Source organism: Pelodiscus sinensis, chromosome 2, assembly GCF_049634645.1.
Source record: "Pelodiscus sinensis isolate JC-2024 chromosome 2, ASM4963464v1, whole genome shotgun sequence".
Classification (NCBI taxonomy): domain Eukaryota; kingdom Metazoa; phylum Chordata; order Testudines; family Trionychidae; genus Pelodiscus; species Pelodiscus sinensis.
In genome coordinates, this window is record NC_134712.1 from 251,334,686 (window position 1) to 251,392,754 (window position 58,069).

At 50.8% G+C, this 58,069-nt stretch overlaps 1 protein-coding gene and 1 long non-coding RNA gene across 3 annotated transcripts; one reads left to right on the forward strand and one right to left on the reverse strand.

The window, feature by feature from the left end:
• Positions 1–276: 276 nt before the first annotated feature.
• HHATL (hedgehog acyltransferase like) lies at positions 277–43,635 on the reverse strand. Of its 2 annotated transcripts, XM_006120609.4 has the most exons (12): positions 43,351–43,634; positions 31,957–32,102; positions 30,577–30,644; positions 29,710–29,823; positions 26,838–27,032; positions 24,225–24,434; positions 14,226–14,397; positions 12,400–12,544; positions 10,987–11,022; positions 9,123–9,324; positions 4,838–4,979; positions 278–2,891 (listed from the first exon to the last, which is right to left on the reverse strand). In XM_006120609.4, exons 2-12 carry the CDS (start codon positions 32,060–32,062, stop codon positions 2,770–2,772), a joined length of 1,512 nt encoding a protein of 503 aa, XP_006120671.2. In that variant the 5' UTR covers positions 32,063–32,102; positions 43,351–43,634; the 3' UTR covers positions 278–2,769. The 2 variants fall into 2 exon arrangements, with proteins under 2 accessions (XP_006120672.2, XP_006120671.2); XM_006120610.4 differs by lacking the exon at positions 26,838–27,032 and having other exon boundaries at positions 277–2,891; positions 43,351–43,635.
• Positions 17,444–21,725, forward strand: LOC142827405 (uncharacterized). Its single transcript, XR_012902136.1, has 3 exons — positions 17,444–17,510; positions 20,582–20,650; positions 21,198–21,725. It is a non-coding gene; the product is annotated as an uncharacterized LOC142827405 (long non-coding RNA).
• Positions 43,636–58,069: the final 14,434 nt, after the last annotated feature.

The following is a 58,069-nucleotide window of genomic DNA, read 5'->3' on the forward strand; positions in this document are numbered from 1 at the left end:
GGTTAAGTGACTTGGCCAAGGGCACAGACGGGTCTAGAGTCTAGTCTCACTTATATAGATATGAATCAGAAGTGAGCCCATAGAAGTCATTACTTAGAAAAGTTAAAGCAAAATGCAGGACAATGTAGCACTTTAAAGACTAACAAGATGGTTTATTAGATGATGAGCTTTCGTGGGCCAGACCCACTTCCTCAGATCAAATAGTGGAAGAAAATAGTCACAACCATATATACCAAAGGATACAATTAAAAAAATGAACACATATGAAAAGGACAAATCACATTGCAGAACAGGAGGGGGATGCGGGGGGGGGGGGAGGAGGGGAAGGAAGGAAGGTAAGTGTCTGTGAATTGACGATATTAGAGGTGGGGAGAGTGGGATGTTTGTGAGTTAATGGTATTAGAGGTGATAATTGGGAAAGCTATCTTGATAATGTGTAAGATAGTTCAAGTGTTTGTTCAATCCTCTTTGGAGAGTGTCGAATTTTAACATGAATGACAGTTCAGAGGATTCCCTTTCAAGTGCAGATGTAAAAGGTCTTTGTAGCAGAATGCAGGTGGTTAAGTCATTGAGAGAGTGTCCTTTCTGGTTAAAATGGCAAGAAACTGTTTTTTTCTTTGTGATCTTGTCTGATATCTGTTTTGTGGGCATTAATCCTGCATTTTGCTTCAGCTACCCCAGACTAACACAGCTACATTTCTATCATTAGAAAAGTTAGATATCTTCAAGTCACCCGGGCCTGATTAAATGCATCCTACAATACCTGACAAGCTGATTGAGGAGGTATCTGAGCAATTACCTATCATTTTTGAAAACTCATGGACGTTGGAAGAGATTCCAGAAGACTGGAAAAGGGCAAATATAGTGCCCATCTATAAAAAGGGAAATAAGGACAACTCAGGAAACTACACACCAGTCAGCTTAACGTCGGTGCCAGGAAATATAATGGAACAAATAATTAAGGACCCCCATCTGCAAACGTCTGGAAGATAAAAAGGTGCTAAGCAACAATCACCAGGGATTTGTCAAGAACAAATTGTGTCAAACCAACCTCATATCTGTTCGTGTAGCTGAAGTTTCATAGCCTGGATTGATGGGGTGGGGGGGACGTAGTGTAGACTAGGAATGTGAATGAATAGTCAAATAGTCGATTAATCAATAAGCCTAGGTTTATCAGTTAATCTAATTGACTACTCGCATTCCCCCTCCTCCCACTGCTACTGTATCAGAGGCAGAAAGGGGATGGGGGGGGGGGGCAGCCAGCAGGACCTGGTACTGGGAGGAGCTGGCTTAAAAGCTGGTTCCTCCAAGCACTGGCTCTGAGATGTTACCTCCCCGCCCCTTGCACTGCAAACTCAGACTCTGTCCAGGCTCCCCGCGGACAGAAGCTGCAGCCGGCACAGTCTTCCCCGCCACCTCCCCCGCCCCCAGCAGCCTCTGTTTGCAGGGAGCTTGGACCCCCCCCTTCCCGCCTCCCCCAACAGACATGGGCTGCTGCCTCTGTGTCAGAGGCAGCAGCGCAGGGCAGCAGGGTGCTCCCTGGGAGTGGGGCTGGATTGCACTGGCTGCCAGCCCTGCCCCTGGGGACTATAAAATAGTTGACTAATGCCTAAGAATTCATGCATTTAATCAACTATTCTATTACCTGCTATCTAACATCCTAGTGTGGACTAGGCCTAAGTCTGTCATTGTAAAGCATTTTCTCCAGTCCTTGCTCAAATACTTTCGGGGCTTTAACATTTGTTTTTTAGTATAGATTTTATTTTGGCATCTGTTGTTATAAAGAGATTAGATTGAAACATATGCCTGCTCCCCAGAATGCATTAGTGAAGGGCGAGGCAATTTTCTGAGCCACACTATGAAGCTGTCGCTAGACAGCATAAGAAAGCAGTCACCATCCTGCTTGCTTCAAGGTATAAGACGACCCTCTCTTCTTGGGAAGAGGAAGGAATCCCTCCCATCTTATGGGAAGAACAATTAGCCCGGTGCATTACAGTACAGAGGAACTGCCTTCTTCTGAAACACGAGAGCTACGTCTACGCTGGCAGCTTCTTACGCAAGAACTGTTTTGCGGAAGAGTTCTTGCGCAAAACGTCTTCCACAAGAGCGCGTCCACACTGGCATGTGCTTTAGCACAAGAGATGTGCTTTTGTACAAGAGTGTCTATGGCAGTGTGGATGCTCTCTTGTGCAAGAAAGCTCTGATGGCCATTTTAGTCATAGGGGTTTCTTGCGCAAGAAATTCATGTAGCCTGTCTACACTGCCCTGTTGCACAAGAGCTCTTGCGCAAGAAGACTTATTCCTCGTGGGGAGAGGAATAACTCTTCCAGAAGAAGTGCTGTTTTCCAACACTTGTAAATTTACTTGCGCAAGAACACGCGTGCCGTGTAGACACCTGGCAAGCTTTTGCGCAAGAACAGCTGTTCTTGAGCAAGAAGCCACCAGTGTACATGTAGCCCAAGTGCTGTTCTTGCAGCAGGACCAAATGCTTTAACTCAGCTGGAAGTTGAGGACTTGAGATGCTGGGATCACGTACTGCCTGGCTCTACCATCACTTAGCTCTTCGCATATGAAAATCTCACTACGGTCTTATCGAAAATCTTTATTTAAACTAGGAGAGGTTTATTACAGGGGCTTTGTACATGGGGAAAATACAGGAGCGTGGCTGCAGATGACGCTGGAGAGCCTCGCTTGCAGGCGCCTGGGCCTTGACGGCCGGGAGGACACGATGCTGCCGCTGAGGATTCTGGGCCAAGCCTCCTCTCCTCTCTATGCTGCCTTTTCTTTGTCGCTTTTCTCCTCTTCTACCGCCAGGAGGCGCTCCCTCTCCTTGATGAGCTGCACCCCGCAATAGGTGATGAACCAGATGGACAAGGTGCTGAGTGGGAAACCTGCAAGCCGGAGGGACAGACGGTTTGACGTGGGCGTTAATGAAAAGGGTGAGGTGCTTCTCCAAATGCAACTCAGCATCCTTGCTTGGTAGGTCCTGAGACGGGATGAGCCTGTACACAGGGCCATCCTTCCACTTTAGGGGGCCCTATGCAAATGAGGCCTCCCTGCATGCCTTCTGCTGGGGCTCAGGCTTCCCTTCCTCTCCACCCCCTCTTTGCTGCTTGTGCTGGGGGCCTGGACCTTCCCCCCGCCTCCTCCACACGGCTTCTGCTGGAGGCCTGGGGCTCAGGACTGCCCTCCCTCCCTTTCTCCCTCCTCCCCTACGCAGCTTCTGTCGGGGCTTGGGGCTTCTCTCCCTCCTCTCTGCAGCTTCTGCTGGAGGCCTGGGATTTGGGGCTTCCTCGTCTCTGCCCCAAACCTGGCAGAAGAGAGCCCTCACTAGTATCTGACTGTTGGCTAAGAGGAGCACACGGGATAGGGAGCAGGAAGAAGGCAGCCTGTAATGCAGCTGCATAGGGCACCTGGAAAATTGGTGCCCCAAATTTTCAGGTGCCCTATTCAGCAGAGTATTTCACAGCTGCCTAGGGATGGTTCTGTCTGTACATGATCCACAGCCCACAGCGATCCATGGCAGTCTTTTCATCAACCTCCATGGGGTTTAGATCTGACCCTGTGAGCTCTCCCCTCCTCCACTGGGGTGCAGGGGTGGGCCCAGATCTGCTAACATAGTATGGTCTTCTATACATCGTGAGGCCCTCCTGGCTTTGAGTCACGTGGAAAGACATTCTCAGCTCCCCGAGCTCAGACAGATGCCTAAGGGTCACTTAGCCAGCCCCATGCTGTCCTTCTTCACCACCTGCCCCTCTATACGCTCTGAGCCTGCAATCCCCAAGGCCTGGCGTTAACCTGCCCCTGGAGATCCCACGCGCACCATCCACCTCTCTCTCCTAGATAACGGGGGAGTTCGTTCACACGCCCTCGTTTACAATACAAATAACCGACAGGAGAAGTAGCCTCCGGCACAGGGCTGTAATCAGGCCCGACGACGGGGGAGGGGAGACAAAGGGGATAATTGTTTTGGGGCCTGGCATTTTTAAAAGGCCCAGGACTGCCAGCCATTGCCTTACGCCTTTAGGGGCAGTGAGCCATCCAGGTGATACTGAGGGCTGGCAGCCCCAGTCCTGCCCCCTCCACTGAGGTCCCACCCCTTCCGGGAGCACAGAGATGGGGCCCCCTACATTGCCCAGTGATCCTATCAGCCCCCCTGGCTGTAATTCCATGGGGCGGGGCAGGGAGCCTGGCAGCATTATGGACGGTTTCCACAGCAGAGCTCCAGGCTTTGTGTGGGCTAAAACTGGTCCTCTCAATGAGTAACATGACCAGCAACCACAATGAGCTCAGCCATCAGGCACTTCTGACATGCTGAACCCTCCGGGTCACGTTACCCCCCTCCTGAGCCAGCCAGTCCCCTGTGTGTGCACCACTCAGTCAGCTACGCACAGCCCAGGCCGTTTGAACACACTCGGGAGGAACGCACAGCCGGGGGGCGCTCACTGGAGAACATCCAACAAAGAGGCCTGAGACACTATTAGAGATACAAGGCTGGCAAAGAGCGTATGGGTCTACCCATTTCAGCTCCAGACAGGAGTCGAGGCCGTAGGGGATGAAGGCGGCAGCGAGGAAATAAATCCCCATTGTTATTATGAGATAGGTTGCAATAGCACTGACCGATCTAAGCTGTGGTCAGCCCCCCGGGCTAGGTGCTGAACAAACGCGGCATGAAATGATGGTCTCTGCCCCCCAAGTAGCTTATAAGCTCACGACAAACTCTCTTCCCATTGGAAAGGGGTGCCAGGCTGGGGGGCTTTGGTTTGAGTTCGGTGTCGTGGCCCCTGTACACCAAGAAAAGGGCTTGTCCAGCCTGAGGGAACCAGAAGGAATTTACCTGTCAGGAGGAGTCTCTTGGTAACCAGCAGCATGAAGTCCAGACTGTTGAGAGCAAGGATGTTGTAGAGGACGATGGCCCAGAAGTTTGCAGCCCCGAAGATTCCTCTAATCCGCCGAGACATCGGCTCTGACATGTTGGCCTGCCCGGAGAAACAGTGGCGTGAGGGTTTGTGTTAGTTGTGCCCATCTCAGGGCACGTCTAGACTTGCTTTCACTTTTGAAAGATGATATGCAAATTCGACTCAAATTTGCATATGATGATATGCAAATTCGGTACCAATTTGCACATCTTCTTCCGATCGCATTTTCGTCTGGATGCAGTTTTTTCGGAAAAAAAAACCCTTTTTAGAAAAAACCGCGTAAACTTCCTTTTTTTAGGAAGAGCGGGTTTGTTTTTCTTTTCTTGTTATTTTTTTTAAAGGGGAGGTTGAAAAAAACGCTTCCAGACTATTTTTATTTTTGAACAATCCTCTTTCAAAAAAGCGATGGGAAGAAGATATGCAAAGCCACGCCGAATTTGCATATCCTCTTTCGAAAGTGATGACAAGTCTAGACGTGTCCTCAGGTTCCACATGCATGGTATTTGAGTGCCACGCGGTCTTTATCCTCAGAGTATCGCTGGGAGGGACAACTGTACTATTGCTCCCATTATACAGATGGGGAATGGAGGAATGGGGCCACTGAGGCCTGGCCCGTCCCTCTCCTCCCCCTCCCACTAAGTTCAATGGGCCAAGTCACTTGCCCGAGGTCACACAGGGAATCTGAAGGCAGATGTAGCAGGCTAACCCCTGGCCCATCCTTCATGTCTAGTCTAACTCCCCCTCCACCCCAGCCTATTCATTGTTTCCAGTTGGAACACAAGGTCCCCATTCTGCAAAATGCTGAGCCGTGGACTCTATGGGAGCTGGGGAGCTCAGCATCTTCCAGGAGGGATTCCCAGAGCTGGGCCTGCTGCCCACAAAGCTCTGCTCCGTGCGAAGTGCCCATAGCAGCATGAGGATCCCCCCAATGGAGCGGAGTGTGCAGCAATCAGGCTAAGGTGTGAGTGGGGCCAGCCTGAGGCCACCGCCTTCCATCCCCCCACACAACTGCCAGCTTGCCCTGGCATCCGGGTCCCTGGATGGGGTGGTGCTCTCACAGACACCTCATCAAGCAAACCCTGCCCACGTCGTATCCCCCGCACACCCGCCCACGCCTGGATTATCCCCTGAGTCTTGTCATAGGTTCCTTTGTCTCGCAGGATGGAGACACTTAACTCCTCCGGACAGAGGGCTGATGGGAATGGAAGAACTGGGAGCTTTCTGTCAGCAGGCAGGCACACGGTGCAGGGTCGCTCCATACTAAAGCTGCTTCAAGAACATAAGAACGGCCATACCGGGTCAGACCAAAGGCCCATCCAGCCGAGTATCCTGTCTGCCGACAGCGGCCCATACCAAGTGCCCCAGAGGGAGTGAACCGAATAAGTAATGATCAAGCAGCTCTCCTGCCATCCATCTCCACCCTCTGACAAACAGGCTAGGGACACCATTCCTTACCCATGCTGGCTAAGAGCCATTAATGGACATAACCTCCATGAATTTATCTAGGTCTCTTTTAAACCCTGTTATAGTCCTAGCCTTCACAACCTCCTCCGGCAAGGAGTTCCACAGGTTGACGATGCGCGGTGTGAAGAAGAACTTCCTTTTATTTGTTTTAAACCTGCTGCCCATTAATTTCATTTGGTGGCCCCTAATTCTTATATTATGGGAGCAAGTAAATAACTTTTCCTTATTCACTTTCTCCACCCCACTCATGATTTTATAGACCTCTATCATATCCCCTCTTAGTCTCCTCTTTTCCAAGCTGAAAAGTCCCTGTCTCTTTAATCTCTCCTCATATGGGTCCCATTCCAAACCCCTCATCATTTTAGTTGCCCTTCTCTGAACCTTTTCTAGTGCCAGTATATCTTTTTTGAGATGAAGAGACCACATCTGTACGCAGTATTCCAGATGAGGGCGTACCATGGATTTATATAAGGGCAATAAGATATTCTCTGTCTTATTCTCTATCCCTTTTTTTAATGATTCCTTTGCTCTGCGATATATTCGGTGGAGCAGCCCTTTTGCCACCATCTTTCCAGAGAGGAGGACTAGCCTGGGGCAGTTGCTAAATGGGGATGTTGCTACATGGGGCTGCCCTCCTGTTGTTGGAATCGTTCCCTGGGGCCATGGGCAGCCAGTTGTCGAATACTGCTGCGTTTTGGCTCTTTTAGCACACATGGATTCAAAAAATGGGGGAGCACAAAGGTGTGTGAAAAGTTCTCCTCTGATCCTGCACTGAGTCCCGCTCTGATAGACTTGGGAATGGCCCAAAGTTTGCACAGTTCAGAGGGCGAGGTGTTTGCCTCTCCTGTCCACCTTAGCAATAGCCCACAGTGTGGAGGCAGGCTTGCAAGCCAGCGAAAGCTCTCCTGCGTCATGACTGTTATTAGCATTAGCTAGAAGCTGTTAAGGTTTAAAAAAAACGTAAACCCCAGTGAAAGAGCAGAATGTGCTAGTTGCACCTAATCCTCAGTGGAGATGGGAAGTGGTTTTTATAGAAATCTTCAAAGAGAACTAGAAATCTCAGGATCCTTGGAGCTGAAAATTGTGGTGGCTTTGGGCAATAAGATTTCTCTGGCTCGGTGTGTTATAAGCTGGTTAAAAGTTCAATTTGCAGAAGCAAGGGGATGGTTACAGCATCGCTGTCAGAGTCAGTGGTTTCAGTTTGGTGCAAAGAACAGAAATGTTTCCCTGCATGGTTCCTGGCTGCATCCTCCTACGGACCACTAGCTCCCAGATGTACATGGGATTCCGGTCTCCAGAACGGATCAAAAATGGCATTTCTGGCCTGTGGGAAGTTACAATCTTTCAATGTTTGTTTTCATCCCTAAGTGGGCTAAAAACTAGGTCTTTTTTTTTCAGAATGAAAAAAAAAGTTCTGGAATAATTCCCTCTGGATACAGAGTAAGGCTACGTCTACACTGGCATGATTTTCCGAAAATGCTTTTAACAGAAAAGTTTTCCGTTAAAAGCATTTTCGGAAAAGCACGTCTAGATTGGCAGGATGCTTTTCCGCAAAAGTAATTTTTGCGGAAAAATGTCCGTGGCCAATCTAGATGCGCTTTTCCACAAAAAAGCCCCGATCGCCATTTTCGCGACTGGGGCTTTTTTGCGGAAAACAGTACTATGCTGTCTACACTGGCCCTTTTGCGCAAAAGTCTTTCGGAAAAAGACTCCGAACGGGAGCAGCATAGTATTTCCGGAAAAGCACTGACAATCTTACATGAGATCATCAGTGTTTTTCCGGAAATTCAAGCGGCCAGTGTAGACAGCTGGCAAGTTTTTCCAGAAAAGCGGCTGATTTTCCGGAAAAACTTGCCAGTCTAGACACAGCCTAAATGTTTTGTTTCTGGTGAGCATCCGAGAAAATGCTCGGGCAGGAGCCACTTGAGCTAGGAATGAGCCCAGGGACACAGTAGAAAGTTTATATGTACAAGTTTCTGACTGCATCACCTAGAGACCCTAGACTGGATCCCACTGCTAGCTCCGCATGGGGATGATGAAGTCCAGACCACTGAGAGCCCTGGCCAGGGTGGTGACAATCACACATTTTCTCTTCAGCATCTGAGGAAGCGAGCTGTAGCTCTCAAAAGCTTGTGCCCCAAAACCCTCATACATTCGTGAGTCTTTAAAGTGCCACCGGACTCCTTGTTGTTTTAACAATAACAGCAATACTTTCTGTTCCTGCTTTAACTGGCTTTCGTTCCACCCTGTTGGGGAGAAGACACTTATAAAGTGGGCAGCCCAGAAAAGGGGAGTAGAGAGATCTCCGAGCCAAAAGCCCAAACTCCCGGGACTACTGAGAGGTGCTTCACTAAAGAAGCAGGATGAGCTTTGGGTCAGACCAGACTCCTTTCAGTCCTGAAAGGGGAGAGATGGAACTAGCCCAGCTGGAGGTCTGGAGCTACAGGCTCAGACTCATAGATCCAGGTTCCGTCCCTGAAAAAACCAAGGGGAAACTGAGGCAGGGATGATGGCAGTTCTGTGGCAGACTGCCCGGGAGAGCTACCACGTTGCGGTTCTGCCTTCCAGCTCCCCCTTGTCTTGCAGATCTAACATGGTGGGTGACGTCGGCATTTTGGGCCCCAGGACGTGAGCTGGTGCCGCTCCACTGAAGTCACATTTTGTTCTCATACATTGACATGTCACTCCACCCCACTAGACCCACCCCTCCCAACAGCAGGTCGCTGCTGAGTTTCTTACCTCCACGCTGGCAAAAGGCTCCCTCTGGAAAAACTTTTGCACCCAGAGCTCGAAGTTGAGGCCAAAGCAGTTGCAGACAGACCAGACGTAAACAATCTCACAGGGGCCCAGCCACAGGGTGGTGACAACGAAGGTGGAGACGGTCGCCCGAAGCTCCTTCACAACGTTGTCGTGGGTCTCCCCTAGGTGATCGTACACGTACCTCGGGGGCAAAGGTAACAGGGTGGGTGTTGTTTTGTGGTGACCTGTGTTGTATCCCAGCCTCAACCGCTGGTCTGCTGGCCGACCTTGGGTATGTCCCATCGCCTCCCATGCCTCAGTTTTCCTATCTGTAAAATGGGAATAATGACCCTGGCCCTGCTTTGGGAAGCATGGGTGCAAAGTGCTAGGTAAGAGCGAGTTGCTGTTACTACACCAGTGGAAGGAAGAAGGCTTTGTATGGGTGCCCCAGCTGTGGAAGGGTTCCCTCTTCTGGGGGATGATGGGGGGAACTGGGGATGGCTGCTGGCTGGCACTGCAGAGTTACACCCAGCTGGGGGACAGCTGAGCAGAGAGAGCTAGTAGGGAATGAAAATGGGGGTTGGGCCTGGGGGTGGATTTTGCAGCAAGGAGCCTGTTCCATGTGTATCACCAGAAGAGAAGACTCTATGCAGCTCCTCTCGCTCCTCTCCCCCAGGGATATAGGTTTTAGGGGTTCCCTTAATGTCAGGCCTCTTCCTAGAGTTGCCAGGAGCCCACTTTTCAACCAGAAAGTCCAGTCGAAAAGGGGAGCTGGCAGTGTCTGGAGAGCCCTGCAAATCCGTGGCGATCCGCTTTCTATCCGTGGCCCCCTTTTCCAGATAAGGAGGCAGATACAAATTTTGAATCCAGAACCTGCACATTTGCCGACATCCCCTTTATACCCCTGGGTATCCACATCTGTGGATGTGGATGCAGATGCGGCTCTCCATGACTCCTTTTTGCAGATACAGATGTGGCTGCGGATACACACGTTTGTATCCAGGCAGGGCTCTAAGTGTCTGATCAGACCACTGAACAGACCCCCAAGTCCAGTGACTGCAGGGGGGTAGCAGGGAGGTGATGGCTGCACCAGCCCCTACTCAGCTGCAGCTGCCTCCTACCTGTGCCAGGTGGTGGCAGCTGCAGGCTGTGGCTCTGCAGGTGAATCCCTCTTGACCCCGGAAGGGAGGGGAGCAATTGCAGGGGCGGGGAAAAGAGGTAAATGAGGGGCCTGTCTCAGGGAAAGGCGGAGGACCTCAGGGGAAGAGGCGGGATAGGGGCAGGGTGGGGGAGGTTCCAGCACTCCTGCTGGAGTGTCCAATTTTTAAAATATTCCAAAGTTGACAACCCTGCCACCTCACCATATAGGAACCATTTACCTGGCTCCCAGGTGCACACACATTTGATCAAAGACCCCCTGAGACTCCCCTTGTGGAGTCAGCACGTTGTGGTTCCAGAGAGCGGCTAGAGGGATAGTGGCTGAACGAGGTCACCAGAGATTGGGGGAGTGTAGATTCAGCAGAGGGGAAAGAGAATCAGATGGGAGGGGCGCCAGGATAGAATTGTTAAGCAAAAAGTGTTGAGCCAAGCTGCAAGTGGTGATTTCGGCTGGCTTTTATTGTCTCCAAACCAGTTGGCTCAGCCCTTTTTTTAAAAAACAGACTGGCTGGATCACTACTTAGGGATATGCTGGAGAAAAATGAGAACTGAGATGCTTTAGGCTTGTCTGTGAATAGGGTGAATAATGCTTAACATCCTTGTGCCGTTTAGGGCCAGTTACACTGTCATTCTGAGAGTCACTCATACCATGGAAGAGATGGTCCCACACCCCAGGGGAGATGACAGATCTCCTAAGCAGACTTACTTGCATAACCAGTCGTTAATCCCTCTGTCGAAGTGCCTAAAATACAGACAGGCAAAACGAGAGAAAAATGTGAAAATGGGGTGTTAACAATTGATTATATTATATAGTCATTCAGTGAAGCCTGCTTTTGCTTGCACCCATTTTTCACTGATGTAACACCATTGAAATTACTCCCAATTAGCCAGTTTGTCTCCCAGGCCTGGTCTACACTTATTCCAAGATCGACGTTCTGGAGATTGATCTTCTGGGGTTCGATTTAGTGGGTCTAGTGAAGACCTGCTAAATCAATTGTGGATGCTGCCCCTATTGACCCCAGTATTCCATGGGGTCTCAAGGAGTAAGGGAAGTTGATGGGAGAGTTTCTCCCATTGACCTCCCACAGTGGGGATGTTGCAGAAATTCAACTTAAGGTACTTCCATTCCAGCTACGCTGTTCTTGTAGCTGGAGTTGCGTATCTTTGTTTTACTTTTCCGCATAATGTAGACCTGGCCCTAGGCTCAGAATACCAGTGTTGACTTTGTTTCCAATGTAAATATTTAACCAAGCATCTGATTCGGCAGTTATTCCTATGCAAACTCTACAGAAGTCAATGGGAACTAGGCGTAAGCAGATACAGCTTCTGAAGCAGTCTCTGGCCCATCGACTTCAGTGATATAAATAGTGGTGTGAACTACACTTTTAGCACAGGTGGGCCAGAAAAGGGGTATAACAGTGTGAATCAGCAAGCCTGGTTCTCTTTTCACCCCATGGTAACATTATGGATGGTTGGGAACAATCCAACAATGTCTTAATGGACCCATTGTTGAAGCAGGGGATGGGAAAGGTTTTGTAGTTCACTGACTGAATTACCTCTCAAGGAAGGCCTGTTCCCTACACTTTCTAGTGATTGGTTTTAAAAACGCCATAAGTAATGGGACTTCCACCCCTACCCTTTGGAACCTGTTCCTCACAATAATATATCACCTTTTGGGGAAGTTCTGCCATATATTCAGCCTACATGGCTCCTTCTCTTATGTCCATCCCATTCCTGCTGTTTACTTCCCCCTGTATCACACAAAATAATTTCTCTCCATGCAGAGTGTTTACACTATTCCGGTATCAGTAGGCAAAGGCAATGGGACAGATCGTCAACTGGTGTCAATCAGTTCTAACTCTGTAGACTTCAACGGAGTAATGACATTTGACACCAGCTGAGGGCTCATGTCCTCATCTCTCTGCCTAGCTAACATATGCAGCAGATGACCATTCTTCCTTCCTCTGCAACCTTGGCCGATAAGATCTTGGGACTATTTGACCAGCTGGTTACAAGGAGAGAAAAATGACAAAGTTGTGTTCCTTCTCAGTATATTTCCTTTGGACGGACTGGATCAGTCCCCTCTGCCTGGGTCCATTCCCATTTTAGATGCACTCACGTTTCTGCAAAGACGTAGAGCATGGTGATACATTTGGGGGGCTGCGGCGGGTCCAAGTGATCCAGTCTAGCGATAGTATTGATAACTCCAAACATCACCGCAGCTTTCACCCAATCATACACCAAGTTCGAGTAGGCCAGGCCAGCTGTATGGCACGCATCAAAACAGAAAGGAAAGAGAATGGCTCAGTGAGAAGCAAGCAAATAGTAGCATGGTCTAATATTAACACAAGAGTTGAGCGCAGGACAGAAGAGAAGGATTTTGTGATTTCAAACTCAGGCTTCATTCTTAGTAAGATCAGAGCCCAGAGGTTTTGAAGTTCTCTGGGAAGGAAAATTCAAAGCAAAAATCATTTTGCATCATTGGAAACATTGTGTTTCAAGGTTGGTCTTTTTATTTTGCATGATGATACCCTACAACATTTAAAAACAGAAATGAAAAATGGTTTACGAACAAAAAATTGAAATGTTTCCTTCGGAACATGTCAAAATGAGACGCTTTGGTTGTGTCAGAACTTCCTTCTCCCCCTGGTTTTCTTCCAAAAAAACAAAATGTTGGTGAAACTGGTCCGATTTCACAACTCATTTTGATTTAGACACAGGTGCACATTCTGGTAGAGTATGCATTTAACCTGCACAAGGGGACTCATTCCCATTTGGGATCTGGACCGCATAGGGAAGTTTCTTGGGGTGTGAACTCTTCTGGGCAGAGACCATCTGTTTGTTGTGAGTTTGTATGGCACCCAACACAGTGGGGTTTTGGTCTAGGGTTCCTAGGCATTATCATAGAATCGTAGAACTACCATCATGCATGAATAATAATAATTCGACTCTGCTATTTCCTCTGACCTAGCAGGTCTGCTCTGTTCAGCTCAATCAGCAGTGGTTTGTGCTTTTAGATCCAAAGCTCATGGGTTCAGTTCCTGCATGTGATCTATCCAGGCACCTGGTGCTAGTAGCATGTGTCAGCAGTTACGCCAGGCACCACTCTTGAAAACAAATCAAAGTTTGCTTTTATCCCATTCTCAAACTGCACCTTTCCATCAAGCTGAGCTGTGGCCAGACTCTGGGCTCAGAAAGCACCTTTGTCAAATATTCCTTCTGCCCAGAATAAACAGCTGGCTCAGCGAGGGGCAAGTTTTCTCTTTATCTGGTTGTTGCCGATGGCTCTTGATTTAAGGCTCAGTCTTCAGCGAGGCCTCAGCTTGCATCTACCTCCCTCCCCCCGACACACACACACACACACACAATAGGCCAGATGCTGCTCCTGGTTACACAATCTGGAACCACTCCACCGACGTGCTCTGAGTTTTACCTGGGGTGACCTCCTGTGCTCACCTCGGAGAGGTTGAAATCAGAATCTCAGCAGCTGGCCCCAGGAACATAGAAGTGATGAGCAGTGGGGAAGCCATTGCTGAACGTGAAAGGTGGATACTTGGACGGGGTCACTTGTTGGCTTAGAACTCTGGGCCAGGCGCACCCTAGCCAAAATGTTCATACCTGGCCACTAATTTCCGGGTTACCGGGTGCCCCCCTCAAACAATTTGGGGTTGATTTTCAGAGGTGCTAAGCACCCACAGTTCCAACGGACATCAACGGAAGCTGCTGAGTGCTCAGCATTTCCACATCTTGGGCCTTTTTGACGTAAGCTGCCTAAATAATGATTTTGTTGCCCAACTTCAAGCCTCCATTTTGGCACGGATTTGTCTTCCCTTAGACCCCAATAACAATATTAGTTCACAGTTAATACACAAGACGTTCCTAAGCCTTCTAAAATAAGAGCTTGCCCATGACAAGAGTGGCTAAGGGACCCTCTGGGTCACTCACCCAATGCCCAGTCAGAGAGCCGGTTCACAAACTTCACATCCGCAGGCAGAGTCAGGATGTAGAAGAAGTGGAAAAACATGTCCACGGCGACGATCGCCCCCAGGTGGAGACCCGCGTGGACGCGAATGTTCCACATCTCGTTGTCTTTGCGCCTCAGCTCGCTGGTGCTTACCTGGGGGGGGAGGGGGGGAGAGACGAACAAGGGAAAGGGCGAAATAAAAGGGATGCACTTGCTCTGGTACCCAGAGAATGTGCTGAGAATAAGATAACCCCCCGGTGGAGCTCTAGTAGCATTCCCCACACCTGCCTAGCAGGGCCAGCCCACAACATTTTGGCACCTGAGGTGGGGAGCTCAAATGACGCCCCCATGCTCCATCATTTGGGCCAAAACTTTGAAAGGTCTCAATTCTGCCTTCTTCCTGTTCTACTCCTCTCCTGGCACTCTACCAGCTCTGTGCATCTAGAGCAGAGAGAATGCATAGGCAGCAGCAGCAGACACAATTTTCTACACTCTGGGTCCTAGTGGCGCCCTCCACAGTCTAGCACCTGAGGCGGCCGCCTCAGTTCGCCTCATGGTAAGGCCAGCCCTGCAGCCTAAAGCCCTGTCTACTGGAGATTTGCTCCAATTTCAGCCCTCAGCGGCTGCTGCTGGCTCAGCAAACACGGGGTGTACACAGGGTAGCCGTGCTAGGCTGTTTCAGCAAAAACAAGGAGTCCTGTGGCACTTTAAAGACTAACACATGTATTAGGTATAAGGTATGTATGCCTGAATACCCTAATACAGTGGTTTGCAAGCTATGGGTCACGACCCAGTACTGGATCGTGGAATGTCGGGCGCTGGGTCTCGTTGCTGCAGGGGGATCAGGTGAGCAGTGGGGGTGCTAAGGCAGCACCCCAGAAGCAGCTGGCAGCAGGCCCAGCTCCTATGTAGGGGATGGGAAAAGCGCACAGGGCTCCATGCACTGCCCCTGCCCTGAGCACTAGCTCCACACTGCCATTGGCTGGGAACCTGCTGCCAGCTGCTTCTGCATGGTCTGCGGTGCCAGGAGAGGCCGGAAGCTGCCTTAGTATCCCTACTGCATCGCTATGGAGCCACTCCAAGTAAGCTCCTGCTACCCCAGCCCTGCCCCCACAAAGCTGGACCCCCCCCCCCCCCCCTTATATCCCAAAGCTCTCGTCCTCAGCCCCACCCCAGAGCCCACACTCTAGCCAAATTATGTTGGTTCGCGGCACCAACAATTTTCTGGTCATGAGAAAAAAAAGTTTGAAAACTACTGGCCTATTACATTCGTTAGTCTTTAAAGTGCCTCCGGGCTCCTTGTTGGGCTTGAGCCTACGCAGGCTTGAGCCTACGCTGTAAATTGCCACTAATGCAGTTTAACCGCACCATCGAGCAGCCCACTGATGCAAACTAGCAATCTGGCCCGTCTGCACGAGTGACGGGTGTGACAGTGGTCGGAGCAAACCCCAGCGCTGCATCAGTGATGCCTTTTCTCTGCCAGTCACGGGCAGAGCGGGTCTGTTGTGAGCTCTGGCTTTGCGGGTATGGGAGAACCAGCAATGCAGCCGCGGGGACGTTCTTCTGGGCGGGGGCTGCGTCGTTCAGATCTGATGGGTGCCGCGCGCTCCCACGGCACGACCACGTGAAATGGTAACAATGCATCCGGCCAGGCATGCTCTTTATTTCATCCATGAGCTGGAAAGGGGGCATGAACTGGCGATCTCGAGGAAAATGTCACACTCGGGAGAAATGGCTGGGGGGGAATACAGGCTTACAGGGATTGGTTAAAAGCTTAACCTGAGTGCTGGATTGTGGCAGGCCTTCTGCCTGGGTAGGAATGGGGTAAGGGACACACATGCCCCTGCATGCCCTGTGCAAGGACCCACCAAAGTAGATCCTTACACTCCAAAGAGTATGGGGATTTGCTCATGGCACCTGGTGCAATACTCACCCCCAAAGACAGCAGGGGAAAACCAAACAACCTTAGGGCTCCCCTCTGCTCCATGTATGGATTAGAGGGGCTGGCAGGCTGGTCATGACAGTGCAGGGATACACAGTGATCCGTGCGCACCAAGGTGCTCTGGCAAGCGCAGTCTTGGCTGGTCTTCCTATTGTGCTGGGTGACTTCACACTGACCCGTGTTCCCTGTAAGCAATGTGCTTGGGCAGCCACCCAGGAGAGAGTCAAATGCCACCCAGCTGATTAGGAGAGTGTCCACAGCCGGCAGCAGGTGTTTCTACTGGTGGTGCACATCTGCATGTGCCTCAGTGCATGTAACAAAATGTATTCCACACCTGGATTGAAAAATTGGAGGGAACACTGACGCTGGCCCCACTTTGGTGGGCTTTTCAGAATGGCCAGTGCAGTGCGGGCATGCTCCCTGGCAGCAGTTTCCTTGCCTGGCAGCCAGTGTTGTAATTAAGGAAGGAAAGGGCTAGAAGTCTCAGCACCACACTGGATCGGGCTCTTGGCAATGACCGAGCAGGGGAGAATCTGGCTTCGGGGGGGGCTGATCTAACAGGTTGTTTCTCTCTCCAATGCCTGTGGCTCGCTGACACACTCTGCAGTATCAGTCAGTGCTATTCCTCCCAGGAACTGCGGCCTCCCTTGAATATTGTAACATAATAATAATCATAGTGAGTGTCTAGGGCTGCACTGGGGAGGTTGGCAGCCTTGGCTTTCAGAAGCTCCATAAAATTGGTGCTGAATAAGAAATACGCTTATATTGATTCCTCTTTCTTTATCCCCCACATGGCGGGAGTTCTTGGGAAGTCCTTTGGCGTTGGCTGCCGTAGCCTCATCAAAGGAAACCGATGATTTCCAAGGGTTAAAGCATTGCCCAGCTTTGCTTGTGCACGTTACTCTCACACGGCCTTCGATATCGGCCTGAGCCCCGCTGCCGAGAACTGGAGAGGCTTCCAAACATGGAACCAGAGAAGCCACGGGAGTTTAATCCAGAGGGGATCAGCTGTTACTGGCCAGTTATCCCAGGCAGCTGTCATTTCACCCCTCTGACAACAGGTTCTGGGACACTGAGGTCTAAGAGGAAACAGCTGAGACACAGCGCAAAGGGCGTCAGTGAGACACAACAGGCGCCGCTCAGACTTTCCAAAGCCGTCCCTGCGCAATGTCGCAGGCTGGGCTGGATGGAACACCTGACTGAGCGTTCCCATGGATACCGCACACAGCATCCTTCCAAGTGATGCATCCCACTATGGGATGGAGGTCTGCTGCCTTCTGGGCGCGCTCAGAGGCAGTGCAGCAGCTTGCTGGGAGGAAGAACGGTACAGTGGTTAGGGCTCTGATGTGGGAGCTCACCGACTGGGACTGGATTCCCTGGTCCAACAGAAACGTCCAGTACGACCTTTGGCAACTCACTTAGCCTCATTGTGCCTCCGTTCCCCATCTGTGCTTTGGGAATAATAGTCCTGCCAAACCCAACAGCTGTGTCTAGACTGGCAAGTTTTTCTGGAAAATCAGCCGCTTTTCCGGAAAAACTTGCCAGCTGTCTACACTGGCCGCTTGAATTTCCGCAAAAGCACTGACGATCTAATGTAAGATCGTCAGTGATTTTCCAGAAATACTATGTTGCTCCCGTTCGGGCAAAAATCTTTTTCCAAAAGACTTTTGCGCAAAAGGGCCAGTGTAGACAGCGCAATACTGTTTTCCACAAAAAAGCCCTGATAGCGAAAATGGTGATCGGGGTTTTTTTGCGGAAAAACGCGTCTAGATTGGCCACGGACGCTTTTCCACAAAAAGTGCTTTTGCGGAAAAGCATCCTGCCAATCTAGACGTGCTTTTCCAAAAATGCTTTTAACGGAAAACTTTTCCGTTAAAAGCATTTCCAGAAAGTCATGCCAGTGTAGACGTAGCCAACGTGGTCTATTATAGATTTTGTTTTCGTTTGCTTTGGGCTGAAATCTGCCACCCTGAGTGTCGGCCTCAGGCTGACTTTCTCTGGGCAAGTTTCAGCTAAAATGGCTCGGCTCTTTCTGAGAATGAGGTGGGGGGAAATATGTTGTTTTGCCCGGGTTTAAAAATGCTGGGTCTTTAATCTGAGATGCTCTAGGGTCTCCCAGCTTTGGAGCAGACACTAGAAATTTGGCAGGGGGGTAGCATTTGCGCCAGAGAGGTGCTTTTTGCTGCCCCTGGGAAAAGCCGCAAAAGTTTGGCCAAGGTCAAGCTCAGTTCTCTACAGAGCACGCTCTAGCCCTTCACAGCATCTGCTGTGACCGGACTGTGTTTTTGCCTACAGCCACTGAGCATGCTCCATCCCAGGGCTGCCAGACCCCTGTACACAGCAATTAGAGGTGCTGCTGGGGTTCCAGGCACTGATCAGGGATCCTGTGTTCTCAGTGCCCCTCTGCAGGGCCCAGGCAGCCTGGAAGAGCAGGAGGAGGAAGCTGCCAGATTCAACTGCCAAGGTTGAGGATTCAGCCTCAGAGTATCCATGAAAGCTCATAGAAGTAAAGGCTAGAAGGGACCATTTGATTATCTAGGCTGAAGGCTTGTCCACACTTCATAGAATCATAGAATACTAGGACTGGAATGGACCTCGCGAGGTCATCGAATCCAGTCCCCTGCCCTCACGGCAGGACCAAGCACTGTCTAGACCATCCCTGATAGACATTGATCTAACCTACTCTTAAATATCTCCAGAGATGGGGATTCCACAACCTCCCTGGGCAATTTATTCCAGTGTTTGACCACCCTGACAGTTAGGAACTTTTTCCAAATGTCCAATCTAAACCTCCCTTGCTGCAGTTTAAGCCCATTGCTTCTTGTTCTATCCTCAGAGGCCAAGATGAACAAGTTTTCTCCCTCCTCCTTATGACACCCTTTTAGATACCTGACAACTGCTATCATGTCCCCCCTCAGTCTTCTCTTTTCTAAACTAAACAAACCCAATTCTTTCAGCCTTCCCTCATAGGTCATAGACCTTTCATCATTCTTGTTGCTCTTCTCTGGACCCTCTCCAATTTCTCCACATCTTTCTTGAAATGCAGTGCCCAGAACTGGACACAATACTCCAACTGAGGCCTAACCAGCGCAGAGTAGAGCGGAAGAATGACTTCTCGCGTCTTGCTCATAACACACCTGTTAATGCACTGCAGTACCGCTACTGCAGTACCACTCAGCCATGCTAGAGCGTCAGTGTAACATTGCCTGTACCAATGGGAGAGTCTCTTATAGGAGTAGGCAAATTTCCTCCTTGAGGGGCAGGAGCCAGATCAATGGAAGAATTAGACAGTTGACCCAGCTTTGTCTACACAGGGTCTTAGGCTGGCTTCACTCCACCCTCAGGGGTGTGGATTTTTCTCACCTCTGCGGGTATGTCTACACTGCAGCACGGCACCTGGGCAGCCCCTGCCCGGGGTCACAGCACATGCTGGTGCCGGCCTCGGGCGTGCGGCGCATGCTTGGTCCCACCCCCAGTCACGTGGCCTGTGAGCGGCCCCTCCCCTGCACGTGCAGCACGTGAGCGGCCCTGCCCCCCAGGCACCTGGCAGCCCCAAAACGTTGGGGACCACTGGTGTAAATAAAATAAAATATTTTGAAATAACATCGGAATAAGAGACGCAATTGGCGTACCTCAGATTGTGTATCTTACTTCGACCTACAGTGCAGTATAGATGCACCCTGAGAGACCCAGTTATGCTGACCTAATTTCCTGTGCAGACCAGGCCTGAGTTAACCCAATTTACAGGTGGACAAACTGAGATGCAGAGAGGCTAGATGATGTCACAGAGCCAGTAAATAGCAAAGCCAGGAACCGGGCTGGTTTTAGGGGAGGGTAAACAAGGAAATCACCCGGGAGCCACCTCCAGGAGGTGCCAAATAGCTGTGCCACTTTTTCCTTTTTTGCTCCCCTCCAACTGGCCAGCTGCATTTTGTTTTTTGTTTTTCTCTGCTGTTGCGGGGGAGAGTGGGAGGCAGAGCAAGGGTGCCAAAAAACGTTTTTACTGTAGCCAGCAAAACAGCTGGGACTGAACCCGGAGTCCTGATGCTCTGATTCCCAGCTCCAACATTGCTTCCCCAAAATAGCTCACGACCTACTCTCCTTCGCGCTGGAAGAAAGCGCGTAACTTGCCAGGCAAGTACCAAAGGAAATAGCAGCAGAAGCGTCTGCCGTGTGCCCGTGTAGCATGTCTTGCAAATGTTGCAGGTGCAGTTAAGGAGGCCAAGGAAGATCTGCTGACCTAGCTCGTTAGACACACATCGGAGCTAGCCAGCTTTACCTGCTGCAGCCGTGTGCTAGTGCAGCTGTGTTTCTCTCTGACTTTAGCTTTGGCTTGCTTGCAAATGGCCCCTTATTTTCTCTAATAATCCCTCCTTTGTTTTGTTGTTTTTAAAGGCAATAGCCCTGGGGAAGAGCTCGTGGGAGAAGCGACGTGAACCCAGAGGCGGACTACTCTGGAGAGAGGTAGGTCTGAGTTCTGGATCCTGGGTGGATCATGAATAATGAAAAGGCTCCATTACAGCCTTTCATGGAAGCTTGGGCCCACTTCTGCTCTTTGTGACACCCTTACGCGGATGGAGTCATTGCTCTGGTAGCGGCCAGCCAGTCCTGGATTTACGTCCCAGGACAATAAGCGCAGGACGCGGTCCCTTGTGCTGAGGTCACATCAGCTCATCTTTCCAATCTTGCCCTGGAGAACAGATGTGGCAGCCGCTGCACAGGCTGTAAATGGCATTTGACGGGCAATCCCCCCCAGGGACAGTCATTAGTGGATGTGCTAGGCTGGCCTCTTGGTATTGGTCAGTCAGCATCAGAGCTGTTTTGTGTGCAGGGGAGAAAGAAGGGGCCATAGATGTCAGGCGGGTTGGGCATAGGCTTCGGGAGGAACGGTATAAAAAACCTGGAGAGGTTATTTACAGCAAGCACCATGTGTCATTAATGGGAGACAGATAAGGCCCAGCCTGTAAGATATGGGCTGAGCATCCTCTTTTCCTATTGACTCCATCGGCAGATGAGGATGCAATAGAACCTTTCATCGGCAGGACTCGAACCCAGAACCTTATGCATCAAAACACAGATTGCTACCCTTGGAGTCAAAGTATAGCTCCACTAGCAAGCAGCACCAGCAGGCTGTTATCCTTGAAGCTGGGTCCCACCCTTGGAGCGAGCTGCAAGTGCAACACCGATTATGTCACCAAGGCACGCAGCACTTCAGAGGGCAGTCAGACTGGGAGGATGGGATCTGGCCACAGTTATGTGATGACACTTAAAGCTGTGTGTAAACACCATGGCCTGACCACCGAAGTCCTGTGGCAGTGCCATCATGACGCAGTGAAAGATGAATCTGCAAGATCAGCATCTGTCAAAACCAACGGGCCCCGGTCAAGGCACAAAAGACATTGTGCTAATGCCAATGGAGGCTGATAAAAAGGAAGAGTTTGTTTCTCCATTTATCCTGTTTTACAGTAGGTACCTCACTCCACTTGGGCCACGAAGTCAGTTTCACTTTCTAGTTCTTTTGCCTCCCCACCAATGCTGCCCCCTTTGAATTTCCATCCCTGCAGGGAAGCATTTACCAACTCCATGTTTGCACTGACTACTTTTGGAATGAATTAAAAGTTCTCTCCTTGCATTAGGTTTTATAGAATGTTTTTGGGTTCTGATCCTGAATTTTAGACCTTCGGGGGACAGTGTTCCTTTAAAAGAAAATTAAAGGGGGGTGATTTAATATTACACGATCTGCTAGTGTTCATTGCGGTGTCTGTGAATGCATTTTTTCCTAGCCTTTTGTGGGGAGAAGTGTGGGGAAGGGAGGAGAACTGGCATATAGTTTTGTTGGCTTACTAATGCTTCGGTGTTGAATAATTTTAAAAGCAAAACTGTGGTGCGGAGAGTGAAAATGAGCATGGTGCTGCGATTTGCATTTAAATAATCACACACCACACTGATGTCAGCTGAGTTCCTGAATTTTAGGTTTTAAAGGGGGAAAAAAAACCAGAACAAAACAACAGAAGAGGGAGGGGAGGCACAGGATATGCCTCTTTCAAGGCCTAATATTTCACCTTATTTAGTGTCCTGCTAAGTCGTGGGTTCTGTTTCTCTTGTTTGACCAGACAGGATTATGGATGACTGCATACATTTGGAAGTGTTCCTTGCAATGTCAGTTATTTGGTTGTACCAATATGTAATATATGTATGTGTATTACTGTGTAAAGATGTACAAATGTGTGTATGTATATACAGACACAGGAGTATGATAGGAGGAGCAGGAGGAAGCCATATATTTAGTTGCTTCCCATTAAAAATAATCTTTTGTCCATTTTTAAATTCAGCATATAGATAAATAGCTTGATTTTTCTGAACCTTAGAATCATTTACATCTCCCATTAACTTCAGTGAGGATTTGGGCACAGAGCACCTCTGAAAATCAGACCAATGTAAAATGTAGCTGCCTGTAACCTGAAAGCTTGCCTCTCTCACCAACAGAAGTGGGTTCCAAAAAATATTCCTTCCACCTCCTTCTCTCTCCTAGACTGAAATTCTTGTATGAAGGCTTTTAGTCTCTCTGTCCTCTGCAGCAGACTGCCTCAGCAGGTCTGACATCGTCCAGTAGAGCACAGTGTTGCACACGTGCAGTGTGGAAGGACAGACAGACACAAAGGCTGTGTCCAGACTCCATGCCTCCGTCGACGGAGGCATGTAGATTAGCCACATCGGAAGAGGGAAATGAAGCCGCGATTAAAATAATCGCGGCTTCATTTAAATTTAAATGGCTGCCCCGATCTGCCGATCAGCTGTTTGTCGGCAGATCGGGAGAGTCTGGACGCGATGCCCCGACAAAGAAGCCTTTCTTCATCGACACAGGTAAACCTGGTTTCACGAGGCTTACCTGTGTCGATGAAGAAAGGCTTCTTTGTCGGGGCATCGCGTCCAGACTCCCCCGATCTGCCGACAAACAGCTGATCGGCAGATCGGGGCAGCCATTTAAATTTAAATGAAGCCGCGATTATTTTAATCGCGGCTTCATTTCCCTCTTCCAATGTGGCTAATCTACATGCCTCCGTCGAAGGAGGCATGGAGTCTGGACACAGCCAAAGGTAGCACATGATGTGACACACAGGGATACAAACATATGTAATGTGTCTAGTCCACACGGGGGCCTACATGGCAGCTTCAGAATGTGTGAGCGTGTGCATGAGGATACCAGCATGTACAAATGGTGGGGATGGGGGGTTGTAAGGGCAGTTCTCTGCACACCTCTGAGTACTTTGTAAGTGCAACTTCTGTCTGTCACCTGGCCTTCCAAAGTACCTCAGCTCCTCGCAAACAATGAATTTATTCCTGCAACACCCTAGCAAGTAAAAAAGCATCACGCCATTTTGGAGATGGGACACAGAGACAGACAAAACCTAAGTTCAAAGTTGCACAGTGAGTCAGTAGCAAAGCCAGGAACTGAACCAAGATCTTAGTCCAATGACTTCAACACAAGAACAACTTTCTTCCCATATTTTGGTAGAAAGCGCTCAGCTGAAGACTTGACCCGGTGGTGTTGATTTTGAGAAACAGCTTCTCGTTTTACACCCACAATTTTGTTCCATCTCCTAATTGCCGGTGCAACTGATCTCATCTTGATATTTAGTCAGTCGTTAATTTGGGCCAAGGCAGGGCATGGCAGCTGGCACCTCTGGGCTTGGCCACTCATAGCCAAGCACCCCTAAGCTTGGTAGGTCATAGCCTGGCACCCCCAGGCAGTTCGTAACCTGGCATCTCTAGGCTCGGCAGTTCATAGCTCCAGCACCTCTGGGTTTTGTGCATTAGAATTAAATAAATTGCTTGTGTCCCAGCTGCTTTTCCATTACAAATGAACCCTAGCTACCTGACTTTGTGCCCTCACCAGGTAACAGCATGTCTAAATGAAGCTGACTGCACCAGCAATTATTTGTGGGAGTAAAACTACAGCTTAAAAGAAATGGGAAACCGGGCGAAGCATCCCTTTTAAAATCTGCCGAGGTAAGGAGGAAAACCACAAAGCTAGTACCTGAGAGTGGAATCGATCAAAGGTCATGATGGGTCCGAAGAAAAAAAATGGGAGGTAGAAATTGTATTTCAGCAGGTCGATGATGGAGTAAATCCCTTCCTTCCGCTCGGCGTTCTCCAGGGCAAAGCTCATGCAGCGCATGATGGTGAAGCCGCTTCCTCCATAAAACAGCACATCTTGAAGATCAAAAGTTCTGGTTACAAATCCATTCTAAACAGAAAAGAACAGTTACTACTTCATACGGCTGGAAAGGGATTCTGCAGCGCTGCGGTGGGCAGCTCCTACCACCGAGTCTTAATTCACATATATAGTTTTCTAGCAATGGCGTTTTACTTTTTGAGAGCAAGGCTGCATTGAGTTTAACACCAGAAATCACCATTATGATTGTCTAATTGGACTTCCTGCATAACATGCGCCCTTGGGCCACATACAGTAATTTCTGCATCAAGCCCCTAATTACCACTGGCACTATAATGTACCTTTTAAAGAGATGTCCTGTCTTGATTTAAAGCATAGGTGGGGAACCTAAGGCCCAGGGACCGGATGTGGCCTCCAGCTTGCCTGGATCTAACCCCCATGGCTCAGGGCTACCCCCCAGCATTGGATAGCCCATGCTGGTGCGCCAGCCCTCCTGGCACCCCTCCATGGTGCTTGGAGCACACAAAAATCTACTAGGCTCTGTGGTGCAAAGGGAATGTGAGGAGTGCCTTTCTCCCTCTCTCAGTAGGGGGCCACGTCAGTGAGGTTTGTTTGTTTTGGGGGAGGTTGCTTCTCACTTGTGTGTGGCCCCCGACTGATTTTCCTGTGGGTCAGCCTTCCCCACCCTTAAAAAGGTTCCCACCCTTGATGTAAAAACTTGAAGTGATGGAGAACCCACCACCTCCCTAGGTAAGTTGTTCCACTGGTTAATTACCCTCACTATTGAAAAATCTCGTCCCTTATTTCTAGCTTGAAGGGTTTGGATCGTGCAACCAGGAGAACTGCAAAGCTTATGCTGAAATTCACCACTGCGCAGGAGTCGAGCATCAGGGCTGTGGTGCACATAAAAGCTCAGTATAGACTTAAGGGTTGTGCAGATGTGCTGGCCTTTGGGACAAGTGTGGACGTCACCCTTACACACAGGGATGGCTTCACCCAGCGCTGACCTGCGGGTGTGAATGTCACCCTTACACACAGGGATGGCTTCACCCAGCGCTGACCTGCGGGTGTGAATGTCACCCTTACACACAGGGATGGCTTCACCCAGCGCTGACCTGCGGGTGTGAATGTCACCCTTACACACAGGGATGGCTTCACCCAGCGCTGACCTGCGGGTGTGAATGTCACCCTTACACACAGGGATGGCTTCACCCAGCGCTGACCTGCGGGTGTGAATGTCACCCTTACACGCACAGCAAACAAAATATCTGGAGGGCCACACATAGAACCGCGATGGGCCCGTGTGGCCTGTGGGCAGCAGGCTGCCCATCCCTGCCCTAGCACATCAGTGGCAGCGCCAAGTATAGAACAAGGAGTCTTGACTCCTCCTCTAACCACTCGGGCATGTTGCCTCTGTAGCAAGTTGAGGGTCAGTAACATGGAGTCAGCAGGCCTGAATAGAGGCCTGTAACATGAAAACAGCAACAGGCCTGCAATCTAGTGAGCAAGACTTTGGTTCAGTAACACAGGAGCCAAGAAAGAGACCCTATTGATAATTGTGTGATTGTGTAAGTTAGGTCAAGCATGGAAGGACACAGGGAGGCACTGGGTACAGACTGTAAGCCCAAGGGGAGTAACGGAACATCTAATAAGAAAAGTCTTGGTACAAAGACTCCCCAAAAACTAATGCACATACCGACCGGGTCAAGATTGACAGCATGAAGGATAGTAAGTAAGCCCCCTTCCGTAAGGTGAGGGATGGTAACTAGGCAACAGAGGGTGGTAACCTGGTACGTAAAGAAGTGATGTAATTTGTTTGTACCTGTCTATAAAAGGACACCGCAGAGGGTGCTCTCCGGCCGACCTTGCGGGGGGCGCACTAGGAGCCTGAACGGCAGGTGTCATTCCCTAAGCTTACAGAAGGCACAGTAGCTGAACGCTGACTAACTGCTGTTAGTATCTGATATATGGCAATAGGCCTGCCCGGTGTTGGTACCGTGTCAACGCGGGCCATAGTGCCCAGTGGTGTAACATTGTACTGATCTCTGTTACCAACTGGTAGAGCTTTGCATTTGACAATAAACCTGCTCGATTGATTTCAAATCTTGCCTGCATCTGTCGTTTCCGGGGCCTCTCAGAGATCTCCTGTGTTGACTCAAGTGCACGGGGTCTAACACTCTAGATAAAGGGAGTACCGATTGTTACGCACGCAATCGAAAGTTTATCCTCACCGACGGAGTAGAGGTCCTGTCAGGAGCGCGCCAGGACGACCTGACCAGACGACGCTGACACCGACAGTCCAGACCACCGAAGAAACCGAGGTACAGAACACCGAGGTACGACAGCCTCCATACACCATGACACTTCTTTTTAGTGTGACATAAGCTATCAAATCATAGGCCCAGAGATACGGGGGCTTGGCCCCACTGGGAAAAAAACAGCTGGGAAGAAACTGACCGCGCTGGCTACGCGTACCTGCCACGTGCTGAAAGGTTCCAGCCTGAAAGAGGCCAGGCTGCAAAGCCCAGCTGCAAAGCACAGCCACCTCTGCTTAGCCAGCGCGATGGAGTAGAGCAGGACACAGTGAGCGAGGACGAGCATCAGGTAGGAGCTTCCCATGGTGCCCAGCACCGCCAACATCCCGTAGAGCATGTAAACCACAGATCTGTGCTGTGAGAAAAGAGAAGTGCTTCAGGGCAGCCCCTGGGGAGTCCAACACCCAGAGCTTCTGGGCAACAGACCCTCTTCCATGCCCTGCTGACCACTGCACCCCAGAGGTACCAAATTGGGGGGTGAAGGGAATGTTCTATTTACACTAGAGCTGATCAATGTATGTCAATGGGTTTTTTTTGCATTCAGCCAAGTTGGGGGACTTTTCTGCCTTGCCCCTTGTTCACATGAGTCCTCTTAGAGCTGCGTGTCCCTGGGAGCTCATGTGCAGTGGATTATGGGCTTTTTCCAGGCATGGAACATCTTTCCTAGATGGGAGCCATCTTAGCCCCCCTGACACAGTAGTACGGGAAAGAATTAATGGACACAAATCTGAAAGGGCAATACACAAAAACCTGTTGGAGACCACTTTAATCTTCCTGGACACTCGTTAATGGATCTCCAAGTTGCTGTTTTGTTTCAGACCAATTCCACAAGCCAAATACACAGAGACGGATTGGAACTTAACTTCGTTCACAAGGTTAATTCTTATGCAAATAGTCTGAACAGGGGATATACAGTGGCTTGCACACTATCTTCCACGTTTTAATGACTTAACCAACCAACCAACCAATGGAGGTGCTAATGATTCTTAACAGCCTTTTGTAACTATTTGAACGATCTACTCACTGTCTCTCTTCCCCTCCCTCCCTTATTTATTCTTGGATCTGGACTTATTTTACTCTGGTCATCTGAAGAAGTGGGTTTTGCTCACGAAAGCTCGTGATATCATCTGCATGTTTTGTTAGTCTTCAAGGTGTTACTAGACTATTGGTTGTTCTTTAAAATTTTCCTGTTACAGACTAACTCGGCTACCTCTCTGAAGCTTTTGACACAGTAGTGACTCTCATACTGACTTCACCAGGGTCAGGATTTCAACCCGTGAGTGATCTGAGGAAGTGGGTCTGGCCCACGAAAGCTCATCATCTAATAAACCATCTTGTTAGTCTTTAAAGTGCTACATTGTCCTGCATTTTGCTTCAGCTACCCCAGACTAACACGGCTACATTTCTATCACCTCTCTAGTAGGTATCCACCTCCGAGCATCCCAGCACTTCACAATCTTTGCGGTCTTTATCACCCCAGCCCTGCAGCAAGCTAGGGCAGTGCTGTTATTTCCACTCCGCAGGCGGGGAATGGAGCCACAGAGAGATGCAAGCCCAGACTGTAAAAATGTTTAGACACCAAACTTGCATTGCATTCAGTGGGAGTTAGGCACCAAAATGCCTGCGTGATTTGCCCAAGGTCTCCTGAGTCGCAAGATAAGCACTGAGCCATCTGTCCTCCTGGAACTGCAATTACTGAACCGGGAGGGATCAGATTTGTGGATTTTTATGACACTTTTAAAAAAAGGAAAAGTTTTGATGTAACATTTCCTCCCCTCCCCCCAAGCAGCGTAGCAAGTAATGAGCAAAGATTCTCCCGTTATGCAATTGTTCTGATAAAATAAACAATGGACGATGAGGTCGAAAACCTCCCCAAAAAGTGTGATTGAAAAAAAAGCAACATTGTCTGTAAAGTCAAGAGCCAAAGACTCCATCAGCATCTCTGTCCAGGTACAACCATTCCGGGCCTGATCCCCCACAGCAATTGTTATTATTAGCATGACGATGGTAGTGCCTTAAGTGACAGACAGTCCCTGCCCTGGAAGACTGTGACGTAGTGGGGGTACCTGGCTGGTTTCTATGCTGCTGGCTCTGGGGTAACCCCCACTGGCTACCATGGGTACCACGACCCAGCAAAACAGGATGAGTCACTATGCAAACCAGTAGGGCCAGACACCCCCCATGGAGAGGAACAAAGGAAGGTGGAATGCTGCCCTGGCTGGGGGGCAGGGCTGGAAGAGGGTTAGTTAGTTCCTGTCTGGAAAGCAGGGGAGAAGGAGCTGGGGAGGGGGGCTGGGACTCCCCTATCTCAAGGGGAGCACTGAGGCCTCTTAGCCCCAGTTCCTGTAACCAGATTACATCTGTGCTATGCTGTATCCTGGAGGAGCAATAAACCACCCTCAATTCCACTGGCTGGTGGAGTCTGTTTGTGCCACTTTGGGGTGCAGGAGACGGGGGACCCCCAACGCGCCGTCACAAAGACTATTTAGGGGACACACTCGGAAGCCATTCACTGGGTGAGCTTCCTCTCCCATCTAATTTCCAATACACACAGAGGGGTTTTATTATATTATCCCAAGGTCCCAGTATTTTGCTTCCATCACACCCCTATGACTGGGGATTTTCCATGGCCCAGCTGAGTTCCGTTATCTTAGGCCTGGTCTGAATGGGAAAATTAGATGAGCAGAACTACGACATGAAATAGCCACACCCCTGTGCAGCGCCATGAAGCTGACCCAGGCCCCGTAAGACAGTGCAAGGTTGACAGATGAGTTCTTCCATCGACCTAGCTATTTTCTCTCAGGAGAACGCCTCCCGTCTGCGTAGGCCGTGTCTACATTGAAGGGCTGCTATAGTAGCTGTAGATTGTGAGGTATGTGCAGCCCTTCAAAAAAGTCCCCTTGGCCCTGCAAACAGTGTTTGTTGGGATCTTCAACAGCGCTGTGACCATCTGCGTTTGCCACGCTATACCACACGCACCCCACCCCCGCCGGTGCTTTTCAATCCGTGTCTGGGCAGTGGCCCTTGCTCACCTGAGGCAGCACCATGGAGCAGATCTTGGCGAAGAGGACGTGCCCGGAAAGGGCAAAGATTATGACGTTCCTGAACGAGGAGAACCACATCGCCCATTCAAAGTCAGCCATGTCCTGTCAGAACAGAGCCACGTCAGCACGGACCAGCCACAGGAAGGCTACCATGGTCTCTCCAGGGCCCCGATTTCTGACTTCCTGCTCAGTAGCTCTCCTCCCCCCAAGCCTTCAGCTCCCCCAACTGTCCTTTTCTACCATATTGCTGTGGACACAAGCCCACTTCTTCTGAGTGCTGGATGGCCTGCACATCCGTTAGCTTCAATAGGAGCCAAAGGCGCTTGGCACTTGACAGGATCATGTCCACAGTTCAAGTTATTTCATGGCCTTTCTGCCATCTGTGGATTTCAAGGCATGTTAGCTTAGCTCCAAAACCCCTGTGCAGGCAATGCTAGGACTGCTTGTGTTTCTAGGTGCTCGTAAACTCCCCTGTCGCCCATTCACATCTTGTGACAAACAGAGGCCAGGGACCCCATTCCTGCCCATCCTGGCTAATAGCCATTGATGGATCAATCTTCCATGCATTTATCTAGCTCTTTTTGAACCCTGTTAAAGTCCTGGCCTTCACAACATCCTCTGGCAAGGAGTTCCACAGGTTGACTGTGTGCTATGTGAAGAATGAATACATTCCTGGCTGCATGTGCCTTTAATGGATGACACAGTCATTTTGACAAACAGCAGAAAGGGTCACCTGGACTGTGCAACGAGACACGAGCGGTGGATAAGTCAAGGCTCGTTGTGGTAGCTGGCAGCCTTGGTGCGGGTGGTTTAAGCACATAATGGCCTAGCGAGGCTCGCGGTGGGGTGGCTTACCATTTTCCTGCCGAAGTAATGCCAGCCCGGTTTTATGCTCTGCCGAAAGGCTTTTCTGTTCACGTTATCTGCAAAAGAAGAGGTGTCGTGCCGGGAGAAAGCATGCCAAAGCTGAAACCGTCTTCTGCGTGCAGCCCCCGGACGCACAGCACTTGTGCACGTGCCTTAGCTTTACACACGTGCTTGGTGCCTGTTCAAGCCAATGCACGTGCTTCAAGTGCAGCCGGCACCCAAGGGCGTTGGTGAACCAGGGCCTTCTTGCTCAGCGCAGGGGAGGAGCACTGTGGTAAGTAAGGGAGTGGTTTTCCCTGGCTAAGTTGCCTCCTTTGGTACATTTGAGGAGACAGCGTAAGCAATGGACGATAAAGCAGCTGAGGTTCTCAGAGGCGACGTGGGAATTTCCCGTGTGGCTCCTATTGAAATGAACGGGAGTTGCCTGGCTACGTCTGCTCCTCGCCTCTGAAAATCTCAGCCAACCCCAGGAGCCGTCTCCTTCCTCACTCCAGTGTCATCCCGGCACACTTAGGGGGGGCTGCTTCAGGGGGCTTCCAGACAGGCTCCCTGTTACCTCCACAACCAGCACCTAAGGGCCCAATCCTGGAAGATTCAGAGCACCTGTGACTCCCATGGGATTGGGGAACAGAACTGCCCTGCTAAAACGCACGGGCCTGATCACTTCTGAAGTCAACAGAAGGAGCCTTGTGGATTTCAACGGGCTTAGGGTCAGACTCAGCTGATCGGGCTGTGCCATGTGCATTTCCCCACGGGGAGTTCCTTGGTCCATTGGGGGCAGTATTCGTCTCAGTCAGTGGTGTGAATTTAGCAGTGCTGGAGGGGGCTGGCATGACCCCCTCCCTCCCCCTCCCCCCAGCCTGAAGCCCTGTTTATTCTCCAGACAGATACATCACCAGCAGCAGCAGTCCAAGCGCCACCCACATCACCCCACCCAGGTGCTCAAGCCTCAGCCCAGGAGGATTGCCCCATGAAGTTTGTTTGCACTCCCAAAGGAACCAGAGGAAATGAACAAAGACAGAGCCTCCCACCAAGCGTGCCTCCAACATCCTGCCCTTGTCTGAGTGAGGAACCATCATGAGATAATACATTGTTGACAGGAAGAACTGGGAGCTCTCATGCAGTGGGGAGGACCTAGCTGCCAGCTGTCCTGTTTTCTGGTGGTGTATAAAACGATGTGCTACATTTCTGACGATCAGGGCCCCATGAAGATAATATATCAGCCTGCTTAGGAAGCTGACATAGGGGAAGTTAGCACAGCTTTGCACCTCATGTTGCCAGTCTCTCTCTTCCAAACACACACACACACACACACACACACACACACACACACACACACACAACACCTGGCACACTCAGGAAAAGTACCTCTAGAGGCCTCGAAGATCCCGCTGCCGCTGTACACCACCGCACACATCACGACCAGCGCGTAGAACCCCAGCTCATAACTGGGCAATGCTGCTTTAATGCCCATGGTGGTGGGTTACCGCCCGCACAGCCAATCGTCTCCAGATCTGACAGAGGGGAAAAAAAAGGGAAAGGAAAGGTTTGGTGGCTGCTCACATCCACAGCCATATGGCATACGGGGCCTCATGCCATGCGAACCAGTCAAATTCACCAAAAAGGGGCTTCTGCTAAAACATCTGGTTCCTCAGACCTTTCGCACATTTGATACATGTGTGACCTGCTTTTGGGATCTGATTCTGCCCCACCCTGGCCCTTGAAGGGTTAAAACCCAGCTGGGGCTGGGGAGAAAGCAGCTGAGGCAGATACAGCCAATTAGGGCCCATCTGGGGCTGTGTAAATAAGGTGACCAGAATTTTAAAATGTGCGAGGAGGACACTGAGTTGACCAAAAAAAATACTTGTACATGTATATAAATAATCATATAAATAAATGATCGCGATATTAGTCATCTTATAAGACAAACAGACTTAACAAAAACAATCATATAACATTAAAAACATCAATATTTGTCGCTCTTTTAAGAAATTAAAAATCTTGATCCATTTTTTATCAATTTCGCATTCAGTCCATTCATTGTCTTTTATTATAGTGTTAATTCGTCGTAGTTTGTCTAATAATAAATTGTCAGTTATTGTGATGCTAAATTTTTCTTTAATGAATAAAACTGTTTCAAGGATTTTATTCCATTGAATTTCTTCATTCAGCAGAATCGAATCAAACATGTACACTGGTTCGTCATGCTTAGTCCAATTTTCTAGATATTCAAGAGCATTTTTATAAAAGCTCATCACCTCGCTCATAAATTCTTTCTTCATTCCTGGATTGCTCTCTTATAATTTGTTTAAATTAGTAATTACAACCAATGGAAGGAAGTTGGACTCAAGATGCAATAGAAGTTGCTCCTTTAATTGTTTAATATGCAATCCCACTTCTGTAGAAGTTATATGCTCTTTTTCAATAATTTTTATAACTGACTGGAACAAAGTTGCTTGATTGTGAACAAAATACAGAGTTACTTCAGCAGATTCATTCTTAAAAAAGTTTTTCAAGATCAGTGGACATTTTTCCAAACTTAGAAAATATGGTTTTAAAGGCTCGAACAATTGCAGCACTCGTTCAATGGCTGGCATTAAAGCTAACCAACTTGTTTTCGAATATCCCAACAGTTTTTTATATTCAACTGAGGCTTCTTCGCAAAAAGTCTTTAATGTTGTAATTCTTACAGTGAATCGTTCAAAATGTAAATAAATTTGAGGTATCACAACTTCAACATCGATGAACATTAAGCTTAATGCTGCATTGATGGCATTAGATACAATATGGGCATTGCAACCGATTCCAATAATCGTTTTCCCAAGTAAGTGCATCATATTCTTATGAACATTTTTATCGCCTTTGCGATTTACACCGCCAAAATTAGTATTTGTGTTATCGGCACACATCGCAATAACTTTATCATTCAAATTATGATTAACCACTAATTTTTTGATATGATTGGATATTATTTCAGATGTCTCACCATCAATTGCTTCCAAATTCAAAACTTTGATTTGAATACCATTTTCAAAACTGAAGTAACAAACTAACACCGGATACAACTTTGTATCTTTGTGGTTTGAAGCATCCGAAAGAAGTGTAACAAATTTAGCTTCATCTAAATCTTTCTTCAAATTCTCTTGTGCGTAAGTTTGAAAAACGTTGCGAATAATAGCCTCTCCTTTAGTTCTGGCACAATGAAATTTTTTATTATAAAGTATTCTATTCAGTTTTGATGTACAGTCCATGCTTCCAAAAACTTTGATTGTGCATCACAGTGTGGCACGCAGTCAGACCTTCAGCAGCTGCTAAATTCTTTTCATCTTCTCCAAATTATGTACTTCCTAAGAAGTCTGTAACTTTCTGGGACATTGATGCTGATGTTAAAGAATTTGATGTTTGTTTGATGAAACATGCTTCGCTATGCTGGATCAGCCACCTTCTGCCACACTGAATTCCACTGAACAGACAGTACACTTCACTAATGAATCATCTCAGGTTTCATCCACAATTCTGATGAAAGGAAATTCCTTTTTTAAATTCTCATTGAAATGGCATTTTCTTTTCTTTGACATTTTTAGGGTTAATTGTGTCAACTAAAAAATCACATTGACGTTAAATTAAAATGGCTCAAAATAAACAATAACATTTCATAAATACCCTCTAAGTGTACTTTTACTGTATATTAAGCCTTTTAACAGGGGTTCAATTGCAGTGTGATACTTTAAAAAACAGCGGGATTTTTTTTGGCAAAGTAGGACAAGAAGGACAATTTTTTTCAAAGGAGGACAAAAGGAGGACATAATTATTGGGGAGGACAAGCCCCTCAAAAGGAGGACTGTCCTCCTCAGAGGAGGATGTCTGGTCACCTTAAAATAAGGGCTCCTGGAGGAGCAGATAATGACTCATTCTTGATCCAGCTGGGGAGCAAGAGGGACCTGGCTGCCAGTGAAGCTGGGGGCTTCTTGAACAGAGCAGAGCTGGGGAGCTCTGGCCGGGCAAACTCCCAGGCTGAGGCCTTGCTCTCAAGACTTGAGGCTGCTTGGGCTGCAGGGAGGCAGCCAGGGCAGGAGAAGGCAGCAAGTCCACGCTCCTTGCCTATGATGAGTGGCCATCTCAGACGTCAGTTTGCCCCTGAAGCAGGGGCTAGATGAAGACTGGCTGTGTGTCACTGAGGCAAGGAGGGCATAAGTGGGTCCTGAAGGGGAGGACCCCAGAATGTGGGGGCACTGTGGCAAGGCAGTACCCAGAGGGGAGGGTGCCATGGTCTGGTAGGGATATGGGCCCTCACACAGAGTGGTGGAGAATAACAGCTTACAGTAGATGTGACACCAGCCAGAAGGGGGCACTCCAGAGCTGATTCCCTGAGAGACCAGTAGGAGGCACCATGGCGATGAGTCATGCCGCCATGTTATATGCTCCCATGAGAGTCCATGGGCATTTCTCCATTGACCTGAAATTGGAGCGTTGGGTCCATTTCGTTGTCGTTTTGTCAACAGTGTTCTATCATGTGATGTGCTCCTTTACCTACCACCCTGGCTGACAAACCCTCCGGCTACCTTCCTGAACAAGAAGGAGCGTTTCCTCCGCCCTGCGATTCCAGCCTGCCTTTATTTCTGGAACCCAGGAGTTGCTGGCCCCCACACAACGCTCCATCTATTCCACTTCATCTCCAGCAGACCACTTGACCGAAGAAATTAGAAGGGGCTATTCAGTCACGTGCTTGCTCTTTCGGAGGGTGCAACATTGCTCCTTACTGCGGCTGGGACAGTCTGGCTTCAAATATCCAAGGGGATGGGATTTGCCTCATTGTCCAATTTGGATGCACTTGGTTGTTATCCCTTCCCCGAAGATGGGGCTACTCAGCTTTGGCCAGCTTCTTCATCTGGTGGTGGCCAGGCAGAGAGCACAGCAGAACCCTACCATGCATGTGTGGGGCTGTCCCAATACAGCCACCTCATGCCATTACAAAGTAACAGCCGCTCTCCCACCTCAGCCCAGCTGCTCCGAAAGAGGAGCCCCCGACACCTGCACTCCCATTTTGTCTCCTCCTCCTTCAGACAGGGAGGCAGAGGCTGGCATACATAAGAACGGCCAGACTGGGTCAGACCTAAGGTCCATCTAGCTCAGGATCCTGTTTTCCGACAGTGGCCAATTCCAGGTGCCCCAGAGGGAGTGACCAGAAACAAGTGATCATCAAGTGATCCCTCCCCTGTCACTCATTCCCAGCCTCTGACAAACAAAGTCTAGGGACACCATTCCTGCCCATCCTGACGATTAAGTATTGACGGACCTAACCTCTGTGAATTTATCTAGCTCTTTTTTGAACCCTGTTAAAGTCCTGGCCTTCACAACATCCTCTGGCAAGGAGTTCCACAGGTTCACTGTGCACTGCATGAAGAAACACTTTTTTGTTTTAAACCTGCTACCTATTAATTTCCTTTGGTGACCCCTTGTTCTTACGTTAAGGGCTCTCAATCTGCTTGGCCTCTACTTCATTTGACTTTCCCGCGTGAGGCACTTTTCATCCCTAGAACTCAGAACAATTTGTACCAGAGGGCAGGCCCCCCAGTTGCCCTGGCACTGAAAGGGGTAAGGAACAGAACCCAGCCCACCTGACTCCTAGCTTAATGGATTCTCCTCCACACCTTCTTATCTGAGTATTGGGTACCTCTGGGATACAGGCAGGAGGCATGGACATTGCCTGCGAGTGGGACATTGCCTTGGCACAGACTTCGTTTTCAAAGACACGTAGGACTGGGTGTGTCCAGGCTCCGCCCTGTAGTGATGCCCCGCCCACAGCATGCTGGCACAGGGACAGCCCCTGGCAGGATGTAGGGGGTGACTTGCAGTCCTCTGATCCTCACCGGAGCAGATAAGATGGATTGTGAAAGGATGACAGCTGAGATCTTGGCCAACAATGGGGGGTTTAACCTCCAGGGCCAGGCTGTCTGCTAGAGCTGTAGCAGTCACCGTCCTCAGGCACAGATGGGAATCTGCAAGAGAGTCCTTCCCTAGATAGGGGTCGTGTGCTAAACACTGACGTCAGAGAGTTGTGGAGAGCTCGGCAACTCTAAAATAAGAGGCCACTTATTTAGGGGCTGAAATACATTTCTGGAGCCTAGTGTTGGCCATCAAGTGAGGAAACGCTGCCATTTCCTTTGCCTGGGGTTCCCCAGCAATGCCCAGGGCAGGCACTGGTGGTCAAAAGCCCTTCTGAGCTGCTCTGAATCACTTTCAGAGTCCGGGGCCAGGGCCTGTGTTTGTGCAGCCCCCAGAAAGGTGGGGCCCTGAGTTCGGACGGGGGCCTTTGGAAGATGCCATAAGACAAATACTAAGAAATAACCGGCATCTGGGGAGTTGAAGCTATGTCAGGAAATTCTCGGAGGGCTACTGTGCTCGGCTGCTCCTTTTGCACTTCAGTGCCTGGCTCCGTGTTGGCAAGTCCCATGGCAAGATGCTCCCGCATGTGCTGTGCGGGGCAGATAACAGGCAGCGCCTAGCTGATAACTGCCAGCATGTAGGATGCTAGACACAGCTGGCAGTACGTAGTCACGGGCAAGAAGTTATTGCCTACTGGCAAGGTAGTGTATGTAGCCAGCAAGAGCACAGGGACAATGAATGAAGGTGTGGAAGGGGTAAGGTACTTGGTATCATTGTCAGTATGCAGGCAACACGTGGTTACCATGACAACGCGTTGTGTACAGCGGGTACCTGGTAATGGCCTCCGTATTGTTACGCAAGTTAGTCTTGGGAAAGACACTAGGCTTTTAAAGTGTAGTACGTAGATCGTATAATGTTAAACAGGGTCACTTTTTTTCAGGGCTAAACGTAGAGTTTCCAGAGCCATCAAGGCCATCTAGGCCTCAAGTGGGAAGTCTGTCTGTGGTATTCCCCGCTCCCTGTTCTGTCAGAGACATTCCCCCTCTCCAGGGCTGACCTCCCCAAGACCTTGCAGTCAGGGCTGCTCAGGTTGGCTCTCGCGGGGCGGGTAGGATGGAATGTAAAAGGGTGACAGCTGAGATCTTGGCCAACACTGGTAGGCTTAACCTGGGACTTGGCTCGGGGAGATTTTGTGGGCAGCTTGTAACTGCTTTGAGTGTATTTGCTCATCTGGGAACACGAGCACTTTCCATTAATCAGTTGTTCAGACGCCACTGCAGGAATAGCTACAGGCAGATTTGCTTGTTCAGCCAAGGACAGTGTTCGGTGACCCCCTGGGCAAGTCACTTGCTCTCTCTGCACCGCAATGATCCGACTGTCATGTGCTACTTCCTTCCTGTCCCTTCGTCTGTCTCGTCTCCGCTGCTGTCAGCTCTATGGGGCAGGGATTGTCTCCTCCTTTGCTATAACAATGGGGCTCCGAGCTTGGGTCTGGCCAAGCCACAACTTCCAAATGCTGCCTCTTCTTAGAGCACCAGTCCAAGTCCCGCTAGCCTGTTGACCGGGCTGGGCATGCAGGCTGTGTGAGGTACTCAGTAGTAGTAGGAGTTGATGCATTACTCCTTTGGAGGGGACTTCAGCAAGTAGCAGAGTCACTCATTCCATCACTCCACTGTCTCCATTACAGAGGCCAGGTCTCAGGCTTATAGACTTTAAGGCCAGAAGGGACCATCATGGTGATTTAGTCTGACTTCCAGGACATTGGCATCCCCAGAACCTCGCCCTCCCTCTCCTGGAACAGACCCCAACCTCTGGTTGAGTGACTGACCTCCCCAAGGCATGCTTTAGCGCAGGGCTACTCAACTTTGGAAGCCCCGGGGGCCACGATGATACTCACAGCACATTCCAAGGGCTGCCACTTAAGCGTGGTTGCATCTACAGTTGCAAATATATATGCAAATAGCTTCTTTCACACTGACGGGCATGAATACAAAGCTTAAGGCAAAACTACACAACCTACAGGCCCCATTTATATCAGTTCTGCTGATATTAATACAATGCAATAGTTACCCGATTTCCACCCATACGACAGCACTTTTAATGAGCAATGACAGTCCAGGAATTTAACTACTAAAATGCGGCTCAACAGAAGACCATTCTATTGACTCCTTTTTTGTTCTGACTCCCACCCACAGGCCACGTGTTGAGTAGCCCTGCTCTAGTGACTTGCAGTGACAGAGACCCTGCCCTGTACTCTAGTTCAAGCCAGCAAGTGATCCCGTGCCCCAGGCTGCAGAGGAAGGAGAAAACCCCGCAGGGTCCAGACCCTTCCTGACCCCAGATCTGCCAATCCATCAGCCCCTGAGCGCATGGACAAGACCCAGCAGCCAGACCCCCAGGAGCCATGGGCAGGTGAGCCAAAAGGGAGCTCAGGCAGGGGGATGTGCTTAGATGGAGGCCAAGCTGAGCCAGTTTGCAGAGAGATGCAGAAAATGCAGGTTGGAAGGGCAGCGCAAATCCCGTGTGTTCAGTAACATTAGCAGAGTGAACTTTAAAGGGGTTAAAGAAGGGGACTGCCTGGGTGAGCCACACTAAAACCTGCCTCTGCCATCCCCTCGTTTGATGTCTGTCTCTTGTCTTGGGCGGGATTTTTTATTGAATTTTCAAAAGCTAGAGCCTCTCTGAGCCAACCAAGGCAAATCAGGCAGGGTATGTCTAGACTACATGGCTCTGGCGACAGAGACATATAGATTAGGCTACCCGGCATAGGAAAATGAAGCAGCGATTTAAATAATCGCCGCTTCATTTAAATTAAAATGGCTGCCGTGCTGAGCCGATCAGCTGTTTGTGGGCTCAGCGCGCTAGTCTGGACGCTCCGCGGTCGACATAAAAGGCATTTGTCGACCTCCCCGGTAAACCTCATCCCACGAGGCATAACGGGGAGGTCGACAAATGCCTTTGATGTCGACCGTGGAGCATCCAGACTAGCGCGTTGAACTGACAAACAGCTGATCGGCTCAGCGCAGCAGCCATTTTAATTTAAATGAAGCGGCGATTATTTAAATTTTCCTATGCCGGGTAGCCTAATCTACATGTCTCTGTTGCCAGAGGCATGTAGTCTAGACATACCCTCAGTGCCCCAAAGTCTATGGGAGTCTTTGGATCTGGCCCAAAGCCTCCTTCCTCATCCATCCACCTGCAGAGGGAGGCAGGATGGGCCAGTGGTTAGCCTAGAATGAGCGAGACAGGACATCAGGTTCCTGTGTAGCCTCGGGCAGGTCTCTCGGGGCTAGATCCACAGCCACTCAGACCCTCAAGCCCCCACTCAGCTGCAAATTAAACTCATCCTAAGTCTCCCCCAGGGCGAGCTGTGTCCATAATGGGCAAAGCCACGCAAGTCCTGATGCAGCCATACTGCTCTGCATTCGAGGTCACGGCAACATACTGGCAGGCCCTCTCTCGAACGACGCCTTGCCATGGGAAGCTCACCTGCGGCCCCCTACGGGGAGTTGTGCTCGGAGCACGGAAGAGGCTGCCGGGGCAGCCAGACCGGGCATGTCTGGAGCAGACAGGCTTGGTGCGTGCATCCCATTGGGGCCAGGGGTCCACACGCTCCCTTGGAGCTGGGTGACTCTAGTGTGAATCCCCTGCCTGGAGCAGAGACAGGAGCCTGATGCTCCTACGTGCCCCAGCCACCAGGCAATAGAGCTGCCTTCTCTCCTGCCTACGGCAGCGCGAGTGAGGAGCGTCAGCAGGAGAGGCTGAGAGGGGCTCACCCTGGAACTCCCTAGAGCCAGCGGTTTGGACAGTCCACTGGGTTCAAATCCTGGCCTCCCAAATCAGCACAAGGGAGTGGAAAACAGAATCCCCTGCTTCCCTACCCACCAGGCTATGGGCTATCGCAGGGCTCTCGCCCTTGGGACACAGGACCAATCTGGATTAGGCTTCTACCCCCGGTTTACGGATGAGACACCCAAGGTGAGGAAGGTGTCTCTCCCTCTGACCCGGAGTTAGGAGCCTTAGATACCCTAAAGGGGCACTGCCTAGGTAGCTCCTACTGCCTGGGCATTTCCCACCCGCTTGCTGCCCGGTATCTGCGTTGCCCAGTTTCAGGCCCCTAACGCTCCCCCTACAGTGCCCAGATGCCCAGCTCGGGGCTGTGAATTCTGCAGGGTGCCTAGAGCTAGCTGCTGGGGCAGCAAACCCTGGGACATCTGGGTCCCCTTGTGGGAAAAGCCCTTGTCCTCTCCATGCTCCCCTCCCCACTGGTTAAATGGGCATTTTCCTGCCTCCCCGGGGGGCTGGGAGGCAGAATGAGGCTGCGAGGCGCGCTGTGACAATGACAGGGTGGCCAAGTGCCGGCTCTCCACTGGAAAGTCAGGACACACAGGGGACCTGAGAGTGTCTGATCCTGGCTGGACTCACACAGTCTGGATACTACGGGAGGCGAGGCGGTTCCAGGTCATCACCCGCTCTGGCCCCTATACAGCCAGGGCCACCTTCATCGGGTGGCTGCAGCTCCCAGGGGTGGCTCCACAGGTGAGTCCCTCCTTACCTGAGAGGGGCGGGGAAAAACAGCCATGGGGGGTGGGGAAAGAGGCATGGACACAGCAGAGCCTCAGAGGAAGAGGCAGAGCAGGGGTGGGGACCTCAGAAGAGGAAATGAGGCAGGGGTGGGGACCACAGGGAAGAGGCAGGGCAGGGGTGGGGACCACAGGGAAGAGGCAGGGCAGGGGTGGGGACCACAGGGAAGAGGGCCATTGACATACGGAGGGCAGACAGGAAAGAGGAGCCAGAGACCCTGCTGAGATGTGATGCTGACAGGAGCTGATGCACAGTTGGGGCAGTTCGGGCTGCGGAGCCAGGGATCCAGTCCCAGGCCCCTCCTTCCCCGCGCAGGCTGCCCACACGTATGCCTCAGTGCAGCTGCTGGGAGCATCCGCGCTGGCTTCAGGGGCTCCTTGTGGCACTCGGCGTGCGGGACAGGCACTCGCAGCCCCCATCCGTCACCATGGAAAGGCCAGGGAGGCTGGCAGGGCATCCTGGGAGGAAGCGAGGGGTCTGTCTGGGGGAACGAGGCCTGGAATGGTCTCCTTCCCAAGGGAGGGGCACGTTCCGCAGAGGTTCCCTGGGGAACGCAGCGAAGGGCACAGCCCTGCCCCTGCGAGGGGGGGGGGTTCAGCGTCCTACCACAGCAGCCGATTTCCACCTCTAGTTGCCGTGACTTTGCAGCAAGGCCCTCACAGCTTGGCCCCTTATGAATGAAAACAGGGTGGTAGCCGGGCCAAATTCAGTCCCCGCCCTCGGCTCCTGTGGCCTTCCGCGGTGCTGCTGGAGGAATGCAGAGAGGCCACTGGGCATAAGCAAGGGTGGCATTTCTCCCTGGCTGCAGAGGTCCCCATGAACTGAACGGAGCTGCCTGGCTCTTGTGAGCCGTGCAGAACCCACCACTCGCTGTAGCTGGCCTATGGGCAGCCAGCAGCCCCTCCGTTGGCCGGGAGCGTTAAGGTCGAGTCCTGTGTCTTCTCTTATGAGCCTGGATCAGCACTTGGAGGTGGGAAATTCCTACACGTGTCTCAGACTCATAGACTTTAAGGTCAGATGGGACCATTATGATCATCTAGTCTGACCCCCTGCACAGTGCAGGCCACAGAATCTCACCCAACCCTCCCAGAATAATCCTCTCACCTATATCTCAGATATTGCTGCCTTCAAATACTTTGAAGACCCAAGATGCAGAGAATCCTCCAGCTGTGATCTGTACCCCATGCTACAGAGGAAGGCGAAAAACCTCCAGGGCCTCTGCCAATCTACCCTGGAGGAAAATTCCTTCCCGACCCCAGATATGGCGATCAGCTAAACCCTGAGCATGTGGGCAAGACTCGCCAGCCAGACACCCAGAAAGTTCTCTATAGTAGAGAACCACACCTCTCCACACGCCCTGCAAAGAAGGTTGGTACCACTGTCCCATTGTGCAGACAGGGAAACTGAGGCATAGGACCTGCCTTGCCCAAAAGCTTCCAGCAGCAAAACCAAGATGTCCCGAGTCCCAGTCTGATGCTCTAGCCACTGGGCCCCATTGTGCATCCTCTTGCCCAGGCTGCAAGGCCATTTGTTAGGGCCGAAGTGCTGTTGCTTTGCTCTGGGTTGTTTTAACCCGCTCAGAGGGAGGGCTTAGGGCTTTGTTCCTTGCTGTCTTTAAGTAGCTCCCCCCTCAGAATGACTGCAGCCACTCGGCATTCGCAGGGTGTTTCAAGGGCATCCCAGGTATTGATCCCGGCAGGGCAGGGCGGGAGAAGGTTAATGGAGCAAAGTTACATAAAGGGCAATGCAGTGCCCCCGGAGCGGGTGTGAGGCCGAGGTGGGAAAAGCCTCGGTCAGCAGAACATGGAGCCCTTTCCAAATTTAGCTGCATGGTTGCCGTATCTGCCGTGGCAGTCCTCAGTGCCTGTACCTGTCTGCAGGGGGGCTCAGCTCTCTTGCCGCAGATATGTGAGTGCACAAACTCATCCACCCTTAGCTAAGCTGGCCCCGTCCTGGCTCCCCGCTCTGTGCCACACTGGGAGGCGATCGGCCGGGCTAGCGGGTGTGCACGTGCATGGCCACCGATGAAAGGTGCGTCACTGGTACGTCTGCACTGCGGACGAATCCTGTCGCAAGAGGTCGACTGTACATACCGCGCGTGCGCCCTGTCCCGTGACAGTGACTCGCCCGCCCAGCCCAGCCACGGCCGCTGCAATGAACAGCGTCCCCCGGGTGCAGAAAGACGAGGGGCAGGGTCCGAACCCCGCACTAGTGCGCCCCCTGCAAATAAAGTCGTTTCACAATGGCCCGCTTCACCTGCCCCCTTTTCACATGCATTTCCCGGCCACTGACCTTGGCGCGTCGCTGGCACAGTGCAGCACCAGCCCGGGTCTCTGAAGTGAGGCAAAGCAGGGGATGGAAATCCAGCTCCCAGCACCGCACGTTGGCGAGGAAGGACAAAATAGCAAGTTGTCCTTCCGCTAAGGCATCTGTCTGTCCGGTGAGTCTGGCTTCTTGGCTGCCGGCCCCCCGGGGTGGATCTCTGGAGGGAGTTTAGCAGTGAGTGGAGTGCGGCAGGCAGGAGAGAGTTTTATTTTAGCTCAGCACTCCAGAGGAGCTGCCTGTCAAACAGCAGCAGCAAAAGTTAATTCAGGGCGAGTGGGGGAGGAAGGAGGGATGCGGGAGGGAGGGCGGGCAGCCTAGGGTGACAGGCTGGGCCTGTGCCAGCTGCATATCAGGTCCCTTCTCGCACTGGGAACGGGTTAGTTTTACCTCCAGGCTTCTGGGTCAGTGGTGTCAAATCACTGCCCAGGGCATGGTGCTTCTAGGCCATGGGTTACTGCAGCCTGACCTGGTGTATAGGGCTGCACATCAGGGCGCACGTCCGGGCAAACCAGCCCCACTGCATTCACCCGGCCACTCAGCCCGAGGCCTTTAGCTCAAGGCCACAGATGGGGGCCCCCCACCCACCTAGCGATGCCTTAGGGAGGAGCCTGGCTCATTCAGTGGGGGGCAGGGGAAGGTCTGTGCACAGTAGCTTGCAGGATCAGGGCCGTTCTGCTTTCCGAGGGCAGTGGGGACGTCCCGCCATTTGAAACTGGACTTCTCTGCCGTACTGCAACCAGGTGAATCTCGCCCGGGACTGCCTCCATTGCAACCCCAGGCAAGCGTGGCCCAGACACGCACAGAGACAGGGGGCCAAATTTCAAGGAGGCATCTAAGGAAGGGGCAGCTTCACCCAGCTCTGGAGTCACACACCTGCACCCCCCAGGAGTTGGGAGCCTGTGGATCAGACAGCGCACCAGGCAGGGAAAACCAGTCCAGAGCAGCCTGCCAGGGCCAGGCTGCACAGCCGCGGCGTAAACGTCAGCCCAGAAATCGCCCCGTCGCAGCGCAAGTGTCAACGCCACCCCGCAGCCTCCTCTGCCATCGCAGCTTCTGGCCAACAGCCAGGCAGGAGATCCGCAGCAGCAGGGCCTGGGCCTAGGGTTGCCAGATGGTCTCCCAAAAAATAACGGACATGCAGTACTTTTTGGTCGAGCAAAAAAAAAAAGAACGCGGAATGATAAGGGGCACCCAGAGCAGCGATTGCCGCCCCGCCTCCTGGCTGGGAGACTAATTGCGCAGAAACCTGGGGGGGGGGGGGGGGGGGGCTGGGAGTCTCAGCCACTCTCCCCGCCCCCGCCAGGCTTCTGCGCAGTCACAGGCTCCTAGCACCAATCGTGGCCCCGCCTCCCAGCCACTCCCCCTGCCCACGCCAGGCTTCCGTCCAGTGCGCAAGCCGGAAAAAAATCAGAATACTGGACATTGCACACGTCTGGTATGTTCTGATTTTTTTACTGGACAAAGAGCGCAAATACCAGACTGTCCGGTAGAAAACCAGACACCTGGCAACCCTCCCTGGGCCTCCCGGGAGCAGCTTTGCAAAGGGAGCCCCAAGGGAGCCAGCAGCCCCGTGGCTCAGGCAGGAGGAAGGAAACGCTCCCATGTGCTGTGTAACTCGAAGCCACCAGCCTAGGATGGTGTCTCCCCTGAGGTTCAGGGGAGGGCATAAGAGCAGGGTCCCCTTTAAGATTTCCCCTCCGTGAGCAGAGGGAATTTTGTCTCCTGCACCGACCCTGACATCACGTGAGCCACCGTGGCACCCACCTGCTACTGACATAAAGAGGTGTAGTTTTATTTATATATAAATGTAAATTGCTACACACGGGAAAGTACTAACTCAAGGGATGACTCACAAGGTGCATGGCCCTGCAGTGCAGGGATCAGGGCAGGGGATGGGGGGCTCAGGCCAGGGGGTTCAGGATTCAGGGCAGGGAGGAGCTAAAGTGGAGGGCTGAGAGGTAAGTGAGGTGACACCTCCTTGCTGGGGGGGAGGCTGGAGCTGGGCTGCCCATTCCTCCAGCGGTTCTTTGTGGGGGGTGGGCCCAGGACTGGGCTCCCCTGCTTGCTAGGGGGAAGCAGAGCTGAGCTGCCTGACCCCTGGCCAGCCAGCAGCTCTTTCTGGGAGGAAGAGCTGGGTCTGGGCTGCCCAGTGCTCCCAGCTGGCCAGCAGCTCTTGGGGTAAAGGAGTCAGGGCTGCCGGTTGGTGGCTGCCCACCTGGCCAGTGCTGCAGCTGAGAGCCAGGGGGATGGGTTTGGGAGCCACACGGTGGCTCCAGCCCTGGTTGCTGGAGCCTCTGCCGCCACCCACCACGTGGCAGCTCTGGCCCCGACCGCTGGAGCTGCTGCTGCCACTCACCATGCGGCTCCAGGCAACACCAGAGCAGCCGCCGCCCAACACGCCACTCTGGTCCCACCCGCCACATGGCTCTGCAGGCGAGGTGGCCGGGCCTAACGTGTTTTGTGGGCGGCTGTGCAGGTGCACCGCTTAGAGGGAACCCTGGTTAAGAGGCGCACATTGGGTTGGGGAAACAGGTTTGGAGGTGATCAGGTCCTCGCCCCCTTCCCGCACCTTAGCTCTGCCCAGTCCTCGAGCCACTGTGACCAGCACATCTAGCGTCTCTCTGGCACCGCAAGAGACAAGTCTCCCTCAGACAGTTGCCATCTCGGGCACATTTCCAGGCTAACCTGGAATGCTAAAGCTGGAAACTGGAATGCTAAAGCTTATGCAGTTCCTCTGCTGTAGGCCTGTTCGGGGCTTCTTGCTTGACCGCTGGTGAGGGCAGCAATCGGCCCTCAGAGGCTCCTCGAACTTCCTCTCTGGATTGAGCAGCCTAACAGACCCCAAGTCTATTCACCATATGGCCCAACGGCCCGTCAACGTGCGCTCTCCTTATATTCAGGGTATTACGGCCCAGCAGCTTCAGTCAATATACAACCCCCTCTATTCAGGGTATTACAGCCCAGCATGTCAGTCAATATACAACCCCCTCTATTCAGGGTATTACAGCCCAGTGTGTCAGTCAATATACAACCCCCTCTATTCAGGGTATTACAGCCCAGTGTGTCAGTCAATATACAACCCCCTCTAGTCAGGGTATTACAGCCCAGTGTGTCAGTCAATATACAACCCCCTCTATTCAGGGTATTACGGCCCTTTGGCCTCAGTCAATATGCACATTCCCTGCATTCAGAGTATTACAGCACAACAGCCTCAATCAATATACAACCCCCTCTATTCAGGGTATTACGGCCCAGCGTGTCAGTCAATATACAACCCCCTCTATTCAGGGTATTACAGCCCAGCGTGTCAGTCAGTATACAACCCCCTCTATTCAGGGTATTACGGCCCAGCAGTCTCCATCAATGTATCTCAGGAGAAGCTCCCCCATGCGGGGGTATCTAAGAAGCAGCTAGGGGGACCCAGGCCCTCGTTCTCCACTAGGTCCCAGCCCAGGGCCCTGTTAGCAGTGGCACGGTCATTGCTCACTCAGCAGGGAGTCCTACCACAACAGGCTGAGCTCTCAGGGAGCAGTTTCCTGCCCTGGGCTACCCCCTCTTATAAGGAGTCCTCTCGGGCCTCACCCTCTGGTCTGGAGGCTCCTGCTGCAGTTCCCAGGAGCTCCAACAGCACCTCCTTCACCTGCGGCAGCCAGCCCTGACTGAGCAGCTTGGGAGGCTTTTATAGCCAGCCTGCAGTTGGAGCATGCCCAGCAGGGCTGTGGGGGTGGGGCAGCTGGGCCAGACTAACTCCTTCAGCCTCAGTATGGGGTTGAGATACCCCATCGCAGCCTTGAAGGTAGGTAGAGCTGATCGTTGCCATTATACAGATGGGGAAACTGAGGCACGGCACGGCAAAGCGACTCCTTCAAGACATTGCTGCGAGGCAGTAGCTAGAGTCCAGGTGCTTGATTGCCAGGCAGGCCCAAAGGTCCATCTAGCCCAGTATCCTGTCTGCCAACAGTGGCCAATGCCAGATGCCCCAGAGGGAGGGAACACAACAGGTAATCCTCACATGATCCCTCCCTGGCACCCATTTCCAGACAAACAGAGGCTAGGGACACCATTCCTACCCGTCCTGACTAATAGTCATTGATGGACCTAACCTCCATGAATCTATCTGGCTCTTTTTTGAACCCTGTTAAAGTCGTAGCCTTCACCACATCCTCTGGCAAGGAGTTCCACAGGTTGACTGTGCACTAAAGTGAAGAAAAAGCTGCCATAGTAATGTACCAGAAACCCAGTTCTTAGCTCTCTCTCTAAGTTACTTCCAGGAGCTGCCTCACTGGGGTATCTGGGCAACTCACAGTCTTTACCCTTTTTCCTCCTTGCACTTTGCTTGTGGGTGCCCCAGGTGGGCATGGGATTCCAGCAGGGGTCACACCCGGGCCAAGTACACAGAGCAAATCACCTGCTTAAGATTCCCTGGTGTCTGTATCCCAGGATCCTATTAGCCCCTCTGGCTACAGTATCACACTGGCAGCCTGTGTCCAGCTTGCCGAGTGAGCCAGTCCTCCCTGTCGCAAAGGCTGCTCCTCTCCATTCTTTACCACTCCCCACCTCTGGATCAGGGATGTGTATGTGTTTGCCTCTCTCTGCCCCCTCACTAGTAAGGTTAAATCGCAGAGAACCAGGAACGGATCCTGGTGGGAGCCTGGCATAAGCAGGAGAATGTAGCTCACTGAGCATAGACTTTGCCCCCGTGGTACCCCAAAGAGGCTTCACAAATCAATCCCCAGACGCCGCAGCAGTGATCTGGGTTCAGCTCTAAGCCCTCGGTCGTCTGTATGGACTAAGAGACACCACATAAATGACACTAAGGCTACGTCTAGACTGCAAGCCTCTTTCGAAAAAGGCTTTTTCAAAAGATACTTTCGAAAAAGCCTCTTTCGAAAAAGAGCGTCTAGACTGCAGGCAGTACTTTCGAAAAAGCAAGCCGCTTTTTCGAAAGAGAGGACCCAGGCAGTCTGGATGTTCTCTTTCGAAAAAGCCCTGTTTGCATTCAAGAACGCCTTTTTTCGAAAGAACACTTTTGAAAAAAGGCGTTCTTCCTCGTGAAATGAGGAGTACCGCCGTCGAAAGAAAAGCCGCATTCTTTCGATTTAATTTTGAAAGAACGCGGCTGTAGTCTAGACGCAGGTGAAGTTTTTTTGAAAAAAGGCTACTTTTTTCGAAAAAACCCTGCAGTCTAGACACAGCCTAAGAGCCTGCTCCTGTCCCCACTGAAATCAATGAGGAGCAGCCGCCGACTTCAGTGATGCAGAACTAGGGCAGAGGGACCCTGGGTGTTTGCGAATCGGGACTTGCTGTGAGCAGGATTGGCAGGAATGCTGGGAGGGGGGAGAAACCCTTTTTTCACAAAGCAAATACACAGAGAAGGGTTGGAACTTAACTTCATTTACAAGTTTAATTCTTATGCAAATGGTATGCACAAAGACATCGGCTGGCTCGCACACTGCCTTCCACATCCTATGACTTAACCCAGCCTTTCCCAAAGTGTGATCCGTGGCCCGGTACCAGTCCTTAAAAAAAAATTATCGGTCCTCAGAAAAATTCTTGGCAGAGAACCCGCCGCCCCGGAGTCTCTGCCAAGCATGCTCCCGGGAGGCGGGGGCAGTTACAGGATCCCCAGGTATCGGTCCCTGTCCCCTCCCCCGCCAACTGCCACAAGTACCCTGCCCCAGCACCCACAAGCACCCTGTCCCTTACCCCAGCACCCACAAGCGCCCTGTCCCCTGCCCCAGCACTCATTGGCACCCTTCCCTAGAACTCTGTCCCAGAACCCACAATCACAATTGGGGCCACATTAGTGAGGTTTGAGGGGTTTGGAGGGATTGTGTTTTTGTATCTCACTTGTGTGGCCCCGACTGACTTTTCTGTGGGCTAAAGTTGGCACTGGGGGTTTTGGGAGGACCAGAAACAATGTATTTGCATATTCATCATTTGCTTAATGAATATGAAAATATGCAAATAAATGTTGCCAGTTCGCCAAAAGCTCATGAATGGATTTACTGGTGCCTGGTGTCAAAAAGTTTGGGAACCCCTGACTTAACCTACCAACCAAACAATGGAGGTGCTAATGGTTCTTAGCAGCCTCCTGTAACTATTTAGTCTTTAAGGTGCTACCAGACTATTTGTTAAACTTCAAATCGTCTGGTAGCACTTTAGACTAACAAAACAAGATGGCATCATGAGCTTTCGTGGGCACAGCCCACTTCTTCAGATGACTGGAGTTTTACTATTCGTTGTTTTTTAAGTTTTTCCTGTTACAGACTCACTCGGCTACCCCTCTGAAGCTGATCTACTCTCTGTCTCTCTTTTTTCTTCCTTCTCTCCTTTTTTTCTCCTTTTCTTTCTCTTTTTATTCCTTCTCTCCCCTCCTTCCCCCTTCCCTTATGTATTCTTGGATCTGTACTTCTAACATTCTAACATCTGAAGAAGTGGGCTGTGCCCACAAACGCTCATGATGCCATCTACATGTTTTGTTAGTCTTTAAAGTGCTACTAGTCAATTGTTGTTTTTTAAGTTTTTCCTGTAAGAAATGTGTTACCTTCACCCTGGCGTGGGGGGGGGGGAGACTTGCAATATGACAGTACCTATGAGAAATGTTACCTTCACTCCGGGGGGTTGCAATATGACAGTACCTGTAAGAAATGTTACCTTCACCCTGGGGGGAGAGCGGGTATAGTGAGGGCACACGGACTTATAGCAAGTGTGGGTTATTCTGAGAGGCCCAGATCTTTGCTCAGGTGCCTAAAGCCCACTGAAGTTACTAGGCTTGGATTCAGCTGGGGCCCTCTTGAGCTGAGCTCCAGGAAATATTTCTAAACCTGCCTTTGCCGCAGCACCTCCCGCGGGGCTGAGATCCCGAGTCCCGGTTTGCCTAAGTCCCACCAACCCCTGCCCCATGGGGACAAAGCCCTGAGATCCCCCTGCTCCGCAGCTGAAGTCCAGAGCCCCGAATGGGGTGTGTGGGGCTCCGGGAAACAATCTCTAAGCATTTAAGCCCTGAATGGGAGTTAAAGGGAGTTTGCCACCAAAGTATCTGTGAGGATCGGGGCCAGCGGTCCCATCAGGGAGCACAGAAAGAAAGCACCCTCTTGTAGAATGGATGCTGCATTAAATTCCTGCCTGGAGGAAGTCAGAGCATCAGACCTTGACATAATTTACTGCGTACTTGGAGGGAAAGTAATTGAGATAGCTACCCCGAGAAGCTGGGGAATAGTTCGTCATGATTTAGGTGTCTATGGAGAGCTCGGTCTATTGACAGTTATGCCCAGCGATGGCAGTATGTCAAAAAACCTTGGAAACGGCAGCAGAGGCAAACTAAGAGCAGGAGAGACTCATGGTGCTGAATGCTGAGGAAGGCAGGGGGCTGGCAGGCTTTCCCGGCAGGCCAGGCGGCTCCTATGAGGCAGCCAACGTGGCTTGTGAGTTAGGCCGCTTGGAGCGCTCAGACAAGCAGCTCCATTTCTGCCCCTTGTTGCTTTTCTCCGTAGGAAACAATGGCCATTTTGCTTCACACTGTGTCACTGGCATGTGGGCGTGTGTTTGTGGATTGGCGTGAGCAATGGCAGTGTGTGTGTGTGTAAAACAAGGTGAGCAGTGTGTGTGTGTGTGTGTGTGTGTGTGTGTGTGTGTGTAAAACAGGATGAGCAGTGTGTCAGTAAAATGGGATGAACAATGGCAGAATGAGTGTGTGCATAAAACAGGGTGAGCAATAGCAGTGTTGTGAGTGTATGTGTGTGTGTGTGTGTAAAACAGGGTGAGCAGTGTGTGTGTGTGTGTGTGTGTGTGTGTGTGTGTGTGTGTGTAAAACGGTGAGCAGTGTGTGAGTAAAATGGGATGAACAATGGCAGAATGAGAGTGTGTGTAAAACGGGGTGAGCAGTGTGTGTGTGTATGTAAAACAGGGTGAGCAATGGCAGTGTGAGCACACATGTGTGTGTGTAAAACAGGGTGAGCAATGGCAGAGTGTGTGTGTAAAACGGGGTGAACAATGCAATTGTGAGCGCACACGTGTGTGTGTAAAATAGGGTGAGCAATGTTCATCCCCAGTTCCTTGGTTGTTTCGAGACCAAACTAAGCCGCACATCTGGAAAAGGAACCATTCCTAGTAACGGTTACCTGGTAGGTGGAGGGGAGGGGGCTTAGAAGGTCTTCATACAGCTGCCATCTTCTGTACCAGCAAGGGAGACTTTCAACGGAGGTACATGTTTTTGGACCAAGCGGGCCAGTGTGGGGGCTTGTGCCTGCCCCCTGCTGGGTAGACTTGGAGCTGTGGCACGGCATGTCATGCTCTGTGCCGCTATCAGGGCCACGCTCAAAACCCTTCCCCTGCCAAACTGCAGTTAGACCAACAAAGACCGGTGGTACAGATGGAGATGCCAGGAGACGCGTGGCTCTACTGGCCCAGCTGATGTCAATGGGGAAGTGTGACCCTACACTAACAAAGTCACCCATTGGTGTAGGTGGCATCTGCACACAAGGACTATGCTGGCACAGACTCTGCCGTACAGCGCCTGCTGTGTAGCTTTGTGATGGTGTGTAATTTGTGAGGCCCTTTGCCGATCCGCTCGGCCGAACGATACCATCTAAATGGAGGAGGGTGAGCTGGGTTTTCATTAAGCCCCAGGAGCCACAGCAATAAAAATCCTTCCCCTTTAATTTATGGATCAGGTAATTTAACATCCCCCCCCCCCCACTTGATTTCTAATAGAACGTGATTTATTTGCAATGTGACTAAAACTCCTTCCTCAGAGCCGGCTGCTTCTTTATTACCCCAGGGCTGGTGTTTTACGAGGGATGGGGATTTATGGCTGGTGCTGGCCTAGGTTTTATTTTTTATTGCCCTTGTACGCTTAGTTCCTGCTTACGGTGGCAGCCAGTTCTGGGAAGTCGTGGAGTTGTTGACTGAGGCGGGACCCAGGGCTAGTGACAGTGAAAGGACCCGGCTACGGAGGCGCGGCAGGGAGCCCTGGATTGTAATGGACTCAAAGGGGTGGAAAACACACTTGGGACTTGGGGGAGACTCATTCCCGGGGAGAAGCTTACAGCCCCCTGGTTTTCCAGCTGTCGTCGCCCCCACGGCCCCTGCATAAATTAGAGCAGAATTAAGTGCATGTCCCTACACTGCAGTGTAAGTCCCAGGTTTGAATTCAGCCACAAGCCTACCCCCCCTGCCAGCTACACAGAACCCAAGGCTCAGATACAGGCTCCTATTGCAGTGGGGCTGAGCCTAAATCAGGCCGGGGCTCCGGGTTCAAGTCCTATGGCTGTGCCATGTAGATACAGTCCCACTGGCTGGGAAACCACCCAAAAGTATCCCCCAATCTCACAGGCTGGCTTTCTTGATGCCCTGGACTGTCGTTTGCCCCACACTGCACCACAACCCATGACGTTCCCCCCCTCGGTGCTGGCAGTCGCTGAGCGCTGGGAGGAAATGCCGAGAGACCGCCCTGCAGCTCACAGCAGAGAGGCAGGTGAGCGTGTGCAGTGCAGCGGCTGGCAGGGCAGCTGGGGAAGTGGCGAGCAGCTGGCAGAGCGGGACAAGCAGCTGGCGAGGCAGCCAGCAGAGCAAGTGCGCAGAGGATGAGCAAGCAAAGTGCTTTCCTCCTCCTCCGCCCCCTCCAGGTGGAAGGTGAATTCTCACAGACGCATCTCTGAACCTGGGTCCTCCTCCCTGATCAAGGGCAACCCCTGTGCGTGGGGGGCCGAGAGGGGCACAGACAAGGAACTTTTGGTTGCAGGACTCCAGAATATGAGGCCCCAGGCACTCTGGGGAGGGGGCTTTTCTTACTCACAGTTTTATGATGATGAATCCTGCTTGTGGCATTTTTCCTAATTCATGTTGGGTGACTTCTCTCCTTTCCTAGAAAGTTTCTTTCCTACACTCAGGCTCGGTGCTTGGAGTGGGGAAGGATTTGCCTCTCCGAGGCGCCTGGGGTAATGTGTAATTTTCCTCAGTTTTGGTTACTGGGTGGGGGGAGTCAGGAGTCAGTACTGTGTTCTATTGTGGAGAGGGACCCCTGGATATTGAACCCAGCCCTGGATGCTGCTGGCTCCGGCAGAAGGGCTATATTTGGATAAGCCCAGAGGTGCATTTGTTTCTGATGCTGTCCTGTTGATTGATGGTTCTTGTGAGGTTACTAAACAGGGCGGGTAGTGGGGGGGAAGTGCTCCAGGAGCAAATTCGGAGCAGCGGTGGCTTGACACAAAGCACTGCCTTGCACAGCTGGCCGGCACAGGTCCCATATGGGCCCAGCTCTTTTCAGGTGCCCGCCAGCTGCCCTGGTGTGCTTGGCTATGAGCGGGGTCCACGGTCAGCACTCCGTGGCCAGAAGGATGAGCCTACCCGCTGAGGGGCAATGAAGAGAAGCAGTCAGGGACTGGGTAAGCAGGATCTGGCCCAAGCAATCCCATTCCTCGTGGCCATGCCCTGGCATTCTGAGCACAGCCCCACAGCGAAGTATAAATAGGTGCCCCGGGGCAGTAGGCTGGCATCCTGTTCAACGCTTGTCTGCAGAAATCTAATTCCTTCCTGGGGAGACCACACTGTGGGCTGGAGTTGGGTTTCAAAGGAAACAGGGCCTGGTGTGTAGGGAGTTTTCATGTTTCCAACACTAAGGGTACGTCTAAACTACATGCCTCCGTCGACGGAGGCATGTAGATTAGCCAGATCGGCAGAGGGAAATGAAGCCGCGATTAAAATAATCGCGGCTTCATTTAAATTTAAATGGCTGCCCCGCTCTGCCGATCAGCTGTTTGTCGGCAGATCGGGGCAGTCTGGACGCGCCGCGTCGACAAAGAAGCCTTTCTTGATCGGCACAGGTAAATCTGGTTTCACGAGGCATACCTGTGCCGATCAAGAAAGGCTTCTTTGTCGGCGCGTCGCGTCCAGACTGCCCCGATCTGCCGACAAACAGCTGATCGGCAGAGCGGGGCAGCCATTTAAATTTAAATGAAGCCGCGATTATTTTAATCGCGGCTTCATTTCCCTCTGCCGATCTGTCTAATCTACATGCCTCTGTCGACGGAGGCATGTAGTTTAGACGTACCCCTAGTGTATCTCCCTCCACCCCCCAGCACTTATCTAGTTCCAGTGTCTGAGCTCCTCCCACTCTTGAAAACATTTAACCTTACGACTCCCCTGGGAGCGAGGGCTGTCTATTGTCCCTGTTACAGACAGTAGCTCTGAGCCACAAGTGATTTGCCCAAGGTCACACAGGAAGGCAGTAGCAGAGCAGGGAATTGAACGCAGTGGTTCTAAACCCATACCAGTGCTCTAACCACTGCACCATTCTTTCTCTCAGGCATAGTAGTTGCAAAGACCGCCTCTTCCTCCTCCTCTGTTTAAAGTGATAAACTTAAAAGACAACAAATGGTCTGGTAGCACTTTATAGACTAACAAAACATGTAGATGGTATCATGAGCTTTCATGGGAACAGCCCACTTCTTCAGATGACTGGAGTTTTGACTTTAGGATATATAGACACAAAATAAATAGGGGAGAAGGGAGAGGGGGGAAGGAAAAAAATGGAAGGGAGCAGGAAACAAGGAGCAGAGGGTATGTAAATATCAAAGAGAAAACCTTGTCTAGAACAGTTTTCTCTGTTACAAAAAAAAAGAGAGAGAAGAAGAAGCAGAAGAAGAAGAAGCAGGGAAACTTAAAAAAAAAAAACCCTTTATCCTCAGCCTGCCACTTAGGTTCCAAGCCTTTGGTTGAAATGGGAGCAGGGTGAGGATTTACTTGGTGTCTATGTACCACGAGGCCATCCTATCCTGTGGGAGTAGCAAGCTTTACAAGGCACCAGGGCAGAGAGGCTGATGAAAGAAACCCAATACGCTTCTTGGCCTGGATGGAGCCTAATTTAGAGTGTGGTGGCTCAGTTACAGTCGTATTTCCATTTGAATCCTTGCTTCATTCCTCTTGTGAACATAGCAACTGCCACCTGCTAGCAGCTGCTGCCAGCACACTGCGTTGACTGCAGTTTGGTCTATAAATGCAAGACGAACTCACATGCAACGAGAGCCTCAACTTTTCATGCCCAAATGTCCCAACTAGGAGAGCTAAATCCTGCAGCCCTGTCCCAGGCAAAACGTCCGTGGAAGTGCCTAGCCTGCTACTGAATAAACTGCAGACCTCTTCTCTTCCACTCTGCCCACACCCCAGCCCTTGCTTAAATCTCTCCTATAACCTATGTCTTCCAGGAGCCTCACATGTGGAAGAAGATGCCTGTGAGTCCAATAGCAAGAAATCACTCTTTAGCTGATGGATTGGCTGCTCCCTACTCCATTTAGTAGGCTTGTCTTCACTATAGCACTAAATCAACACAGCTGTGATCAATGCAGCAGCATCGATTTAGCAGGTCTGGAGAAGCCATGATAAATCGGTGGCAGAGTGCCTCCCATCAACCTAATTTATCCACCTCAATAAGAGGTGGAAGCTGTGTCAATGGGAGAGCATCTTCTGCTGACATAGTGTGGGGTAGACATTGTGTTATGTCAGTGTAAGTTATGGCACTCGGGGCATATCTACATTGGGGCATTATTTCGAAGTAACTCCCCTTTATTTCAAAATAACCAGGTGAGCGTCCACACTACCAAGCCCGTTATTTCAAAATAAAGGGCTTGTAATTTTGAAATAACTACTCCTGCTTTGGAAGAGGAATAGCATTATTTCAAAATTGTTATTTCGGGAGTTATTATTTCGAAATAACTTATTTTGAAATAACTCCCTAGTGTAGATGTGCTCTCAGGGAGCTGCTTACATCCCTGAGTGATGTAACTTATGTCTACTTAAGTGGTAATGTAGATAAGGAGAGACAAAGGTTAGATGCGTGAACTAAATAGAGACTCATTTCACATTGGCCAAGCTGGCAGGCATCAGCTGGGAACTCTTCACCTGAGCTGGCCTTAGCTTGAACCTGTGATTTTAACCTGAACAGCAATTGTAATGCTTTATCTGAGCTGTCCAGACTCTCCTAAAAACTAGAGGACATTAATATTAACATATTAAAGAGCCCAGAATTAGCACTATGGTTATTTTGCCCATTTCTACAGATTTTTACAAGATTACAATGGGAAATATTTGATCCCATGGCTGCCTGGCTTCCCCTTGGATCAGTGATGTTCAGGGTGTGGAAGAAGTTTATATATTTCTGAACCAACCTTAGCAACAGCCCTGTGTGCTCTCTTATTGAAAGTTATAATGCAACTCGATTCACACTGATGTGAACCAACCCTGTGGGCTGTACCACTGTCATGAGGCATAGTGTTCTCAGGCAGAGGCCTTTAGGCAAATAAACAGCAACTCCCAACCCACTCGTAAAGCTTTATGACACTTTTATTTCCAAGAGTGCTGCTGGTGCAGTTAAAAACCGTATCTAATTCCATGGAGAACTTGTCGAGAGCAGGGGAAAAAAGTGTGTTCTTAGCACATGTTGGCTAACGTGGTAAAATCTTACTGAAGACAAGGTAGCTGCAGCTTTAACACTCCTTACCAGGCTGTACTCTGTGATCAACTTAAAAGCCACCTACAACACAGAGGAAGGCCAAAGCTCTGATACAGTGACAAGTTCAAGCAAGGCTTTGAGAAATTCAGCATCTCCACTGACAACCGAGAAAATCCTGCCCAGTCTGGAGAAGCCAGGGTAAGAGACTGGTGCAGTCACCATGGAACGCCATCAGAGAACCCAAGCAGAGGCCGGCAGGGGAGCCAGGAAGCAGATTGTGCTCCAATCTCCATCTGACCAGTGGACCTATAGCCACTGTGGGCAGGTTTGCCGCTCATCCATCATGCTCTTTCCCCATCCCATTACTAAGCACCACTGACTGACTGATTTTGTCACACCTCCTTTCATCTGCCAAGATATTGCACAGCCATATTACATGTGATTAATCTCTGGCACAAACTAGCAAAAAACCTAATAGACTCTCCATCTCTTGCGATCTTCAAATCAAAGCGGGAGGTCTTTCTGAGAGACATGCATAACAAGTGGGGTTCGGCAGGGGTCAGTTTTGGGACTGTTCAGTATCTTTATCAATGATTTAGATATTGACATAGAGAGTTCACTTATTGGCTGTGTCTACACTGCACCCCTTTTCCGGAAAAGGGATGCAGATTAGACACTTCGGAATTGCAAATCCGCGGGGGAATTAAATATCCCCCGCGGCATTTGCCTTTACATGACTGCCGCTTTTTTCCGGCTTGGGGATAAGCCGGAGAAAAGCGCCAGTCTAGACGCGATTCTCCAGAAAATAAGCCCTTTTCCGGAGGATCTTTTATTCCTACTTGAAAGGGCTTATTTTCCGGAGAATCGCGTCTAGACTGGCGCTTTTCTCCGGCTTATCCCCAAGCCGGAAAAAAGCGGCAGCCATGTAAAGGCAAATGCCGCGGGGGATATTTAAATCCCCCGCGGATTTGCAATTGCGAAGTGTCTAATCTGCATCCCTTTTCTGGAAAAGGGGTGCAGTGTAGACACAGCCATTAAGTTTGCAGATGATACGAAGCTGGGAGGGGTTGCAAGTGTTTTGGAGGATAGGGTCATAATTCAAAATGATCTGCACAAACTGGAGAAATGGTCTGAGGTAAATAGGATGAAGTTTAATAAGGGCAAATGCAAAGTACCCCACTTAAGAAGGAACAATATGTTTCACACATACAGAATGGGAAGTGACTGTCTAGGAAG

What these genes read in the sequence shown, in the direction of transcription:
- HHATL (XM_006120609.4), bottom strand. Translation starts at nt 32,062, where the DNA reads ATGGGCATTAAAGCAGCATTGCCCAGTTATGAGCTGGGGTTCTACGCG. An exon ending in GCTCCATGGTGCTGCCTCAG is followed by an intron (nt 27,033 to 29,709) that starts GTGAGCAAGGGC and finishes CTTTTCTCACAG; the next exon opens with CACAGATCTGTGGTTTACAT. An exon ending in ATTAACGACTGGTTATGCAA is followed by an intron (nt 9,325 to 10,986) that starts GTAAGTCTGCTT and finishes TTTGCCCCCGAG; the next exon opens with GTACGTGTACGATCACCTAG.